The 71,081-nt window shown below is 51.7% G+C and overlaps 1 protein-coding gene across 1 annotated transcript; it reads left to right on the plus strand.

Annotated features, from left to right (window-relative positions):
* The first annotated feature begins 13,295 nt into the window (after nt 1-13,295).
* RND2 (Rho family GTPase 2) lies at nt 13,296-40,343 on the plus strand. Its single transcript, XM_038385157.2, is given in 6 exon segments — nt 13,296-13,341; nt 13,344-13,489; nt 14,079-14,166; nt 32,395-32,504; nt 36,627-36,761; nt 39,839-40,343. Coding segments are annotated over 6 exon segments (759 nt in total). The 5' UTR covers nt 13,296-13,310; the 3' UTR covers nt 40,088-40,343.
* Nucleotides 40,344-71,081: the final 30,738 nt, after the last annotated feature.

Genomic DNA, 71,081 nt, shown 5'->3' on the forward strand with positions numbered 1-71,081 from the left:
GTGCAGAATGAAAACAGGCAGAACACATTAAAGGGGATTTGGTTGGGATGGTCTCTCTCTCTGAATTTCCCTAATTGCTGTTGATTTGTATCTTTTGCTGTGTGTTCAAACTCCACCTCCTAATCTTCCAGGTGAATCCATCAAATAGCACACTACTCAGGGCTGAATGATTTAACTGCTGAAAGTGCATTTTCTGCTAGAGCCCATCAAGACTCTGCATGTTTGCCTTGCATGTTTCTATCTCTCTGGCACAATATTTAATCAGACACCAAGGAGATATTTAAAAATAGATCCATCAGGAAATAAAAATGTGTGTCTCTCCCTATTTCTGTCTTCCTGGTGGAGAAATGTATTGGGGAGATTCCAAAGTGATCTGGGATGTAATACCAAGGCTGTGGAGCTACAGATGGAGGGGTTATATGGTGCAGGAAAAGCTCTGTACCAAGTAATGCAAGACACAGAAATACAGAAAGGAGTGAACAATACCCAATCCTGCACAGCATGCAAGCACATGCCTAACCTGAAGCATGCAAGTAGTGCCATTAGTGTCACAGGACAGGTCATGTGCTTCAAGTGACATGCATGCTTAAGTGTTCTGCTGGATCAGGGCCTTACTGCACAGAACAACATGGGGGATTCCTTTGGCTTCCCTCTGCAAAGACATTAAAAATTCAGCCCCTAAGGATTCAGAAGACTCTGTGCATGTTGGTGGTCTGTTCCTGTGCCCCTCCCCGCTCCCTCCTCTTGTCCGTTATATTTCACTTTTTGCATTTTGTCTTAAATTAGGCCCAGATCCTGCAACTTGTTCTATGTGGGCAGGTCCTCGCTAACGTCGCTGGAGCACTCCGTGGGCCAGAGGCAAGACATTGCAGGACTGAGCTTTTAGAGAGTGAGCTCTTTGGGGCAGGGTGTCAGGATCCTGACAAGGGGATCATAGAAGCATAGAATATCAGGGTTGGAAGGGACCTCAGGAGGTCATCTAGTCCAACCCCCTGCTCAAAGCAGGACCAATCACCAACTAAATCATCCCACCCAGGGCTTTGTCAAGCCTGATCTAAAAATCTCAAAGGAAGGAGATTCCACCACCTCCCTAGGTAACGCATACCAGCGCTTCACCACCCTCCTAGTGAAAACATTTTTCCTAATATCCAACCTAAACCTCCCCCACTGCAACTTGAGACCATTACTCCTTGTTCTGTCATCGGCTACCACTGAGAACAGTCTAGATCCATCCTCTTTGGAACCCCCCTTTCAGGTAGTTGAAAGCAGCTATCGAATCCCCCCTCATTCTTCTCTTCTGCAGACTAAACAATCCCAGTTCCGTCAGCCTCTCCTCATAAGTCATGTGTTCCAGTCCCCTAATCATTTTTGTTGCCCTCCGCTGGATGTTTTCCAATTTTTCCACATCCTTCTTGTAGTGTGGGGCCCAAAACTGGACACAGTACTCCAGATGAGGCCTCACCAATGTCGAATAGAGGGGAACGATCACATCCCTCGATCTGCAGGCAATGCTCCTACTTATTCAGCCCAAAATGCCCTTAGCCTTCTTGGCAACAAGGGGGAGTTGGGACCAAGAGTCAGAGCAGGGTCAAACCTGGGGCTGAGAGCAGCCAGGGGCATGCGCAGGAATTAAAATTTGACCCCTCTTTTGGGGCGGCACAGAAGCTCACTGCCCCCACTCCCCACCCCCAGCAGGAGCTTGCTGCCATCCCTAGGAGAGCTCAATCTTCCCTCCCTCCAGAGAAGTTCTGGAGAAGTTCTGTGCCCCTGATGATTATGGGGGGGGGTGGACTGTTCCTGCTTGCCCATGCCCTGAGAGCCACAGAGGTGTTCATAGCCAAGTTCCAGGCCAGGGTCAATACCAAGGATCAGAGTCAGGTTTCAGGGTCCAGGTCAGGTGTCAAGTCCAAAATCAAGCCAAGGTCAAAGCCAGGATCTCGGGAGCAGGAATGTTTGTGGCAGCTACAGGAGACACCCCCACCTTGAGGTGGGACATTCCATGGTCTGTGTCCACACTGGGTCCTGGGCAGTGGAGCAGAAGCTTCTTACAGCTCCCACTGGGTGGCAGCATGGAGGTGGCTGCTCCCCAGTCGCTCTGCAGGCCTGCATTTGAGCCCTGCCCAGCTTCGCGTTGGGATGGCTTCCTGCAATGTGTTTGTTCCGTGCTCTGCACAATGGGGCCCGATCCTGAATGGGAGCTTTGGGGGCTACCATAAATAAAATAGTAATAGTAGCATGAAGTTGTGTGAGTTATAATAATAATTCAACAGCTCCCTGGAGAAAGGGAATATCCAACCACTGGAGAAACCAGGGTCAGCAGTGTGTGTGGAAACCATCTGTCACTCACAGCAAGTGGTCCGAAACAGGGTGGGATTTCATTGGGTAGCTCTCTGCACCCTGCGCTGAACATTTACACTGCAAGTGTGGGTTGCCTAATAGACATTATGCAAGTGTTGCCTTGCCAAATGGTAAATTGCACCAAATGGGACACATTCTGCAGCTGTGACCCTCCTGTCTTTGCAGAAGACTAGCTGCTGAATTCCCTACTTGGCTCTGGAAAAGATGCGGAGGAGGGGATTGGGAAATCAAGCAGTTTCTCAGGTAGGTGCTTTTGAGTCAGCAGTGGCTGAGGGTGCTGCAAAGGCCCCAGCGACTGAGCATCGGGAAAACTCATCTACTCCCTCTGGAGCAAAGGACTAACATGATCCAATGGCTGGGAGTTGAAGCTAGATAAATTCAGGATAGAAACAAGGCCCAAAAATTTACAGTGAGGGTAATTAGCCACTGGGGCAATTCACCAAGGGCTGGGCTGGATTCTCCATCACTGGCTCTTTTCCAGTCAAGGTTGGATGGCTTTCTAACTAGCACTGCTCTGGCTCCAGCAGGGATTCATTCATGGCAGTCCTGTGTCCAGTGTCTGGGGGAGCTCACAAGGATGCTTCTGGCCTTACAGTCTGTGAGCAGCTGTGTCACAGGACTGCACGGAGAGCCCCACCCTGCTCTCTTTGGCTTGCCTAGAGTGCACGGGGGGCTGAATGAGGTGTGTGGGCATGCGGCAGCACCCCTGTCTTAAAGGAATAATGGCACCAACTGCCTGGCTTCCAGCTTATACAGGACTGGCAATGTTGTTCTATGACTTCCCACGCCCCTGCCAGCATGTGAAGGTGTTGGGGTGGGGGGGACCCAGGCTTTAACACATGTCAAAGGAGCACAGCCTTGTCTAGATTGGACTTTTATAGTGCACTAGTTAACATGTGCTAATGTCACCCCTTAAATCCTAATCTAGATAAGGCCTTTGCCTTAGGGGCAGGCTGCCATGACAGAGCCTGGGGTGACATGAATCCTGTGCAGTTGAGCTGTAGCCCGCTCTGCAAGGTGCAAGCCAGTCTGAGGAAACGTGTCCCAGTCAGTGCTCAGGCGGACAGACTCGTTAGCTGATGGCAGAGCAATTCAGAGCTTTGGGCACTGATAGCCCCACTGACTCTCTCAGAGAAGGGCAGTGGGCGCCTTTCCTGGCATTGTCTCCATCCTTTGCCTCCCACTCCCTGTCCCATTCACAACATTTATTCATGAAAAACGAACATGCTTTGAGCAATAACAAATGAGCCCCATCAGCTCATTAATAACCGCCCCCCCCGCCATCGCTGCCAAAACATTTCTATTTCCACTTCTTCAGAGTCGCTGTGTCTTCGTTATCTCTATTTTTACAGCATTTTGTGACAGCCTGTCGCTGACAAATTAAAGTTTGCCATTAGGGTAAATCTTTCTGCAACTCAGCCAGTGAGATATTAGCACAGAAGGAGCCCTTCCTCTTTTAATATCTCTGCTAATTAAAATCGGTGCACGTAATGTATAGACACACGGTCCATACATAGTGAGAAATGCCCCTCCCTGCAGAGCTAAAATTACCAAACTCTTTGCAGAGGGCTGTGGAAGCTCAGACCAGGCCTGTGAATCTGCCTGGAGGCAGAGCAGCATGTATAAGTGGCAAGCAGACCAGCTTTCTGTCTTTGCAGATATTACTTGATGCTCTTCATTAAATAATGCAGAGGTTTTAGACTCTTGTGTATAACTAGTCAAATTTTTCATTCACAATTTTTTTTTCAGTGACGACATGGCATTTTTGTCACAGTGGGAAATATCTGCTTTCGACAAAAGTTTGGAAGTGAACAATGAACTGACAAAATTTTTTGGCAACTGAAACAAAAACAAAAAGTCTAAAAACTGGGGGGGGGAGTGTTAAAGAAAATGTTTAATGAAAATGAAGTTTTAAATTTTTGCTGAAAATGTTCATGGGAACAAAACATCCCCCACCACCTCTGCTCCTGACTAAGGGCTAACACATGCTGGGGTGACACAGCAGGAGCAGCGCTAGGAGAGGGTGAACAGCCTTGACCTCTGGGATGCTTTCCAGGTCCTTTGGTGCCTTTCGTTAGTGTTGTTATTATTTGCATTATGGTAGTGCCCCAGGCCCCACCATGCTGCACGAACATAACCCAAAAGACAGAGCCTGGTCCGAAGAGCTGACAATCACAGTTCTCACCCTACGTGATCTACAAAAAGAAACCCTCCATTGTAACACACAAAGGTACTTTCAATTAAAGTCAGGTCAGCACTGCACAGCGGGTGAAATTCACCCTAGTGCACATGGCCTAGGCACCATGTGACTCCTCTCACTTGGCTTACTGGTGGCCCTCCCCCAACACAACCAAGCCCTGCTTTGCAAATATCTGTGAAAACTACTGTTTTTCACAAGTACTCACAAATGTTATTGAAAGTGCAATGTCACCAGGCCCCCTGTTGAACCCAGACAACAGGCTGGCAAAAAGGTGCAAATACCCTTGACCCATGCAGGCTCAGGTCGGGCTTTCTGATTTTTGCTCTGGTGATACCTGTGTATTCGTTCATGCTTTCCTTATGGTGAGCACCCTGATATGAATTTTTTTTCTTAGCTTTAGACATAGGCAAGAGAGGTGCTCTGGGATGTGCCAGAGGCTTCCCCAGAACTAGTTACAACCATCTGGCTAGCTCAGAGCCAGAAAAGGACCTGGCAGCTCAGCCAGCATATCTTGCTATTTAACGAGCTCCTAGAAGTTTAGTTGCAGGAGGATGCTGGCGGATCATTATTACTAGGTTAGCTTACCACCAGCTCTGGGCCAGTGCACAGATATCAGTATCCACAGCCTGGGAGAAACAACACCTTCACTGACTGATGAGATACATTATTTGCACCAGGGAAAAGCCATTATTATTATTTGTAAAGCACTTAAGTCACCCAAAGTGTGCTATCAATAACAGTTAATGATGAACTGTGTGCTTCTCTAATCCACCCATTACAGAATAATAGCAAGAGATGCATTGGGGGCTCGTAGGCCATGATCCTGTGTGAGCAGCAGAGCCCCTTTTATGTGAGTGGGGCCAAGTGTGGGCCTAGGGTTTGTCTGCAGTTCTTCTGGCAGGATCAGGACCTTGCTCATGTCAGCAGTGTCTCTGCTAAAGCTTGCCAGAGCAAGGCCTGCTGAATTCTAATCACGTCTATTCAGGCCCCAATCCTGCAAAGACCGAGGACACACTTAACTTTACACATTGCAGTAGCCCTACTAGCTGCGTGCCAGTAAGCATAGGCACAAATCTTGGCAGGTCAGCAGCTTAGGCTGCCTGTCTGTACAGAGCCTGCCTTGACTGGGTGCCACACCTGGCTGGGGCCTCTGCCTGGGGCTATTGTAATAGATCCCATTCCAATCAAACCTGCCTTATTGACGAGAAATTAAAAAATACCCCCAAAAACAAATGGGGGGGAGGAATTAACTGCAGGCCCCCCAGAAAGCAGAGTTGGGTGTTCCCCCTGGTAGCTGTAGGGCAGCACAGCAGAGCCCAGCTCTGGGATGGTGTAACCCTACAAACATTCAGTGCATTAAGCGAGCAGCTGAGATGTCTCCTGCGCCCGCAGATAAAGTTCAATTCAGCCCAGGGGTGCTGGAACCCGGCTTGAAGTCGTTTCCATCACATGCAGGGTTTACAGTTTGGTTCAAGGGCTCTTAGCCCCCCCACTATACAAATTGTTCCTGTGCCCCCCTTAGTTCTTACTCAGCCTGTCTCCTGCGCTGCTGGCGACCCCAACTCCGCAGCACGGGGCCAGCGAGCCGAGCACAAAGGGGAACCAAGAGGCAACGAGTTACTGGCTGAAACACAGCCCCTGCAGAACCCGGCACCTCCGGGCCCGGCCCTCGGGGCTGGACCAGTGACTGTGTGGAAGGGGGCTGAACTGGGGGGTCAGGGAAGGGATGGGTTGGGATGAGTTGGGGGGTTGGGGAGAGACATGAGTTGAGGCGGGGGGGGCGGGATGAGTTGGGGAGCCAGCGGGAGAGCTGAGCTGGGGGGGTTGGGGGGAGGGATGAGTTGGAGGCTGGGGGGTAGAGATGAATTGGGGGCTGAAGGGGGAGGGCTGATTTGGGGGGGCTGGGGAGAGAGATGAATTGGGGGCTTGGGGGGAAGGGATGAATTGGGGGCTGGGGGGGCTGAGCTGGGAGGCGGGGGAAAGATGAATTGGGGGCTGGGGGAAGGGATCAATTGGGGGCTCGGGGGCTTGGGCTGAGCTGGGGGGGATGGGGGGCAGAGATGAATTGGGGGCTGGGGGAAGGGATGTATTGGGGGTTTGGGCTGAGCTGGGGGCTGTGGAGAAAGATGAATTGGGGGCTGGGTGGAGGGATGAATCGGGGGCTCGGGCTGAGCTGGGGGGCTGGGGAGAGAGATGAATTGGAGGCTAGGGGGAGGGATGAATCGGGGGCTCGGGCTGAGCTGGGGGGCTGGGGAGAGAGATGAATTGGAGGCTAGGGGGAGGGATGAATCGGGGGCTCGGGCTGAGCTGGGGGGCTGTGGAGAGAGATGAATTGGGGGCTAGAGGGAGGGATGAATCGGGGGCTCGGGCTGAGCTGGAGGGCTGGGGAGAGAGATGAATTGGGGGCTGGGGGGAGGGATGAATCGGGGGCTCGGGCTGAGCTGGGGGGCTGTGGAGAGAGATGAATTGGGGGCTAGAGGGAGGGATGAATCGGGGGCTCGGGCTGAGCTGGGGGGCTGTGGAGAGAGATGAATTGGGGGCTAGAGGGAGGGATGAATCGGGGTCTCGGGCTGAGCTGGAGGGCTGGGGAGAGAGATGAATTGGGGGCTAGAGGGAGGGATGAATCGGGGGCTCGGGCTGAGCTGGGGGGCTGGGGAGAGAGATGAATTGGGGGCTGGGGGGAGGGATGAATCGGGGGCTCGGGCTGAGCTGGGGGGCTGGGGAGAGAGATGAATTGGGGATGGGGGGGAAAGATGAATCAGGGGCTCTGGCTGGGTTGTGGGGCTGGGCTGAGCTGGGGGGCTGGGGAGAGAGATGAATTGGGGATGGGGGAAAGATGAATCGGGGGCTCTGGCTGGGTTGGGGGGCTGGGCTGAGCTGGGGCCTGGGGAGAGAGATGAATTGGGGATGGGGGGAAAGATGAATCGGGGGCTCTGGCTGGGTTGTGGGGCTGGGCTGAGCTGGGGGCTGGGGGAGAGAGATGAATTGGGATGGGGGAAAGATGAATCGGGGGCTCTGGCTGGGTTGTGGGGCTGGGCTGAGCTGGGGGGCTGGGGAGAGAGATGAATTGGGGATGGGGGGAAAGATGAATCGGGAGCTCTGGCTGGGTTGTGGGGCTGGGCTGAGCTGGGGGGCTGGGGAGAGAGATGAATTGGGGGCTAGAGGGAGGGATGAATCGGGGGCTCGGGCTGAGCTGGGGGGCTGGGGAGAGAGATGAATTGGGGGCTGGGGAGGGATGAATCGGGGGCTCGGGCTGAGCTGGGGGGCTGGGGAGAGAGATGAATTGGGGATGGGGGAAAGATGAATCGGGGGCTCTGGCTTGGTTGTGGGGCTGGGCTGAGCTGGGGGGCTGGGGAGAGAGATGAATTGGGGATGGGGGAAAGATGAATCGGGGGCTCGGGCTGGGTTGTGGGGCTGGGCTGAGCTGGGGGGCTGGGGAGAGAGATGAATTGGGGATGGGGGAAAGATGAATCGGGGGCTCTGGCTGGGTTGTGGGGCTGGGCTGAGCTGAGCTGGGGGGCTGGGGAGAGAGATGAATTGGGGATGGGGGAAAGATGAATCGGGGGCTCGGGCTGGGTTGTGGGGCTGGGCTGAGCTGGGGGGCTGGGGAGAGAGATGAATTGGGGATGGGGGAAAGATGAATCGGGGGCTCTGGCTGGGTGTGGGGCTGGGCTGAGCTGAGCTGGGGGGCTGGGGAGAGAGATGAATTGGGGATGGGGAAAGATGAATCGGGGGCTCTGGCTGGGTTGTGGGGCTGGGCTGAGCTGGGGGGGCTGGGGAGAGAGATGAATTGGGGATGGGGGGAAAGATGAATCGGGGGCTCGGGCTGGGTTGTGGGGCTGGGCTGAGCTGGGGGGCTGGGGAGAGAGATGAATTGGGGATGGGGGAAAGATGAATCGGGGGCTCTGGCTGGGTGTGGGGCTGGGCTGAGCTGGGGGGCTGGGGAGAGAGATGAATTGGGGATGGGGGGAAAGATGAATCGGGGGCTCGGGCTGGGTTGTGGGGCTGGGCTGAGCTGGGGGGGCTGGGGAGAGAGATGAATTGGGGATGGGGGAAAGATGAATCGGGGGCTCTGGCTGGGTTGTGGGGCTGGGCTGAGCTGAGCTGGGGGGGCTGGGGAGGAGATGAATTGGGGATGGGGGAAAGATGAATCGGGGGCTCTGGCTGGGTTGTGGGGCTGGGCTGAGCTGAGCTGGGGGGCTGGGGAGAGAAATGAATTGGGGATGGGGGAAAGATGAATCGGGGGCTCTGGCTGGGTTGGGGGGCTGGGCTGAGCTGGGGGGCTGGGGAGAGAGATGAATTGGGGATGGGGGAAAGATGAATCGGGGGCTCGGGCTGGGTTGGGGGGCTGGGCTGAGCTGGGGGGCGGGGGAGAGAGATGAATTGGGGATGGGGGAAAGATGAATCGGGGGCTCTGGCTGGGTTGGGGGGCTGGGCTGAGCTGGGGGGCTGGGGAGAGAGATGAATTGGGGATGGGGGAAAGATGAATCGGGGGCTCGGGCTGGGTTGTGGGGCTGGGCTGAGCTGGGGGGCTGGGGAGAGAGATGAATTGGGGATGGGGGGGAAAGATGAATCGGGGGCTCGGGTGGGTTGTGGGGCTGGGCTGAGCTGGGGGGCTGGGGAGGAGAGATGAATTGGGGATGGGGGAAAGATGAATCGGGGGCTCTGGCTGGGTTGTGGGGCTGGGCTGAGCTGGGGGGCTGGGGAGAGAGATGAATTGGGGATGGGGGGAAAGATGAATCGGGGCTCGGCTGGGTTGTGGGCTGGGCTGAGCTGGGGGGCTGGGGAGAGAGATGAATTGGGGATGGGGGGAAAGATGAATCGGGGGCTCGGGCTGGGTTGTGGGGCTGGGCTGAGCTGGGGGGGCTGGGGAGAGAGATGAATTGGGGATGGGGGGAATGATGAATCGGGGGCTCGGGCTGGGTTGGGGGGCTGGGCTGAGCTGGGGGGCTGGGGAGAGAGATGAATTGGGGATGGGGGAAAGATGAATCGGGGGCTCTGGCTGGGTTGGGGGGCTGGGCTGAGCTGGGGGGCTGGGGAGAGAGATGAATTGGGGATGGGGGAAAGATGAATCGGGGGGCTCGGGCTGGGTTGTGGGGCTGGGCTGAGCTGGGGGGCTGGGGAGAGAGATGAATTGGGGATGGGGGGAAAGATGAATCGGGGGCTCGGGCTGGGTTGTGGGGCTGGGCTGAGCTGGGGGGCTGGGGAGAGAGATGAAGTGGGGATGGGGAAAGATGAATCGGGGGCTCTGGCTGGGTTGGGGGGCTGGGCTGAGCTGGGGGGCTGGGGAGAGAGATGAATTGGGGATGGGGGGAAAGATGAATCGGGGGCTCGGGCTGGGTTGTGGGGCTGGCTGAGCTGGGGGGCTGGGGAGAGAGATGAATGGGGATTGGGGGAAAGATGAATCGGGGGCTCTGGCTGGGTTGTGGGGCTGGGCTGAGCTGGGGGCTGGGGAGAGAGATGAATTGGGGATGGGGGAAAGATTGAATCGGGGGCTCTGGCTGGGTTGGGGGCTGGGCTGAGCTGAGCTGGGGGGCTGGGGGAGAGAGATGAATTGGGGATGGGGGAACGATGAATCGGGGCTCTGGCTGGGTGTGGGGCTGGGCTGAGCTGGTGGGGGGCTGGGGGCTGGAGAGATGAATGGGATGGGGAAAGATGAATCGGGGCTCGGGCTGGGTTGGGGGGATGGGCTGAGCTGGGGGGCTGGGGAGAGAGATGAATTGGGGATGGGGGAAAGATGAATCGGGGGCTCGGGCTGGGGTGTGGGGCTGGGCTGAGCGGGGGGGCTGGGGAGAGAGATGAATTGGGGAGGGGGGGAAAGATGAATCGGGGGCTCTGGCTGGGTTGTGGGGCTGGGCGAGCTGGGGGGCTGGGGAGAGAGATGAATTGGGTGATGGGGGGAAAGATGAATCGGGGGCTCGGGCGGGTTTGGGGGGCTGGCTGAGCTGGGGGCTGGGAGAGAGGAGAGATGAATTGGGGATGGGGGAAAGATGAATCGGGGGCTCTGGCTGGGTTGTGGGGCTGGGCTGAGCTGAGCTGGGGGGCTGGGGGAGAGAGATGATTGGGATGGGGGAAAGATGAATCGGGGCTCTGGCTGGGTTGTGGGGCTGGCTGAGCTGAGCTGGGGGGCTGGGGAGAGAGATGAATTGGGGATGGGGGAAAGATGATCGGGGGCTCTGGCTGGGTTGGGGGGCTGGGCTGAGCTGGGGGGGCTGGGGAGAGAGATGAATTGGGATGGGGAAAGATGAATCGGGGGCTCTGGCTGGGTTGGGGGGCTGGGCTGAGCTGGGGGGCTGGGGAGAGAGATGAATGGGGATGGGGGGAAAGATGAATCGGGGGCTAGGGCTGGGTTGTGGGGCTGGGTGAGCTCGGGGGCTGGGGAGAGAGATGAATTGGGGATGGGGGGGAAAGATGAATCGGGGGCTCGGGCTGGGTTGTGGGGCTGGGCTGAGCTGGGGGGCTGGGGAGAGAGATGAATTGGGGATGGGGAAAGATGAATCGGGGGCTCTGGCTGGGTTGTGGGGCTGGGCTGAGCTGGGGGGCTGGGGAGAGAGATGAATTGGGGATGGGGGGGGGAAAGATGACTCGGGGGCTCGGGCTGGGTTGTGGGCTGGGCTGAGCTGGGGGGCTGGGAGAGAGATGAATTGGGGATGGGGGAAAGATGAATCGGGGGCTCTGGCTGGGTTGTGGGGCTGGGCTGAGCTGGGGGGCTGGGGAGAGAGATGATTGGGGATGGGGGAAAGATGAATCGGGGCTCTGGCTGGGTTGGGGGGCTGGGCTGAGCTGGGGGGCTGGGGAGAGAGATGAATTGGGGATGGGGGAAATGAATCGGGGGCTCGGGCTGGGTTGTGGGGCTGGGCTGAGCTGGGGGGCTGGGAGAGAGATGAATTGGGGATGGGGGAAAGATGAATCGGGGCTCTGGCTGGGTTGTGGGGCTGGGCTGAGCTGGGGGGCTGGGGAGAGAGATGAATTGGGGATGGGGGGAAAGATGAAACGGGGCTCGGGCTGGGTTGTGGGGCTGGCTGAGCTGGGGGGCTGGGGAGAGAGATGAATTGGGATGGGGGGAAAGATGAATCGGGGGCTCGGGCTGGGTTGGGGCTGGGCTGAGCTGGGGGCTGGGGAGAGAGATGAATTGGGGATGGGGGAAAGATGAATCGGGGGCTCGGGCTGGGTTGTGGGGCTGGGCTGAGCTGGGGGGCTGGGGAGAGAGATGAATTGGGGATGGGGGAAAGATGAATCGGGGGCTCTGGCTGGGTTGTGGGGCTGGGCTGAGCTGGGGGGCTGGGGAGAGAGATGAATTGGGGATGGGGGAAAGATGAATCGGGGGCTCTGGCTGGGTTGGGGGCTGGGCTGAGCTGGGGGGGCTGGGGAGAGAGATGAATTGGGGAGGGGGGAAAGATGAATCGGGGGCTCGGGCTGGGTTGTGGGCTGGGGCTGAGCTGGGGGGCTGGGGGAGAGAGATGAATTGGGGATGGGGGGAAAGATGAATCGGGGGCTCGGCTGGGTTGTGGGGCTGGGCTGAGCTGGGGGGGCTGGGGAGAGAGATGAATTGGGGATGGGGGAAAGATGAATCGGGGGCTCTGGCTGGGTTGTGGGGCTGGGCTGAGCTGGGGGGCTGGGGAGAGAGATGAATTGGGGATGGGGGGAAAGATGAATCGGGGGCTCGGGCTGGGTTGTGGGGCTGGGCTGAGCTGGGGGGCTGGGGAGAGAGATGAATTGGGGATGGGGGAAAGATGAATCGGGGGCTCTGGCTGGGTTGTGGGGCTGGGCTGAGCTGAGCTGGTGGGCTGGGGAGAGAGATGAATTGGGATGGGGAAAGATGAATCGGGGGCTCTGGCTGGTTGTGGGGCTGGGCTGAGCTGAGCTGGGGGCTGGGGAGAGAGATGAATTGGGGATGGGGGAAAGATGAATCGGGGGCTCTGGCTGGGTGGGGGGGCTGGGCTGAGCTGGGGGGCTGGGGAAGAGATGAATTGGGGATGGGGAAAGATGAATCGGGGGCTCGGGCTGGGTTGTGGGGCTGGGCTGAGCTGGGGGCTGGGGAGAGAGATGAATTGGGGATGGGGGGAAAGATGAATCGGGGCTCGGGCTGGGTTGGGGGCTGGGCTGAGCTGGGGGGCTGGGAGAGAGATGAATTGGGGATGGGGGAAAGATGAATCGGGGGCTCTGGCTGGGTTGTGGGGCTGGGCTGAGCTGGGGGGCTGGGGAGAGAGATGAATTGGGGATGGGGGGAAAGATGAATCGGGGCTCGGGCTGGGTTGTGGGGCTGGGCTGAGCTGAGCTGGGGGGCTGGGGAGAGAGATGAATTGGGGATGGGGGAAAGATGAATCGGGGCTCGGGCTGGGTTGGGGGCTGGGCTGAGCTGGGGGCTGGGGAGAGAGATGAATTGGGGATGGGGGAAAGATGAATCGGGGCTCGGCTGGGTTGGGGGCAGAGGTGAATTGGGGGCTTGGGAAGGATAGCTGGGCTCGGGCTGGGTCTCAGAGCGGGGAGTAGCGACGCCCCCCACCCTGTAACCGAGCCCCTCTGGGCGCTGCCCCCGAGCTCCGGCTCCGGCTCCGGCTCGCAGCCCCCGAGAGAGGCGGTCGCAGGCGGGGTCGGGGCGGGGCGGCCGCGGCGGCTCCGCGCCTGGTTGGTGCCGGGGGGAGCCGGGGGCGCGGCCGCGCGAGGGCTGCTCCCGGTAAAGCGGCCCGGGCGCCGGGCGCCGGGTCCGGAGCGGAGCCGGGCGCTGCGATGCGGGGCGCGTAGCGGCACCATGGAGAGCGGGGCCCGCTGCAAGATCGTGGTGGTGGGGACACCCAGTGCGGCAAGACGGCGCTGCTGCATGTCTTCGCCAAGGACAGCTACCCGAGGTGCGGCGGGGGATTTGCGGGGGAAGCTGCGGGGCCGGGTGGGGAGCTGGGCGTGCGGCCAGGGGATTTAGGGCGGCTGGGGGTCTGGTGGGGACTTGGGGGTGCGGCTGGGGATGGCCTGTGATGTGCTGGGGGTTGATACGAGCTGGGGTGTGGTGGGAGTTGAAGGGGACGGGTGCCCCTAGGAGCTGAAGGGGTTGGGAGTGCAGCTGGGAGAGACGGGAGTCTGGTTTGGGGGTGTGGAGAGTGATGAAGGGGGGACTGGGGCTCTGGGCGGAGGGAGCTGGGGTGTGGCTGGGGGAGCTGGGAGGATGGGCTGGGGGTGTGATTGGGTGCTGATGGGGGTGGGGCTGAAGGGCAGTGGAGTTCTGGCTGGGAGAGCTGGGGTCTGGTGGGGAATTGGGGTGCAGCTGGGGGGGCTGGGCTGGGGGTGTGGCAGGAGCTGGGGGTGTGATGGGGGATGAATGGAGTTGGGGACTGGGTGGAGATTTGAGGTGTGACTGGGGAGCTGGTGTCGGGGCTGAGGGTGCTGCGGACATGGCAGGGGTCTGTCAGGGACGGTTACAATGATGATCGGCTCCCGGTGCTGACGCCAGGGCAGGATCCACTCGCTCCCTGGGGCTGCCGGCGCGGGCACTGCTGACCTGGGCTTGTCCCGTCTCCTCCCCCAGAACTATGTCCCCACCGTGTTCGAGAACTACACAGCGAGCTTTGAGATCGACAAGCAGCGCATCGAGCTCAACATGTGGGACACCTCAGGTGAGGGGGCAGATAGGCCGGATGGGGGTGCTGGGGATTTCGGGAGCGGAGATTTTGTGGCTTGGCTGGTAAATGTTCAGGAGAATGTTGGATCCTGGATTCAGTAGTCAGGACTCTCTCCCAGGCTGGGATCCCCATTTTCCCCTCCTGCCTGCTGGAATCCCCTTTCCCTCACCCCACTCCTCTTGGTGGGTCCCCCAACTCTCTCCATTTCCTCTCCTGCTCTGTCCCATCCCCTCATTGCTCCCCACCCAGGTTTGCAGAGCCCCCTTCTCCCAGCAGCCCCTCCAGACCCTGTACTGTTCTCTAACCAGGGCACGACAGCTGTCCCCAGGAGGAGGCAGCCTGCCAGCTTTGATGTGCTGGCATGGGGTGATGATAGCGGCCTGCCTGCTGATCTTCCCCGTGTGGGGCACAAACCAGACCCAGCTGCAGATCTGTCCTTCTCCCACGTAGGGAATCGTGGCACTGCCTGTTGTCCAGATAGGTGAGGTGTTTTAAAGTAATACAGCAGAATTAGTAATACCCTTCTTCCCTCAGGCTGTAGGAGGGGACAGAGTGATGGGTTATTGGGGGAGGCCAGGGTGGGTATTTTCATAGTTTCCTACAATTTGCCTTGCTGGGACTCTTCTAAGACCTATGAAAGTTGGACCTTTGAACAGACAACAGCTTTGTTCACACAGAAACTAGAGATGGGGAGGTCTCTTGGATCCTTTCTCCTCTCCTTGCCCCCCAGGACCAATGCAGGGTCATGCCCTACACTGTATTACAAGGGGCTAGTCCCTGAGGGTTAGAGACTCTATTTTCATCCCACTTCACCAAACCCAAACCCACCGAGCTGAAACAACGGGGTGCAGCTGCCTCCAGGGGTGGGATTTTTTCTGCAAACTCGTGCTGTTTTTATGCAATCCAGTTGTAAATATCTCCAGAGCCTGGGCTTGTACCATTTCCCTTGGGAGACTATTCCGTAGGCAGCAAGAGCACCTCCTCTAGGAGCCATTCCTGACAGCTAACCTAGATTTCCTTGTTTATTTGAAATGTGTGACTCCTGGTTATTATAACCCCTCGAACCAGGCCAAACAAATCTCCCTCAGTGGTGTGGGCACCCTTTACATAAGTCTATATCGTTAACCCCTGTGTGGGCTGTAGACCCACTCTGCAAGCTGTTTGCCCTCATGACAACTGGCTTTTCCACTAATGCCTACTTGTTCCTTGGAACTTTAGAAATGTCACTGGCTGCATTCTGATACTGGGGTCGTTTCAGTGTCTTCTCTGCACAGCATTGTGCTTCGTTGCACCCTCACACAAGCCCAGTTGTTCCCCACTTCTGGCCCAACACTAATACACAGTAACCCCTTCGTATATCTTATCTTTATATTAAAACATAGATGGATTTTAGCTTGCCACTGATACAGTCTCCTAGGAGTGCTGCTCTACACTACGTTCAGTTGCTGTTCTGTGCTCAGTGTCTTTCCTGTTTTGATTGTATCATGGATACAACTGCGTGATAATAAAACCAGTTCTTAGGTGCAAGGTGAGGCTAGCAAGGAAAGGGGGGAAAAGCTCTCAAGACTGGAGACCTCACCTTGGTGAGGAATGTGCTGCAGGAAGGTTCCTTTCTCTCATTACTCTCTTCCCTTTGACAAATGGTTTTGGGTTTTTGTTTGTTTGTTTTTGTCTGTGTCCGGCTGAGATCATGCAGGAAGCCATAAATGCAGCCCACCTAAATCAGTGAGAGCCTTATGACACTAAACGAGCATCGACACAAGTGGTTTTTTGTAGCAGTGCTGATAAAATGTTGGCATTAGCACAAAAATGTGGGTGCACCTTTAAATTTACTTTTGAAAACCTTTTTGGACTCCCAGGGCAACACTGATGCAGCCGAGAGCCAGGACGTGGCTGGGTGCTTGTGCTAGAAATCTTCTGGGAAGGTTAATTAAGGCTCTTATTTTTTTTTCCTATTGATGACTCTTGGGATTCAGACTGAGAAGTGAGGTTACATTCCATATGAAACCCTAAATTGGAATTCCCTTGCTCTTGCATGTTAGCTTAATTTATAGCTGTGGGGTTAGCAGTTTACCACGGGAGCTGGTCTCTGCTGTGCAAGATGCAGCTGTGAAGTTCGCACTGGGGGCTTCCTGTCCTGGGAGAAGTGTGTGCTGCCGAAAGGTCCCTCTGTCTTGAGAGAGAAAGAGGGTCTTTCCCTTTGCAGGAGCAGCAGCGGCAGTGAACTGGTTGGCAGGGCAGCTGTTGGAGGGGCAGAGCAAGGGATGAAACAATGGAAAGGCTTCAGCTACCAGTGTTTACCTAGAGGCAGAAACTGTGGAGACTGAATACACAAAGTGGTGCAGAGTTGGGGAATTATTGAACTGATGTGTCTGCATAAAGTCCTTCTGAACACCCAGTAACAAAAGTTCAGCTAAAGCTTAGGGCCTATTAACGGCGGGGTACTACCTGGGCTACACCAGCGTAGTGCAGCGGTGAATCAGACACTTGGCTTGCTAGGGAATGAAGTGAGAGCAGAAAATCCTGTCATTCTCATGGCTTTTTGTGTGTGGGCATTGAGTTTTGTTATCCAGAATAATTGCCTCGGATTTGCTTGGGGGAGTTTCTGAACTTTAAAACCTTGAGGCCTGTCCCCAGTTGTGAAAGTGTGCGATTGTTAGAGGCCAATGGCTCCGCGGTGAGCGTCTGCATCTCAGAATTAAAAACATCAGCTTTCGAGTGCACGGTAGCATGTTTGACGCACTAGGTGTTTTTTAGGAATTTTCCAGAACATTTGCTTTGATGTTACCAATGTTAAAAGAAAATGATGTGATGAAATGGTTTTAGAGGTATACATGTATTGTACGCCTGCATCACGCTCTGTGACGCACTCAGTTCTACCCTTTTTTCCTTTTAAACAAAAGAAGTGAGTTTTATCCAACATTTATCTCCCTTTTCTTTGCTGTGAACAGATTTTGATTTGTTCTCACTCCTTCTCCTTCGGAAACATGTAAACCCTTTTTAAATGGGTTATTGTGGAGAGAGGTCACTAGATAGCTTCCCAGATAAATTCCCTTCCTTTGCGGCTTGAATTTGAAATATACAAGAGCTAGTTCTTCAATAAATGGTCCTGCAAAACAGCACACACCAATTTTCCCCATAATCAAACTGATATTTTTAGCTGTAGACTGTGAACTGCTGTCGAATTTCCACTTTCCTTTGGAGACACTTGTCAACAGAAGCTTTTGGTAAAATAAGTTTCACACAATAGCAAATGGAAGCAGCTGAGCTGATGGGATTTGGAGCAGCTAATTGCCCCGCTGGTGCAGAGTGACTGTCCGCAGGATGCTCTTTCTCTAGACTGGGGGCTACCCGCTGCCACTTTTAACCGGCTTACAAGCAGGGAGTATTGTTTCCTGCCTAAATTCCATCCTCCGCAGGAGGGAAGGGTGCTGCTGGGTATCCCCTCCTTTTGAGACGATGGTTTATAGTTTTCTCGCTCGCCAACTCCTGGTGACTGAAGCTGACACCTTGGGCTTCCACCCTCCTGGGATTTGTAGAGACCCGAGCTGGGGAGCTGCCTGTCAATTTTTTTTCCTTTGCAATTAGGTAGTTGTGAAAGTGTGTAGAGCCGCCTGGGGTGGTCCTGTGTCCCGTAACAGGCCCTACTGCAAGAGCACTCTTGTTAGAAAACTCCCTCTATTGGAGCTAAATGCAGCCACAGCTTATCTAACTGTCCAAGATGCTGTTGATAATTGTGTTCTAAACTACGATATTGTGTGCAGCTCCTGGGAGCAGCTTGCCTGAGGCTAACAGACCAGGTGACTTGTGGAGGAGGCTGGCTAATGTAGGCCTCTCAGGCTGAATTTTGCCCCTCTTGCTAAGTGGCAAATCCGGCTCTGACATTAGCAGCTGGCAAGGGAACAGGTAAATCTAGTAGGGAACGTTATTGGAGGGTGAATGGCAGCAATGAGGAACCCAAATTAATCCCCAAATCATACTGCGGACTTGGATTTTCTCTTGAAAAATCTTTTAACCCTTAACTCTCCATTCAGTTTTTCATAGTTGCAAGGTGACCCTGGCCTAGAATAGAATTCTTGGCCCTGAAAAGCCTCCAGCGAGGGTAAAGCCTCCTTGTGTAGATGAGGCCAGTGCACCCCGTCTGCAGGGAATTTCACCACAGGTCCTGAGATCTCAGACATGCATTCAGCAATGAAGAGAACAAGAGATTGGCTCAGGACCCCTCCCTGCAGACGTCAGTCATGTTCAGTGTTTGTTTCTTTGTACGTCTGTCCTACACCCGGACATGGCATGAGGGTGAAATAGTGTCAGGTGTCATTTTACAGCACAGCAGGGGTGGCCATTCCTCCCCCCACCTCTTTTATGTGTATTTTTGAAACCATTAAGAAGTAGTTTGATGCCTCCAAATGACAGGAGACGGGGAAAGCCCACCTGTCAGTCTGGAGAAGAGGAGCATTTTGCTGGAGGGAGGGGGACCTGTGGCGTTGGAACAGCTTTGCTGGACCCAGGACTCCAGCGGGGAGCTGCAGTGCTCTTCTTGCAGAGGAGAGATTGCTTTGCCACCCTTCAGCCTCACGGCGCCTGCATTCTGATCTCTCTGCTCGCTGAGGTGCATGTACGGCTGGCACAGGCTGGCTCTGCACAGTCGGAAGTACCGGTTGCGCTGGGAAACTCTTATATTTGTCTTGTGACCCCTGGTGGCTTGGCAAATAATCTTCCCCCATCAAGTCTTGCTTCCTCTGCGAATCTCAGGAGTGGTCCCTGAAATCTGATGTGGGAAAGGGTTTTTCCCCTCCCCTGCCAAGTGTAGCAAGAGAACCTGCAGCCAGCTGTTAAAAGGGCTGGGTAAGTTAGTGACCCCTCAGGACACTTTTGCTGAGGTGAGGCTGTGACATTTCCAGGCCTCTTAGCAGGTCTCCACTAAGTGGATTGATGGCTGGCCAGGTGACAGGGCGAGGCAGGCTGGTTGTTTTTTTTTTGGTGATGGGGTAGGGAGGAGGGGGATTGCTTTCTGTGAAGCTCCAGGTATTGGTCACTGGACTTGCTGGACCAATGGTCTGATTGGCTATGGAAAATCTTGCTCTCTATGGGAATGGCTGGTGGGTTCAGCAAGTCCCTCTCTCTCTCATCTCCCCCCCCCCCCCGCAGTGCAGTGGCTAAAAGCTTTGCTTGCCCTCTTCCCAGTGACCTAGCTCTCCAGCTGAATCCTGAAAGGGGGCGACTCAGAGTTGCAACTGAACGCTCCTTCTGCCCACTCCTTGCCAACAGTCACTGCTGCCCCCCGCGTATCTCCGGTGTGTTTACTGCAGCCAGCTCGCACCAGAGTGACTTTCTTCCATCATCTCCCTTGCTCCTCCATGGCTCTGGTGGTAGTGTTCCTTCCCCAGCTCTCCCTCCTTTGCCCTGGTTACTGGATTTGGAGAAACGGCCTCAGATGACACATGGGTAGGGAACCCCTCTCTGAGGCCGTGGGAGAAGCAGCAAGTCAGTGGGGTTTGGTCGGTCTGGGATTTAATCCGTGTTCTCTCCTCTAAGGGCAGGAAGTGAGCCAAGTAATCCAAGGCCTCCTTTGTGCTGTGGCGTTCAGACCCTGCAGCCAAGCCTCTGTTGGTGCAATGGCCAGCACCCTTGATAGCGGTAGAGATGGCATTTGTGCCCTAAGGTGCCCCCTCGGGTAGACCAGCAAAGCTGCGGTTTGCATTGAGGCAGTTTATCCTTGCTTGGAAACCCAGGTACTCCTTGCTGATGCACATTGCGTGCTGCCTGTTGATGCTAGGGGTAGCTATGCCAACGCAGTAATTGGTGTGGATCCTGGCCTGACTCTGTGCTTTGCATTGGCTCCGATTCAGCCCCCTAAAGGCAGTTAGGCAGCACCGGTCTATGTGAAAATAATGGGCCCCAGAATTCACCCCCCATAGGAGGGACAGTGGGAGTTGTAGTGTAGCTAGGACTCCGTCACTTGCAGCAGTGGGGCCTGCTTCGGCGCAGGATTGCGGGTCGTGTTTTTGCCTCAGAGGTTGTGCTTTCAGGACAAGAATAATACAGTGAATCTGGAATTCTCCCCCCCCCCTTCCCTTCTGGCATTCAGCAAGCAGGCTGCCTTGCTGTGGTCTGGAGTGTGGGAACCCACAGCTTCTGATAATAAATACCTCTTCAGTGGGAGCTCTTGAGGAATGTTGATGAGATTAAGAAGCTGAATAGGGTTGGGGTTTAAGGGTGACCTTGCCATGGATTCTTGGAGCTTTCTCATTCCCAAAGTCCCAGTGCAAGTGCTCGCAGGATCACCACTGCGGGTCCTTTTAGTGCAAGGGAAAGGACAAGAGTTCAGTGCCACTCACTCTCTGAGGCAGAGGAGAAATGCGGAGCTGCTCTTTCATCCCAGAATAACTCCTCAAATGCCCCGTCAACATACTTGTGTCCTGCCTCCGAACAAATAAGTAGTTAAGCCTAAAAATATGTGCAGCTGGCTCACAATCTCATGCAGGTCAATAACCAATCGGACAGCAGTTTAAGAAGTCACAGGGCTAGCACAGAAATGCTGATGCTTGAAATAGATTTCCTGTGTGTCTGGGAAGATGCTAGCAGAGGCTGATTTCCCTGCGCAGGGATGGCTCGGGGGCCATTTAGCAGGACAGGGGGTAAATGGGATTGGAGCAGCTCCGTGCAGCAGCGAAGTGGGGGGGTGCTGCATGGCACAACAGTGAAGGTTTCTGCCTAGCAGTGCGGTTAGGCCCCCACATGGCAGGGCAGGGCATGGCTCTCTGCAGTGACAGGCCTTTCTCCATCTCACAGGCGGGCTGGCAGACTAACCTTCCTACAGGCTTATAAAGCACATGGAAACTGGCTGGTGGACGGGGCTGGAGAGCCGGTAGTGATGGGAGTGTGACCTGGTTTAGGAGTGAGAGGCGGGTGTTAAGGGGCTGTGCTGCCACTTAAGAGCGATAGGTTCATTCCCTGCTCTGACTCCTGCCCCCGAGGGACCTTGGCCCAAGTCACCTTGCCTCTCTCCAGACCACGCTTCCCCCTTCTGTACAATGGGGAGAATAATGCTCCCCTTCCCCAGCTCTGTCCCTCTTCTAGTTGGACTGTAAGTGCTTTGGGGCAGGGACTGTCTCTTCTTCAGCACATCTGCAGCACCCGGCTGAATGGGCCTGATTGGGGTTGCTAGCGCAATACACAGCAATACAATAACTGTAAGGGTGGGGGTGGGGGTTTCCTATCATGTCAGGTGACATAAACAGAACTGCAGAAAGCCCCCTGGAGCAGCAAGTCCCCTAGGACTCTGGGCCCTGCGGTAGCTTATCTTTATAATAGCAAAGGGCAGAGGCAGCCAGACTGGTAACGAGAATCCCACGTCTTTTCCCTTCAGAAATGCAAATAAATTTTAGTCTCGCTCTCATGGGGGCAGAAGCTGCGGGGGAATACCAGAGTCCTTGATTTAAGGGTAGTCGGGGTGGCAGATCGCACAAGCTAAAACTCACTGTGAATGAGCCGGAAAGACATGGCATCCCGGACTCTGCTCCATTTGGGAATGATGAGGATGCAACATTCCTCCAATGCCAGGCTCTCCAGAGAAATAAGTGCACAAGTTTATGAGCTCCAGCCCTTAGTGCGGCAGAAGCCCCCGTGCTCTTACCCCAGGCTGCGAGCCATTTGCCATTTACACATGTGGAACTTGAAGCGTGGAGCATCTCAGCTCCTTGGGAGATAACTGCATGAGCTTGGTTGGCCCCAGAGACATTTCCCTATGAAGCACAGTGGCATGGTGCCTGCACCAAACTATGCTGAGGGAACCTGTGGGTTTGCCGCTTCCATTCCTTGCTGTAATCCACGGACTGGATTAGGAGGCATCAGGGACAATCTGGAATGTGCTTGGGGTGCCTAAAGCCCCTGGCTTCGGGATGTGTCACGATCACGTCCAGAGACTTTTCTCATTCTCATTCGTCTACTTAATCAGCTGCCACCAGTGTGATTCTAGCATCTGGCTGAAGAAACTGGGTGAGCTGCATGTGCTGGAGCCAGTGCCAGTCACTCTGAGAACTGGCTGCCAGAGAGTCGCCAGCCAGGCAACCAGAGACCACCAAGCCCTACATGTTCACGTATCCATTCTCACTGGCCTGGGGAGCCAATCTCCATTCCTTTCCCAAGCCAGGCCATCTGCACAACACAACATGCTCTGAGGACTTTAAAACTGCTCCTTGGACAGCTTGCCATCTGGGGTAGAGACCTGCCTGCTCTACTGAAACCCTGGCAGAGCAAACTGCACAGGCTGCAGAGGGGTCTTCCCAGGGCTTTCATTGATGGCTCTGGTCCTGGCTCCCTAAACGAAGTGTGCAAAAGCGGAGTGTGCTGAACGTCTGGAAACGCCCTCTGCCCAGCCCCTCCCAGTTCCAGTGCTCCCAGGAGAAGGGAAGGGGTGGTCTTTTTGTGGTGTGCAGCAAAGCTCGCCTGATGGACCTCCGGAGCCGCTCCTTCCTGGCATGCTTGGATTTCAGCCCCAGCAAGTGTGGGGGTGTGAACCGTGCAGTTCTCTCCCTCCGTGAGCTGCACATCCACGGTGGGAATTTGGCCCAGCTCACTGACCCTTGCCTCGACTGGGGGATTCCTCTGCCAAGAACTATGCAAGCTGGACTGCCTGTGAGTGATAACTGTTCAGTAATGAGGCCTGGCGAGAGGCCCAGAAACAGCCCCCCAAAGTAGTTAAATCTCACACCCCCTTCATCCTGGTCACCTCCATTGGAAAACCCACCAGCTGGGCCAGTTTGTAATTTACTGGTGGCTTTTTCTATGTGCAGCACAAGAATTAGGAGCAGAGGTTAATTGTCTGAGTTGATTAGCTGTTGTCTTAGTCATGCGCTTTCCAGATGATCGCTTATTCTGCCCGGTGTTCACAGACTCCCGGGTTACAGCAACATTGCAGGAGCAGCAGCAGTGTCCAGCCAGGCACAAATCTCAGCTCAGACTCTTGTGGTATTAGGCTGTTGAATCGCCTCCCCTAGGTCCCTACCGAGGACTGGCCTAAAGGTGCTGAATTGATTCTCGTTAAGCTGTAATTTCTGCAGAGCAATTCAGGGCATCCTTGGCCAAAGCTCCTTCTGAAGTCCCTGGGCGTCTTGTCTCCCTATGGTAAATGCCGTTCATGGGGGGGCGGAGTCGAGTAATGCCTTCAGCAGGTGCATGTTGGGAAAGTCCTGCTTGTTTGGTTGTGTTGGGGATGGCATTTTGATGAGGGGGTTGGCTGCAGCTGGGTTTCTTTATATTGCCACTGGTGGTTTTTTATAAACGTCAGGGTGCCCAGAGCAGCAGATAAGAGTCTTCCTGCTGTTTTAAGTGGCAAGAAATAAACAGATGGGGATAAGACTTTGTGAAGGGCTTGAGATCTCTGGGTGAAAGTGCTAGAGAAGGGCCAGGTACAAGCATTGAATTTCACCTGCAGACATTGGAACCGCCTACAGCTGCAGCTGGGGAGCAGGGTGAAGTTGGAGTGTTCCTGCTTCTCTTCTTCCCTTGTGTCCACTAGATCCATTTCACTTTTGATGCCATTGACCTTTATCTTTGATAATAGTGCTACTTGTTGCTGCATTGTGCCACTTGTGCTGCTAACATCCCTGCTCTGGAATCTGGTGCATGCTTTTGGGCTTCCTGGCTGCTCAGCTGTCATGCCATCCCAATTAGCAGGGCCCTGGTTGCTGGCTTGCCTGGGTTTGTCACCAGAATTCTTTGCTTCCTGCCTCTGCCACTTGTCACAATTCCTGGCTTGAACTGGGGTGTACACCATGCCACTGCTTGAAATATGCTTCTTGTATCAGCAGGGACTGCATTATCAACCCACTGCACACCATGAGCAGCGAGGCTGGGGTCATGGATCCTTGACCTCTGTTTGTGTCCAACTGAGTTGGGGTCAGGAGGACACTCAGCAATCTGCTCTGGAATATCACTGCTGCCTGCGAATCACTTGACAAGAAATTCCTCTGACTTTTATTCAGGGGGAACGGGGCTTGTTTCAGATTAGGAGAGCGAAGCTGATCTCTGAGCCAATGAAGGAAAGCTCAGATTATCGTCCTGATTTGATAGGTTCTGCTCTATAAAAAGCTGCAGTAGCTAATTTCTTGGCCTCCTGCTTACGTTGCCCATCAGTTCTAGCTGTAAAGAGGTGGGACATTTAAATATTCTGCTCTGTCGTATTCCAGAGACATCCAGCCAGTTCTTTAAATGCTACCTTTTCTCTGTAGTTTAAGGATTGTAATGTCATCAGGGCAGGGACCCTGCCTTCCCGCACATCTGCAAAAAGTCTGTCAGATTGCTGGGGCTATATAAATAACAACCGTTCTCTTGTGAAGCTTTTATTAAATGGCATCTACAATGCCCCTGTTAAAAGTGGGCCGGCGGTGTCTTGGTTCTAAGGGCACAAAGTGCCCTTCATCCAGCCAGATCCATAGGGCTTTTCCTCTGGATGCACAGCTTGGAAGCAGGTGTATTCCTGAGAGTTTCTGCAAGACAGGAAGATGCATCAGAAGGAATTCCAGAGAGTGGGACAGAAAAAGCTCCCAGTCCAGATGGTTGGCATCGCCAGCAGCTGAGTGCTTTGTTTTCAGGCCAGCCCCCGAGTAAAGGATCTGGGGGGATGTGTCTGCAGTCGGTGCACATGGATTCCTTTAGCTGTTGGCGGGCACTGCACACACACATCACAATGAAGGGACCTCTGCAGGGCCGGGCCCATCCCGAGCTGGCAAGGCGAGTGGCTGGATTCCCATGATATGCTCACTTCCTGTAAATGCCAGCTGGCTTTTACAGTCAAATAGTAAAGAGCATGCAAACCCTCAAACCTCCCCACACTTGGGACTAGGCGTGTCCTCGCAAGGCTGTTTAACCAGCTCTTGAAGGCTGGGCTGCTTTTTCCTGCACTCTCGTGGTGTTCAGCTGGCCCTCGGTAGCTGCCAGGAGACGTGGAAGGGCGTCCCCTCTCAGTGCATCTGCAGAGAAAATGGCACCAAACATTTCTTAGAAAATCAGCTGGCCGGTTCCCAGCTCCCCATGGGGACTGGCCTGGCTGTTATTTACCAAAGACTTCTGGGAAGGCTGCCACTTCTGTCCCTTTCATTCACTGTCAGGTTTTCAGTCCAGGGCCTTTTACACTTCTTTACTTCCCCTTGGACAGGTCCTGGGAGGGGGACAATAGCGGGGCTGTTATACGAGCTGTGCCTTTCTCATGCAAATGAGCTGCCTGCTGCAGGAGGCTCCATTCAAGGACACCTCAAAGCACAAAGGTAGATGCGGGAGAGAAAAACCCAACTGCATTTATTGCTCAGAAGGGCTTTGCTCAGGCCTGTGAATTGCAGGATTTTGCAGAGGGCAGAAAGGGAGCAAGGAAGGGCCAGACAGGCAGTGGCATCTGCAGCAAAGAGGGAATGTCTCCTTCGGGGAATGGAGCTGTGCAGAGCTGTGGCAGTGCGGCTTTTTGTGGCCTGCCAAAAGTCTGTAACTTGCTTTGATCCTGCCCCCCCGCCCGCCCTCCGCCCCGCTAACTGTTTACACTGGGTTCAGGCATGTCTCTGATTTCTCCTTCTAGACAAAGCTGAGGAATGCTAGCAGAGTGAGGAGGGCCAGCAGTCCACAAAAAATAGTTTGTATGCATGAAGCCACTTCCCTCAGGCTTGTGCAGCTCTGTACCTGGCAGAGGTGTTCCCAGGCTGCTGCCATGGCAGGAAGCTGGATGCCACCTGACTGGCGTCTGTAGATTCACTCCAAGCCACCATCTGTGCTGCCTCTGCCCTGGCAGGCAAAGGCTGTGAGCCCAGTGCTCATCCACCCATTTGCTCTTCCTACGTCACTGCCTCGGTGCAGCCCTTCACCTTGGGCTAGACCCTTGTCAGAGCTCATGAGCTAAGCAGGGCTATGCGCCGAGCACAGGTGGTTGGGAGACCTCCGGGGGAAACTTGGGTGCTGCAGGAAGTGGTCTTTTCCCCAGGAGGGGGCACACTTCCCTCTGACTAGGTGTGGACGACTGCCCTCCGGTGATGCTAGGGGGGCATTGTGCTGGTGAGCTGCGACCCACATGTGGATGTCACAGATCCCACGGCGGGGCTCTGCTTTCCTGGTCGGTCAGGCTGGGGTAATTGCAGTCGGCCATCCTCCATCTCCGAGGCGCTTAGCTGGCCCCTGTTGCTGTAGCATCTGACCTCTCGCAATCTTTCATACATCTCTCCTCACTCACTCTTTGGGAAAGCAGGGCTATTCTCCCAGTGGCGAGGCAGAGAGACTCGGTGACTGGCTTGAGGTCACAGGGAGTCTGGTGGAGGAGAGAACTGAACCCATGTCTCCTAAGCCCCAGACTGGTGCTCTGATCATCCTTCCTCAGTGTTGTCTTTATTCCCCATCCCAAATGACTGTAGAATTGCTGTCCGCTGTCATATCGCTGTTGTCTTCCAGTCTGAGAGAGGCTGGGTGAAGTATTCCTTTATCCCGTGCATTTGTAAAGCATGTTGGGATTTTCACAGGATGAATAAAATCTCGTATTTATTTATTTATTTATTAAAACCCTCCATCCTCGCTGGACCTGCTGGGGCAGTGACTAATTGGAAAAGCAGTTGTGTTTAGCTGGCACTTCATGTAATATTAACTCAGGGATTGTAGCACTCAAATTGTAAATCGGCTGGATTGGCGAGGCTGCGTGTGATCGAATGCTGTGCTTGTTCCAAAGCTGAGCTTTGTTCTCACGCTAGTCCCCATCCATCCCCCAACCGCCCAGGGTTTCCCAGCCAGCCTGGGGGGCTGTTTGCTGGGAAGGGTATGTATCAGAGTCACTCCTGTGTATTCACAGCCTTTGTGGCTAGAAAATGAATCCTCTGTCCAAGTGGTATCTCCCATCCACTTCATATAGCCAAGAAGAGCGAGAATGCTGACCTAAGGCCAGAGGGGTGGGGGCTGCAGGAGTCGCTATGTCCCCCTGTTTGTGTCTGTCAAGTTACATGTTCCTGATGTGCTGGAGATCCTGCAGTGCAAGGTGCTGGGAAGATGTGTGTTATTTACAGCTGTGGCCGCATGGCCTCCCGTGTGTGTGATCTGAGCTGGGAGTGGGCCTTGGAGTGGAAATGGAATGTTAAATGTCCTGGCATGGCAGCAGGCTTGGCAGAAATGGTGTGAACCCTCTGCACAGAGCTGGGGCCTTCTGTGAGCACCCTCCCTGCACAAAGCAGAGGCTGAGGGTGCTCAGCTAGTGGGCTTGTTTGCCATATGCCTGGGAGCTGGGATTCTTCTGGCGCAGGGGGAGCATTCTCCACAGGCTCTGCAATCTGTGGGCTGGCTTTCCGCCTTGTGCTTGGCATGCAGCACTTCAGCGAGCTGGCTGGAGCTGCTGTCTTGCTCTGTAAAGGACGTTCTTGGCAGGACTCCAGGATACACTGCAGCATCTGTGGATTCTGGAGGAAGAGTTTTTACAGCAAATCCTCTGGGTAGAGTGAGGCTCAAAGATTCAGGCCCCTCTGCAGCTTTCTGTGCTGCATAAGCTGGGGCTGGTGGGGGCCTCCTGCCCAGCCTGCTGGGACTCTGGATCCATATTCGCTGTCCCAGCTTGGAACATGCTAGTGTTGGCTGGAGGGGCCCCATTTTCTGAGTCTCATCATCACTCAGAACAGCTGAGAAGCAGCAAACTGAGATTAGCACTGCTTTGGTGTAAAGGCAACAGCACATTGCAGTCCCTTGCCCAACAACAGGAGACTCCCTGGCTGAGTCACAACCCCCGGCATGGTGCTGCTAAGGGAGAGGAGCTAGTCACCTCTGAATTTCAGACGCTTTATTTTATTTTATTGATCCGATGCAGTGAGTTGTAGCTCACGAAAGCTTATGTTCAAATAAATTTGTTAGTCTCTAAGGTGCCACAAGTCCTCCTTTTCTTTGTTTCGTTTTTGACAGTGACTTTGGTGACTGTCTAGCTTTCTCTCTTTAATCATTGACAGATGTCCGTCGCTCTTATTTCCTGCAGACCTGGATCCGAAAGGGAGCATGTCCTAGGCAGTCCTGGCAGGTTAGCTCCACGGACCCATGAGCCTGTGCACACCTTGGAAAGCGCTAAACTGTAGATCTCCAGGGTGTCTCGCTGGAATCCTTGAAAGGCGTAGAGTGGTCAGCGAGCCAGAGTCGATGCTGAGGGGGGACCACGACCTTTGATTGTCAAAGTGTTGGCTGCAGAAATTCTAAAATGGCCCCTCAGGCGAATTTGAGAGTCGTTTCCCTGAAAGACCATTGTAAAGTCTGGGTCTTAGGGAGATGTGAAACCAAGCCCTCCTCCACCTCAGAACACCTCTGGCTTTGAGGCTCCTAGAGCAGGCAGAGACTGCTCCAGCCTTTGCTGTTCATGGCTGGAACAGACTCTGGAAAGCGGGCGGGTTTCTGGACCAGCCACTATTGACATGGGTGTGACTTCAAACTCTGCTTCTGTGCCTCTCCCAAGCTCTTGAGTTGAGAGCAGCCTGTCAGGGGGTGCAAAGGCCATTCTGGCCTGGAGCCTCCTCGCCATCAGCAGGAGGCCCTCGCAGCCCCTGAACAGCAAGCGCATACTCACACGGTGGGAGAAGCTGCTGGAGTGTGTGTGTGTGTGTGTGTGTGTGTGTGTGTGTGTGTGTGTGTGTGCGAGAGAGACTCAGGAGGGTAGTGACACTGCTGGTGGTGCACAAACTAAATCAAGGGCCGTGCTCCATTAGTCAGCAGCCCCACAGGATATGCTGCAGGAAATGGCATGTTGCTATGATACAGTTGGCTGTAGCAATGACTGTGCTCAGAGGAGCCGAAATCTCCTGCACAAAAGGGAAAGTTGCCCAGACTGGAAGAGAGGAGGAGGCATCCAGAGACCTTTCTTTAAAACTTGAACTCTAACAAGAGGCTGTGTGGGGCAGGGTGTCAGGAGGGCAAGGGTGGGGGCCCTCCTGCCTGCGGGGGGGGGGCAAGGGTGCAGTCCTGCCCACACAGGGGGATAAAGGCTCTGTACAGACTCTGTCCAAGTTCCTTTCTGAGCACGCAGAGATCTGTGCTGGGTCCCATGTCCGTTTAGCTGGATCCCAGTGCAGCCGGGAGGGCCCCATGACCGGTTCTGACTGCAGAGCCCGTGTCTATCATTGCCCAGACTGTAACAGAGCTCGAGCTGCCGAACTGGCTTTGGAAGAGGGGCCTGGAAACTGGCTGCCTAGCGGAGCTCAGTCCTGCCACCTTAACCAGCAGCCTCCGATTCCGTGGGAGTGGGGTTCGCTCTGTGCTCCGGGGACAGCTGGGAAGGGGAGGGATTGCTGGTGCCAGACCTGCCAGCCACAGACAAGGTGATTTGGGCCTAAGACTGGGCCAGGACTCTCCAGATGGATCCGCAGGGTGCAGCGTTCTAAGTGCTCTTTCAGCTGCTCTCTCAGCCTGCTGGCTGCCGCCTCCACAGACAAGAGCAGAGTGCTCCCACTGGGAACCCCAGGGGCAGGCCAGGCTGTCGGGCAGTTATGGCAGGTGGGAGCACAGGCAGCTAGCTTGCCCTGCAACTGGGGTGCTAGCTGGGCATCCTCTAGCTTCTAGTGCGATGTGAAGAGGGCTCTCTCATGCAGGCTGGTGGTGACTCTCCCTCTTGGGCCTGGAGCCTTAACTGGCCCAGACTGGAGCAGCTGAGTATGATCACTCAAAAGCGGGTGCCTTGTGCTGGAGCTGTCATAGGCTGGGGCCACCCTACGCTGAATTTTGCAGTGAGTCTGAACTTCTCCAGTCCCCAGGAGTTCTGCGTGCTCAGCACTTCTGGAAAATCAGGCTCAAGGCATTTTGGGCTTCCAGAATGGGAGACCCCTCCCCAGATGGGGATCACTCTGGGAGAGATGTGACCCTAATGAACAGTAGACATCTGAGATTAACAAAAAGAAAAGGAGTACTTGTGGCACCTTAGAGACTAACAAATTTATTAGAGCATAAACTTTCAGGAGTTACAGCTCACTTCATTGGATGCATCCGATTAAGTGAGCTGTAACTCACGAAAGCTTATGCTCTAATAAATTTTAGTCTCTAAGGTGCCACAAGTACTCCTTTTCTTTTTGCGAATACAGACTAACACGGCTGCTACTTTGAAACCTGAGATTAACAGACGCACTGTGGAGCTGTCAGGAGCTGCTCCCTCTGTACAGTCCCATCCCCATGTCCTATCCCTGCGGTTTTGGCTCTGGGTAAGACATGCCTGGTAAAGTGTCCATTAATTCGTACAATTTGCAGTGTTCCTGTGGCTGTGTTGGTCCCAGGCATGAGAGAGACAACGTGGGTGAGGAAAGCACGTCCCTTTAAGTAGCGGAAGGTGGTCCGACAAAACTTGTTACCTTACCTGCCTCATCTCTACAGTGATTCTTGTCTGGCTCCCCATCCCCAGCCCTCTACGTTTCCTGAACGCTCACTGGGCTGTTGGCTTGTGGAACCGCACTATCAGACCCGTGATCTGTTGACCTCCTCTCCATGGTTTGGGGGATTCTAACATGCAGCCCATGACTCCGCTGTGTTTCAGTACCAGGCTTCCGCATTCAGCACTCCACCAGCAAGCAGATGGCAGCCATGCACAGCACCTGTGGGGCTGGTCTTAGGGTTCTGACATGGCCCTTGGCTGGGCAGAGTTGATGTGTCCTTCTCTGTGATAATGAGAGGGCTCTGTGAGGTTAGCACATGTGTTCTGTTAGGATTCCCCTAAAGCCCGTTGAGCCCCGATGGTGCCAGGGAGCTGCCAGCTCTGCCATGGAATGGGGAGATCAGACTGTTCTTCCTCTCTGGGGCTGAACTGGGAATCAATAGGGCTCTGTGCTCAGCTTGTCCGTGCAGATGAGGAAACCCTGCTCCAAGTGGTTTATTTCCCCCTCCCACCATGGAGGAGAAGGATATTTCAATGGGAGACAGTTTGGGTCAGGGCCTTGTCCTCTTATCTGCCAAGCTCCCAGTTGGCACTATGCATCCCGGCTCATGTGGCAGAGCCTTCTCAGCCAGCGATGGGGGAGGAGAGCTAGATTCTCATGACTAGAAACTCCAGCAGAGAATTAGCCTATTCTCCTCTCGCCCTTCCGGAAATGTGAACTGTCATCATCCATAATTCATCAGACGCTGTGCTCCATCAAGGGACCATTTGACACCCGGCCTGGGTGCTTGGACTCCCTCCCTTGCAGTGGGAAAGTGCCGGCCAAGAGTATTCCCAAGGGGCTGCCGACAGGAAGCGTGTCCTGTTTCCGCACCCGGGGGATGGGGGATTCTTTTGGCAAAAGAGGGAAAAAGAATAGTGAATTCAACAAGGACTCGGGTGTCTCTGCTTCCCTGTTTCATAAATGAACAGCTGCTGCTCATCCCTCCCGGAAGCTTAAGCCATTGTAAAGCCAAATATAAAACTGTAACAGTGGTTTTAAGTAGCAGTGAGCTGATTGCTCCATTACTGTTTACTGAGGCATTTACAATCGCACACAGAATGCACTTCAAATAAAAACATGATGGGATGCTGACTTTAATGGCTGACATTTGCATTTGAGGGCTGGCTGGGTGGGGAGCAGTGCAGGCACCTTGCCAGCTCCCTCAGAAACCCTGCAGAATCCAGAGTCGGAGTTTCTCTATTTATGGCCCAATCTCCAAACATGGCGCGTTTTTATGTACCAAAAAAGGGAATTGGGCTGCCTGACGATTTTATGTTTTCCTCCAGGTCATTGATAAAAATGTTAAATAGGGCAAAGTCAAGAACAGATCCCTGCAGGATCCCACTAGAAATACACCTGCTCAGTGTTGATTCCCTGTTTATAGTTACATTTTCAGATCTATCCATTAGCTGGCTTTTAATCCATTTAATGGGCCATGTTAATTTTATATCCTTCTAGTTTTTAATCGGAATGTCGTGTGGTACCAAGTCAAACACCTTACAGGAGTTGTAGTATATTATATCAACACGATCACCTTTATCAACCAAACTTGTAATCTCATACAAAAAATATCAGATTAGTTTGACAGGTTCTATTGTCCATAAACCCAGACAGAGTGGCATTAATTACATTACCTGGGCAGTTCTGTAGCAACATCACCACCAGCTGTGCCTGGAATTAACAATATGGCACCTGGGAGAGCGAATCGGTCTACCTGCCTGGCTTGCCCTTGCCAGGCTCCAGGAATAACTGACAGCCTCGCTCCTGTCTAGCACAATCCAGGGGTGTGGAGCATGTCTCCACTAACTGCTCGCCTCCCTCTCTGTTTCAGGCTCAGCGTATTATGACAACGTCCGCCCCTTGGCCTACCCTGATTCGGACGCTGTGCTCATCTGCTTTGACATCAGCCGCCCAGAGACGCTGGACAGTGTACTCAAGAAGGTCAGTGTCTGGTGCTCTGTCATAGCCGCTGTCCTGTGAAGCAGGCTGTGTCACTACAGCCCAGGGTGCCACTCTGGGAATTTGTAGCCCAAGGCCTGTGGAAATGGGGTCAGGGCATTGCCATGGGCCAGGTGAATGCCCCGTTGACCCTCTAGGTCCGGCTATGTGTCCTGGCCATTGTCTAACACCCGGCTCAGAATGGTGTCAGGCTCTCCGCTCACAGGGATGGGGCCCTGAGTGGTGGGGCAAGATGGCCTGTGCACACTTGCTCACCTCGTGCACTTTCCCCCTCCCCCAGGGTGCTCACACTGCCTGGGAAAGGACCAGCTCTTTCCTGGTGTAAGGTTCTTGATACCTGAGCCCTTCTGGAGGGGCCAGTCCCCTGCCATGAGCCAGGTCAGAGGCCACTTTTCTCATCCCTACCCTTAACAGCGGCTGCTGTCTTCCCCCCCACCTGGGCTGCAGCAGAAAGTGACACATTTCAAACTGAAAGGCGCCCATATGAACAGTGCAGCTCCTGGAGGGCTGGAGAAGGGAGTTGTGCATAGGAGAGGGGTGGCTTGGTGAGTGTTCTGTTTTTAATGAAGACCTGGGAAAGTGCGGTGCATCTCAAAGGCCTGGTTAGCACCCCCAGCAGCCAGCGTGCTAGGAATTAGCTCACAAGAGTTGAGAAGTGGGCCCGGTGCCCATTTTCTTGTGACTGGAGAGTTCATTAGCTGGCTCAGTCCCTCTCAGGTCAGCGTATGCACCGTGGAGAGGGCGGCGGTCAACTCCCCACAGATTGACAACAAAAATAACCAGCTGTGCTACTGAATCTCAGACCTGTCTGAGAATAAGATGAATTGGCACAAGGGTGTTGGCCAGGCTGGGAGGCAGAGGGCCACTGTTAGTCCATGGGCACTTGGATGCTGCCTGCTACAGGCCACTGGCAGCATAAATCTGAGCTGACCGGTCAAGCTTCTCCACTAGCAGCTAGAGGTTTGTCTAGTGGTTTGTCTAGTGACAGTTTAGCATCTTCCAGCAAAGCCATCCTGTGTGGCTGGTAATAGTATGTCAGATCTTGAGAACTACCCAGGGATAACAGATTTTAGGTAGAACTTCAGCAGACCTGCATGTGCTATGCAGTACAGAGATGGGAGGCTACCAGGGACAACCTGCAGCACTGCAAGGAACGGTGCTGGGGAAGCACTTCCCTCTGAGTTAGCGCTGAGTGACCCAATGTCCCAGAATTTTGCTTATGGGTATCGTGCTGTTGGAGCAGCCTCCTTTCTGGTGAGCTGCAAAACCCACATCTGTGACTCGATAGCACTTTCTGTTACCCCAGCATCCTGGCCAAACTCGGATGGGCCGTTACATTCCGTTGAGTGAGATTCCTCCTGCAGTTTCCTGTAGTTCTCACTGCAGTGCACCATTGCTGTGCTCTGTGAAATAGCTGGTCTATCCCTCTCCAGAGGGGCGCCATGGCTGATATCTACTTTGAAAAGCACTTTGGAGTCCCGTGGAGTGAAAGGCCCTGCAGAAATCTAAGAGATCACTATTGTTGCTCCCGCTAACAAGCCCCAAGTTACTGGACTGGCCCAGACACTAGCTTCTGAATAAATCACATTGTGGTGTCTGGCCTGGTGACCCCCTCAAAGTTTTGCCAACTGCTGAGCTGAAGCAAATGCCTCTTGTTCAGCTGTTCCTGCTGATAGGGAGCACTGGGAGGTGGGGCTGGGACTGCGAGATCCTGGCGAAGGGGACAAAGACCCTTTAACAACTCGCTCAGTGTTTGAATCCAAAGCAGCTCCCTAGATCTGGCTCTCGCTGTTTAGAGGGCGGCAGGCTGCATGTGGATGGTAAGGAGACTCATTGCCCAGTTTAAGGATCTGCAGAATAATAGCAACAGCAAATCACTTCTACCTTAATGAGCAAGAAACCCACTAATTGTCCTGAGCAGGCATTTATTTATGGCTCTATTTGCAGACACTCCTGTGCTGTTAAATGCAAGATCTCCCTGCACAGCCTTCCCAGATGCCTCAAATGCTATTAGGCAATGTCTTTTTTGATATGGCAACTTAAAATAAACCCTAAAACACCAGGGATTTCTTAAGTACCTCTGAATAGATGCCTTGTTTCCTTTGGCGCAGGTTTTGCAGGCTTCAGAGGTGAGGAGAATGCCTAAGACACCATGAAGTGGAAATAGGGTTTAGCTTTTGATATCAAATTAGTGAGGATAATAAAGCTGCCTATTCCAGCCCTGGGCCAAGATGCTCAATTCAGCAGAGGAATCCTTTTATTATTACAGCCCGTCTGATGCCTAGGATACAAAACCTGAACGAGCATTTGATTCGTGGAGCCTTCGTTTATATAAACAGCACGTCACACTGAGGGGGAAGGAGCCACCTGAGAGAATCCAAACAGCTTGCTAGTATATACAGCCTGGGCTTTTGTGGTGCACTGCCTTAATCCTGACAGGTCTTGGTAGTGCAGCCCTGTGTCTGGGACCCACGGCAAACTCCAGTCCCAGTGTGCCCCTCTCCAGCATCTGTCTCATGCAGATTAATTTCTGCCTGGTTATAGACCAGAATCAGGTCCCTCTCTCTCCAGTGCAGGGGACTGTCATTTCAGGGCTGCAGTAGTTTGGAGCCTAGTTCTGGTGACCCTGCTGCTCCACCTTCTCCAGGATCGGGATCTCTATCCCCTGGATGAATGCTGATGTTTGCGTTCAAACTACAAAGGAATTTTAGGCACCTGCCATCTGAAGCCTCTGAGTCATTGCAACTGGCAGTGATGTCCGAGACCGTGGAATCTCCCGTGAGCTGTGCAATCAGCTGCTGGTGCAGTGGAATTGCTGAGCACCACAGAGGCTGCCTGTGTTTCTGGCCACAGGTCTGGACAGTCTGTGGGGAAGCAAACACTTAGGCCCACCCTCCTGGTGGAATAGATGGTTTTTCTCTCTCTCTCTACGTCCAGCTGTGGCTGCTCTACCCTGATGTTTGCAGAATGAAACCTATTTCATTCAGAAAGCTATTCTGAGCTATGTATTTTTCCATCAGACCGTGGGCACCAGGTCGTTTTTTAATTGCCTGGAATATTTTCCCATCAGCTCCTCTAGTAGGATATTGTTAGTTCTGAGTGAATGCTGGATGAGTTGAGATGCTGGGAGTTTCTGCTCACTGTCTGGCTGCACTTCCCAGCACTGAGCACTGTAGCCAGGTAGCTGACTCCAGATAACAGCAAGGCGACCTAGACAAATCTTCTTTGGGGAGGGGTGGAGGGCAGAGAGGTCATGGGGGACGGTTTTATTTTCTGCCGCAGCCACTGAGCTGCATGCTGGAGCTTCAGAAGCTGCCAGTTAGAGCAGAGGAAATGGCCGTTTGATGCCCTAGCCTGTTCCTTCCAGGGCTCCCAGTCCTAAGGCCACTGGCCATGGCTGTGTTTCTGAAGTCTTGACAGGCAAACCAATTCCGTGTTTGCTGTGCAAATTAGCTCCCTGATGACTGGGGTGTCTTGGAAACAGTTGTGCAGAGGGCTCAGCTGGGGCACCCTTTGAAGTGCCAGATCTGTGCACCAGACTGTGTGGTCATTACTTTCCTTAGTTAAGCCCAGAAGTGGCTTCCTGGGGGGCACAGTGGGGGGATGGAGCTTAGGCTTAGCAGGTCTGCAAGGCACATCTGGAACAAGTGAGCGAGAAGCCCCCTATTCAAGAGACACTCTGCTAATTCCTTGCCTGTGACCATCAATAACGTGCCCTGGTGAGCTAATCGCCCTTCAAACAGCTGTGCCCCCAGCTTGGAAAGGGCATCTGCACTGGAGGGCTTTGCAGTTTGTCCCAGCCTCATCCCATTAAAGCCTCATGTTAGATTCAAAAGGTCAAAAGGCGACTGTCTCTGTTTTCCCATTCTGACCTCCAGGTACCCAGCCACTCCCAGATGTGCGCTGGCTGAGTGTTTGTAATGGATACGGCAAAGTCTGTGCCCAAGGGCTAGAGTCTGCCTAATGCCCCTTGCTGGCTCCTGCTGTGCCCTGGGTGGCTGTCTTGCTCCCAGGATGAAGGTGGAATGGGGGAGAGCCCTAGCCCCTCTCGGTGAGCCCTGCGAGCTGCCATTTAACCCCGCCCCGTGTTGCTCTCTCCCGCAGTGGCAAGGGGAGACCCAGGAGTTCTGCCCCAACGCGAAGATCGTGCTGGTTGGCTGCAAGCTGGACATGCGGACGGATCTGAACACCCTCCGGGAGCTCTCCAAGCAGCGCCTCATCCCCGTCACACACGAGCAGGTGAGCTTCTCCAGGGAGTGGAGTATGCCCCAAGTCCTGCTAGCTACAGGAAACCCTGCTGATGGACGGGAGCTGGGCTGCATGCCCTCCATTGTGCTGGGACCAGCGGCCAGGCCTCTCTCTGCCTGCTCCAGTGCTGGTCTGGGCCAGGCTTGATGGAGCAGGCAGCTCTGGCTCGCAGACGCTCTTCTCTCCGTCCTCAGTGCGAGCTGCGTGTATTCTTAGCACTCTTGCTGAATATTCAGGTTGTGGGCGCCTCCCAGGAGCCGTTCCTCTGCACACAGGTGTTCGTTTCTGGTTGGCACCTAGCAGCTAAAATTACTTTACTAGAAGGGATGAAGATACTTGATCCTGCTATAGAGTGGGTGGTAACGGCAGCGGGGGTGGGGCTGCTCGAAGGTGGGAGGGCTCCCTGGGCTCCAGCAGGAAGCTTTCTCCACACTGGGAAATGAGGCTGCAGTTCTCTGTTGCTGCTTGGTGGCAAGGGTGATGTACTGGGCTGGCTGCTGCAGACTAGGTGGAGGGAAAGCCCCAGGCCGGCCTTCAGTGACTGCAGTTGGGGGCAGAGCCTAGGGCTGAATGTCGCTTATCCGAGCAGATCATGACCCATTGGAGGCTGTTGTGCAAATGGGCAATGCCCTCTATGCTTCTGATCACGAGAGACCTCATCTTGGAGCAAGCTGTGAGTAGGAGAGAGGATGCTGCTGTCCGTGGGTTCATCTGGCACCAGGGTTGGGCTTCATTCCATCCTGCTGCATTAGACCACCCCTCCAAGGAAGCCACTGCTCAATTGCCCCGAGACTGGCCCTTAGGTTGGGTGCCCCAGTGCAAGCCACATGATGATCCATTCGCTGTCAGATGGGTGAACACATCCCTGAGCGTGGCACCTTGCCCCAGAGCATGCAGAAGTTGCGATCACAGACGGATTCAGTCCTGCCTTCTGCTGCTTGGCACATGCTGCCTGGTACCCAATAACCTTTCCAGGGCACTGCTGCCAATTCTGTGAGATGCATGGGAATTGCTGCACAGTCTTTGATGGGGGGGGGGAAGTTTTACCTGCCAGATTTCAAGGGAGTGAACTGAGGTGAAAGCCCCAAAGGAGAAATTCACCCTGTGAAGGGGGCCAGTGCAAGGCCCACTCAAGCTGAAGCCCTTTCCAATCTGTTTAATCAAATTGATGCAAACTTGCACATGGCGTGGATGCATGTTTTGGTGCAAGAGCAGGTTTATTTCAGTTTGTCTTAAACCAGTTCTTAACTGATGTAAACTAATCTGAAGTTAATGCGATTTAAACTGAAATCGGCACATCCACACAGCGGTTTGCACCGTTTAACATCCTGCTTTTGGTTTAAATGGCACAACTGTGTGCAGCCAAGGCCTGAGACAGCAACACTTTGCCCCTGAGCTGAGTGCTCAGTCTCGTCTCTTTGGCATTGCTGAGGGGTAAGGGGGGAGAGATGTTGCACTAGCTGCATCCATCACCCAGCTACAGCCTCCTGGCATCCCCTTTAGAACTGTAGGGCTGTCCTTGCTTCCTGTGGGCTGAAACCTGTTCTCTGTTTATGGCGCCACGGCGTCAGCTTGCAGGGGAGGGATAAATGATGCTCTGGTTTTGCTTGTTCAAGGTTGCTCACTGGGACAAGGGGATGATTTCCCCTCCGGGTTCACCACTGGGGTGTCGGTGCAGGTCGGGCAGCTCAGATGGTGTCACAAACATGCGTTGGAGACACAGAGCTCACAAGTCCTCCCATTGCCTCTTCTAGGTGCCAGGGCTAAAGTCATTTAAGGAGCAGGTGTCTGGCTGAGTGATGAGCAAATTCCCACTTTTAGGCAGCGTGGGTTCAGGGTCCACTATCCAGAAGTGGAGGGGAGGGATTCTGTCTGCCATGGGACCTGTGTGGGGTTAAGGCACTAGCCTGGGAAGCTCTTGGTTCAACATGTGACCTTGGAAAAGTCTCTACGTCTCTCTGGGCCTCAGTTCCTTGCTTGTAAAATGGGGACAATAATCCAGCCTTTGTCTATTTGACAGGCCAGGGATGGTTCAGTGTATACACAGCACCCAGCACAATGGGACCCCATCTCCAATAATTCATGGTGGTAATGTGCCAATCACAAGAGAAGGGTCTAATAGATGGGAAGCTGCCTGAGCAGCCAGTGCCAGGTAATTCTGGGGCCCTTGCACCAGGACAAGCTGGGAGCAAAGGATAGGAGAAAAGAAAGAAGCTGTTCTGTGGGGTAAAAGTTCTTGTAGTTAGAAGCAGGTGACAAGACCCAAACCCCGTTCTCTCACTGCCCATTGGGAGTTGGTGCCATTTATCTCGATTATCTAACCGCGGTGAGCACGGCAGTTACTGTCCCTCGTCTCCCCACAATGGCTGAGCGGCTCTAACTTCCGCCAGGAGCACAAAAGGCCCTGCCTCTCTCCCTTGCTGGTGTCTCTGTGGGTAATGTGGTCCCAGCCCTACTGCTTGTTCAGGCTGGGCCTATGGAAATGGTACAGCCCTGCCCGAGCTCCTGGAGCCCTGCCGGAGCACGAGCATCCAGCATGGCAGAGCTCCGGCATGTGGAGCTGTCAGAGGCAGGGGTGGTTGAGTCAAGCCATTACGTGTTCTTAATCCCAGGCCACGCTGCCTGCCCAGGGGCTGGGAATGTGAAGAACCTGTAATCAAATGCCTAGTGCGGGGGAGGATATGCACCCCAGCCCTCTCGCACCTCGGACGCCAAGTGAGAGTCGGGAGGAAAGGCTGCCTTGCCCTCCTGCCATCTGAGAACGGGCCCTCCTGCCTGTCACTGGCTGATTCTGCCCACAGCTGGGATATTAGTGAACCGGCATCTGACACTAGTGTTCCTGGCACTGCCATCCCATTGGCACCTGCAGTGCCGGCTGCTCAGGAGGCTTGTCTGCACCCAGCGCTCTCACTGTTTGGATAGGGGATGAATTAACGTTGTGTGAGAGCAGCTTCCCACCGAGCCATACTTACTGCCTGCAGCTGCCAGCACACACAGGCTGATGCCGTGTGAACGGATGCTGCCAGCGGCTGCCATGCAAACACTTCTCTCCCTTCCCCAACTCCTAGGGCAGCACGCTGGCACGGCAGATGGGGGCAGTGGCCTACGTGGAATGCTCCTCCAAGGTCTCTGAGAACAGCGTGCGGGATGTCTTCCACGTAACCACGCTGGCCTCCGTGAACAAGATGCACAAGAATCTCAAGCGCAGCAACTCAAAGCGGGGACTGAAGCGGGCGTCTCAGATGCCCAGCAGGACGGACTTGTTGAATGACACAGAGATCAGGAAAGACCGAGCCAAGAGCTGCTCCATCATGTGACAAATGGGTTGTAAATAGTGTGTGTGTGTGTTTGTTTTGTACAGAAACGGGCCTAGGCAAAGGTGCCAGCCTGCCTTCCCAAGGCTTTTCTTTTAGTCTCTCTAGGTCTGAGAGATGCTAGCTGCAAATCAGGGTGCATGTGTCACCCCCCACCATGGAGACTTCTGGATTGGCTGTTGCTGTGCTGACTGCTTGGGGTAAAGGAACCACACAGCGGAGGAATATTCAGGTGCTGGAAAGTCTGTGATGAAGTGAAGAAGGAAAAAAAAAGTGTGTGTGTGTGTGTGTGTGTGTGTGTGTGTGAGAGAATCTCCTGTACACAGTCTCCCTGTGTATGTGCAGCTGATCCTACACACACACACACACACACACACACACACACACACACACACACACAGAGCGCGCACGGGGACAGGTGGTGGGGTCTGGAACGGAGGCCAGGGAAGTGGGGGGAACTGTCAGTGACAGTGTGTTCCTGGGCCGAAGAAATAATATCCCAATAACCTTTTAGGACTAAAAGCAGCAGGTGAGTCAGTGGTGCCCAGCTGGTGACTCACCCCTGAAAGGGACTGGCTCCGGCTGTAAGGCAGGGTCACCGTAGGAAGTAGGAGGTCTGGGTCAGTGAGCTGGGAGGGGAAGGCTCCCTGGGGTGGACTATAACCCAGTGGGGTTTTTAGTCAGCCCCTAGTGGAGGACAGATAATTTGCCCCTTCTGAGACATTTTAATTACATCCAACTCTGTTTAAATGGTTGTGATATACCAGTAGGGAGACCTGGCCCCAGAGGAAAGGTCAGTCCCAGCCCATGCACCCTGTGAACTGTGGTTCCCTTTAGCAAGCAGGTGCTATTTGGGCTAACGTGTAGAGCAGCTGATAGCCGGGTGAGTAACTGTATTGCTCCCTGCCATGGGCAGCTGCACCCTGAAGCATGCAGCATCCGACAAAGCAATCCACAATAACTATCCAAATCCTGTTCTCCAGCCTTTCCCAGCTGCAGATCATGTTGCATGGTGCCCGTGTTTATTTGGTTTGAATCCTCGCCCCCCCTGCCCCCCATCTCCACTATACCAATGGGAGGGATGGAACATCCTACTTTGCTACCCCCCTGTAATCGGCCTGCTACTGCCACCTCTCATTGCTTCTAATGCCTTTGACTACAAGCTTAACTTTGACTTGATGTCACACAGACACTTTAAGGGAAAACACCAACCTCATTGCCTGGGCCCATCTGTGTTGATGGGCTGCAGGAATCTAATAAACAATGTCATTGAAAACAGAAGGTGCTCGGCTGTGTTTATTTTTAACGAATGCAGCAGAACTGAGCCCCCACCCCTCAAAACGGGTTCATCATCTCGTTCCTGGTGGCATCTCTGCGGGACGGACGGACACACACACACACACACACAGAGAGAGAGGCCTGGCACAGGTGAGAGAAGCAGCATGTTAGGCTGCATGTAGTCACTCTGGCAGCTCAATACTTGTCTAAGTTGACATTAGTCCTTTGTACCACAGCATCACACTGGGAGCTTGTGCTGAATCACTTGTCCACCTTGACCCCAAATCATTTTCAGCATCACTGCTTTTCAGGCTATAGCTTTGCACTTGGCTGGAGTAACATGCAGTCTGAACAGGCCCAAGTTACTAAGCTTTGGGTCACCCACCAATTTTATCAGCAGTGATTTTTTTATAATTACTTCCAGCTCATTGCTGAAAACGTTGAACAGCATCAAATCTAGCACTGATCCCTGCACTGCCCTGATAGAAACTCGCCCATTTGACACCAATTCTCCACTGCTGGCTACTTTTTGAGGTCTGTTAGCCAGCAATTAATCGATTTCACACATGCTTTCCTGGTAGCGTATAGTGCTAATTTTTTAATCAGAATGTCATGGTACTAAATCAAACACCTTATAAAAGTCTGAGTGTATTACATATATGCAGTTCGCTTTGTGCTGGATTCTCCATCATTGGAAATTTTAAAGTCAAGATTAGAGGATTTTCTAAAATATATTCTCTAGTTCAAGCACAACTATTGGACTTGAAGCAGGAATTAATACAGGGAAGTCTCATGGCCTATGTTATGCAAGAGGTCAAATGAGAATAGATGAGCACATTGGTCCCTTCTGACCTTAGAGTCTATGAACCTTATCAGCTAAACTTGCTATCTCATCAAAGAATGACCAATTTCCATTAAATCATGTTGACTGGCATTAATTATATTCCTGTCCTTTAACTCTATAGTAATTGAATTCCTTATTAGCTTTTCCATTATTTTGCCTAGGATTGATGTCATGTTAACCTGCCTACAGTTATCTGAGTTATCCTGCTTGCCCTTTTTTAAATACTGTTGCAATATTAGCACCCTTCCAGTCTTCTGGCATTTCTCTAGTGTTACACAATTTATTAAAAATTAACATTAGCAGGCTAGAGCGCCCCTCAGCCAGCTCTTTTAGGACTCTTGGGTACGTCATCTGGGCCTGATGATTTAAAAATATTTATCCATAGCAGATGTTGTCTAACATCCTCCTTAGTTACTAATGTACTGCTATCCTCATGTGATGTGAGTACATCATCCTGCTTCTTTCAAAATACAGACAAGATATTTATTGAACATTTCTGCCTTTTCTTCAGCATTATTAATAATTTTGCCATCTTCATCTAGTAATGGGCCTATACCATTGCTAAGATTTCTTTTGTTCCTAATATACTTTAAAAACTCTTTCTTACTGTCCTTAGCCCTGTCAGCCATGGATTTCTTTTTCTTGATGTCTATAAATTGCCTATGTAACTTCTAATTTGTATTGCTTACAATCCACTGCCCCTTTTCCATGGTGTTATATGTTGCTTTTCAATTTCTAATTGCTGCCTTCATGTCACCATTGAACCAGGATGGGCTTTCAGCCAAAGTTGCTCTCTTTTTCGATTGTGGAATTGTGGCTTTTTGGCCATCTCATAAATATATTTTTTTTAAGAACTCCCAACTTTCTTTCATGTTTTTTGTCATAATTTTCTTGGCTTTGGGAATTTAGCTCTTCTGAAGTACCAAATGTCTATATTATTGGTTGGGACTCTTTTTTGTCCATATTGAATGCACTCAGGTCACATTTCCCGGTCCCTAGACAACTTCCAGTCAAGTGAGTGATTCATAAAGCCACTAGCTGTTGTTATCTAACACACTTATGAACACAACCTGGAAATAAATCTCTGTTCGTGGGCATTGTATGAACACAAGTTGTACTAAGTATCTTGTATAACAAAGGATTTAAAAGCCATGATAATCCTCAATGGCATGTTCTCACCTAGGAAGGGCTGGTCACACCCATCTCAGGTAAACATAGATGGGCAACAAAAACCGTTAGGCAACTTCTGCATGAGGAGGGAGAGAAAAGCCTGGTTTACAGAGTGGGGACCATGCCCAGGGCATATAAGATAGTGAATGGGCTGTAGGACACAGAGCAGGCTCTCCTAGCCATCCTCTCTCAGTACAGAGGAGCCAGGGGATAGTCAGTGAAATTAAAAGGCAACTAATTAAAAGTGACCAGAGATTGCACAATGAGTGGGTGACAATGTCAGAAGCAGAACTCCCAGTGCCGAGGTCTAGCTGTTGCCCCCTGAGCCTCAGGCAGACTCAGCACTTTTTGCTTTCCCTTCAGTTAATGAGAAAATGCAGAATCTGGATTGTGCTGTGGCTGGCACAGAGCCATTAATCTATCAGAAAGAGGCATGAGCACTATCGGGTAGGTCCCCAAGTGACTGGTGATCCTTTCCCATTGTCTCAGGGCACTGGTGCAGAAAGACAACTTGGCCCTTAGCAGTGCTGGCACTTAGTGTAGCTGTGACCTTCGTTTCCTGCTGGTGTGTGTTTTATAAAAAAAGTAACTTTCCAGGCTCTTGCTGCTTAACTGGCCCTCGGGGAAGGAGCATGACTGACGGAGAGACATTCATCCCAGAAGCTTTGGGTGGGAGTGTGCAAGAAAATACCAGTATTAAGAGCCAGTGAGGCAGTCTCCAAGACCATTTATCAGCAAGCAGCTGAGCTGGCTCCCCAGAAGGGGAAGCAAAGAGATGTTAAAGCCCTCCAAGGAGAGGCCTCTGGTATCCTCGCTAATTCTCAGCAGCAGGCGCCAGGCTCCCTACCTGTGGGAATGACTCTTCTTCTGCAGGTGATCAGCTGCATGAGGACAGTGGGATTCAGCACGGCTAGCACTGGCAGCTAAGGAAGCAATTTCCAGGATGATGGAGCTGGGGTGTGCATGGATCATCAGCCTGGGTCACGTGTCTGCTGCTGGGGTGTGCCACCTGTGGTACTCCTGCATTTGGGGGGCTCCCATGGCACCTGCATGTGTGGGGTGCCCATGACACCTGCATACCTGCATGATGAGGGAGGGAATGAGCTGCATGCATGCTTGGAGACTTGGACGTGTTTGTGGGGAAGAGAGGCCTGTGACCTGTCTGCACAGGGCAGGGCTCCCCAGCATGTGGCCACTGAACTGCTGCTTAGCCAAGGAGGGTGGGATTTACTTTGTCTCCATGCAGGAGCCTCCCTGTTTCTCACACCCCTTTAATTTGCAGTCAGGTGTTGGGCTGAACATGAACAATGAAACCCAGCCCCCTGGGGCAAGGGGTGCAGCGGCACCAGCCCCTCTTACCTACAGCACCTGCCTGCTCCCAGACAAATGCCATGGCCCCATGTCACGCTGGCAGACATCCAGTGCCACCCCCCAGCTGCACAATCCTGCCAGGTGCTGTGCCCTCCTCCAAGGTGCTATCCATGCGCAGCCCACGCTGCTGCCCAGCTGTGCACCTACTGCATCATCTGTGAGCTTAAGGGGGGACAAGGTGGCTCTGCTCCCAGCAGGACTGTGTGCTCAGGTTTTGCCAGGTGATTGAATGCGCTGTTGCTCTATTGCTGGGTTATGCTGCAGTCAGCTCCATTGGGCCTCACCTCTCCTGGTGCAGCAGGATGTTTACTGGTGGCATTTGCTTTTGGCAACAGCAGGAACTAAAGGTCTTATTCTTTCCAGCAGCCACCTACTGATTCCCCACCCCCCTGCAGCCTGTGTCCAGTGCGAGCATCAGGTGACTCATTCTCAGCTGGAGTTTCTCCCTTGTTGGCCCCTGACATGGTCTGGCAGCTAAACCTAGGAGTTTGCCACTAATGATTTAATTAATTTGATCTTTAATACTTCATAAAATGTTGTGTCTTTATTAATATTCAAGAGTTTATGACAAATTAAAATTTAGGGCCCAGCCCCGGGTGCATTGGCTGCATTTCCCCCACACAAAAGCTCAACTACAAGTTCTGTTCTGTGTACAGCGCCTAGCACAACGGGGCCCTGGTCCATGACTGGGGCTCCTGGCTGCTACAGCTGAGAAGGCATGTTCCCTGCTAAGAAGTCAGGCCGCTGGGAAAAAGCTCTGACTAGGACAGGTGAAGCAGATGGATACTGTAGCTGAACGGGGGCTGGGAGGGGGTGTTTCTTCTCGAGACCTGGTTCAGCACACAGAGCCATCTGGGTGAATCTAATCCGAACTGGCAGTTCCAACTGACCTCTGAGCTGGGGTGAGATTCCCAGAAGGTCACAAAGACTTTTCCCTGAACTTGTTTTCTTAATGGTTTTTCTCAGTGAGGCAGTAACCGTCTTCCCAGCCCAAACCCACTCCCCTCCCAGGCCTGCCCCACCGTGAGAGACAGCAGCAAACATGCTGGATAGCGCAGAGGCAATTTGTGTGGGCGAGGAACAACCGGGCTGTCTGGTTTGACGGCCAGACCTCTGCAATTCTGCAGCACTGGGGGTCAGAGGGCAGGGGCCGCAGCCACAGAACTAGAGTCAAAGTGACATTCATTAAGGGCTCCCCCCGGATGGATTGAAAGCGCAGAGAGGTGGGCTGGGTCACATCTGACAAACAGAGCTTTGGAGATCAGAAGAAGGCAGGGGAAGGTCTGATCTCTGTGAGTCAGCAGTGGGGCTGGGCGGACAGCTGGGAGCAGGGGCAGGGAGGGCCATGGCAATAGTCAGGCCCTTTGAGCAGCTGTTTCTTTTTAGCATCACTGGGGCTGGAAGGGCAGAGGGGCGTGCTGACAGCCTGGCAGGCAGCTGGCCCTCCACCGCCACCCTCCTTCACAGAGTGCATCGTGCTCAGAAGGGGGTGAGTTTAGCTGCACCACAAGGGCTTGACTGGCAAGAGGGAATTTGTCTTGGAGCCTGGGTCATCAGTTAATTCCTTCAGTGCCAGTGACGACTGCACAGCAGCCAGGACACCGTCTCCAAACCCAACAGGCCAAGGTGAAGCAAGTACCTGACATACCAGGTACATTAGGCAGGGCTGAAGGGGTTAAAAACGCAGCCACTTCAGGGTGAAACTCTATGTGCCAGGTCAGCCATTGCACAAGGATCCTCCGTACTACTGCTGGGAGAGCAGACCACTCTAACCCTAACCCTAAGCTCTAAGGGGGTGCAGGCTCAGTGACGCCCGCTCTGCCTGTGGTGAGGGGAGCAGATGCAGGTGGACTGGCCACACCGGCAGTGGAGTTTTTCTGGCACTATTGGCCACATTGCCTGGGAGGGAAGAACTGGCCTGTGACTGGTGGGACGAGCTTTGTGGGAGCCCTTCTGCTGTAGGTCCAAGTGGCCATGCAGTGCTGCCAAGGCCAGAGAGACTGGCAGCGGTTGGCTGAGCGAGCCCTGTGGGTAAGGAGCAAGGGAATGAAATTGCTTTATGGCAGCTGGAACCCACACCTTCTCCCCTGCAAGGTCACAAAAAAAGCATAAACCAAGGAATGGTGAAACCCCCAAACTACCTCCTCTCCCACCCCTCCATGGAGGCTCAGCTGAGTCACACGGCCCACAAGCAACCTGCAGACAGCAAGGCAAAACCAGCACAGCTGTCTGTTGTGCAAATCCCCAAACAAGCTGGCTTTAGTTGCAACTAAAAACCAGGTGTGCACAGCTTGGGAACTCAGAGAGACACCTCTAAACTACTAATCAAATCAAATGACAATGTACCTCCACCCACTCCAATCTCCAAAATCAGCACTACCCTGCTCTGCCATCTCCCCTCACCAGGAAATTAGTCTGGACACCACAGAGAAGCTGTATTTATAGGGCTTAGCTCCATCTCCTCGAAAGCAAACTCAGTGTGACGTGTACTAGGCATGCTCAGTAGTGTCCACAGGTCCTTAAACAGCAGAAAGCAGGGAAGTTGCTGGCCTGGTTTCATTAAACTTCCGGGACCTTTCATTGGATAGTTTTGCAAAACTTTTTGGAGTTTTCTGAAACTATTTTTCCCATTGCTGAAAAGGGAGGGAACTGTAATTTCTATGCCTGTCTCCCTTTGCAATAAGAAAAGGAGTACTTGTGGCACTTTAGAGTCTAACAAATTTATTTGAGCATAATAATAATAATAATAAAAAATAACATTTGCAATGTTGTTCTAACTAACTGGAAGCCTGTAGTATGAAAACAACAACCAGCCTGCATTGAAAGTGATTTGTGACCAGTTGCTTCTAGGACAGCTGGAAAAAGATTAAAGTGAAAAGCATGCAACAGCTAGAAAACATGCCTCCCATCTGAGCCCAATGGGACCCAAATCTCAGCTGCTGGGAGTCCTGTTTGAAATCCACAACCTGTGACGTCTGCGTGGGTTCTAAACCTGCTAAAATGATCAACCGTTTGTTCCACATAATAAATAGGGCCTGTATGGGGAGCTTGCTTCAGTCCTCTCATTCCAGCATGCAGCTTAATATTCTGGCACTTACTTCTCCACCAGCCTGCTTGACTATAAGAAGTCTCAGGACTTGCACAGTGGTTCATTTAGCCAGGCTTTTCAAAGGAACCTCCTCTCTCTCTAAACAGGAATAAACAAAGGAGATAAAACAGGAAGCAAAATTAAGAGAAGCAGAGAAAGGAAAAAAAGCAAACCAAACCTCAAACATCTGATGGAGGGAAGGAGAGAGACAGACACTATAGACCATAAGAAACGCGGTCTTACTCCTCCAAACAATGCCAGCTGCCTGCCTAAAAAGATGTAGGATGTTTTACATAAGAAACAGTGTCAGGGAAAAACAGAAGAGGAGAGTGCTTTTTTCACAGTGGAGCAGCTCCAAGGCATCCCTTGGCATTAATGCCAGGTAAATTTAGAACAAATAAAAGACAACAATACGTCCATGCACAACAGGTAACAGGCAGCCTGTGGCGTCCCCAGCCCCGGGTCAAGAAGTCAAGCTGTCTGGCTGCATTTTAACAAGCACCAGATGATTTTATGATCAGTGATGACATAATACAATACTAACAAGTGGGGCTTAGATGCCTCGTTGATGGGTGCATGGGATGGACAGACAGATGCAGACCTGCAGACGCGCTCATGTTCTAGATCAGTGTTTCCCAAACTTGGGACACTGATTGTTCAGGGCAAGCCCCTGGCGGGCTGTGCCGGTTTGTTTACCTGCCGCATCTGCAGGTTCGGCCGATCGCGGCTCCCACTGGTCGCGGTTCGCTGCTGCAGGCCAATGGGGGCTGTGGGAAGCGGCGTGGGCCAAGGGACGTACTGGCTGCTGCTTCCTGCAGCCCCCATTGGCCTGGAGCGGCGAACTGCAGTCAGTGGGAGCCGTGGTCGGCCGAACCTGCAGACATGGCAGGTAAACAAACCGTCCCGGCCCACCAGGGGCTTTCCCTGAACAAGCAGTGTCCCAAATTTGGGAAACACTGTTCTAGATTATAGGCTGCATCTCTGCAAGCACCAACTGGGATTTTTTTCCCTCTTTGCAAATTTGGCTAGGTGCAGGATGCTGCATAACCCAAAATCTGATGGATCCTACATCCATTCTACCCTGGTCCACCCAGCACAGAACCTCATTCCCTGGGCTTGTGACCAGGCACTCTAGCCAGTGGCTGCCATACACTGTGCAGTTACTTAGGGACTTGCCTGAGGTCACACAGCAGGGCAGTGGCAGAGGTGGGAATTGGACCTGGGTCTCCTGACTCCCAGTCTAATGTTCTATCCACTGGGCCAGGCTGCCTGCCAGAGTAAAGCATCCACACAAAAGTTACAGCCCTGAGAAACAATGCACTAAAAAGCAAGGAAACACTCCCAGGAAGGAAAAAGGCGCAATCTCCTCTGCAGCCTGCCCCAGGAGAGGGGTCACCAGAGGCTCCCCAGAAATATCCCAAAAATCTGCCTGGTGCTCTCAGCAAATGAGTCAGCTAAGGAAAACAAAACCAAGCAGATGGGATCAATGGAACCAACACTTGAAAGAGGCTGCAGCTGAGGAAGACACAAAGCTGCTAATTAGTGCTTGCGGAAAAATTAATGAGCAAAACAGCAAGTGCAGGTGTCCCTCCTCAGAAGCATTTCAGCAAGATGAGATATGGTGAGCAGCAACCCAGCCGACTGGGACAAACAGCCCCTGCAATAGGGGGCTGGAGAAACCATTTGCTCGACTCTTGAGCTGCAACTTAAGGAGAAATGTAAAATCTCTCCCCTCTCTGGCATTCTAGACTAGCATAGCTACAGTGGCCCCTCCGGGGCTGCCCCAGAAGCCAAGCACTAACCCTGTGCCAGCCCTAGACGTCCATACACCAAGCAGGGAACATTCCTGTGAGCTCAGGGAAATAGCCCAGGGGAATGAATAATGCACAGAGCCATGGGTCAGTAATCAGAACTGGCAGGAACATGACTCAATGCCACTGCAGTGAAGTGTAGGTGCAGACTCCTGGCAGAGCGCCCCCAAGGGGACGCAGTGCACATTGTAAGGGGAAGCTGTGGGAAGGAGTGCAGGTTGTGTGCAAAAGCAAGAGTGAATCCTGCACTACAGCAGTGCACAGGGAAACGGGAGAAACTGGTTCCTTAGCAGAGCTCAGCGCAACTGACAACAACATGCTGCTTTGTCCAGCACTGTTCCCAGTTCCTGTGGATTCAGGCAGGCCTGGCACGGACTTGGGCTCTTGTGGGACCATCACACCCATTGCACCCCCTTGAGCACCCCTTCCTTTGGGGGTCCTTGGGTCCACAGGGTCTGTAGGTATCTAGGCCCAGCGCAGGGAATGAGAGACTGGAAACCAGGTTCTGAGCTGCATCCCTGTTGTAACTGGCCCTTAGCTAAAAGGACAGTGGGAGCAACATGGGAGGTTTGGATTTTTTCTTCCTAATTCCCTCCTTCTATTTGTATGGCTGTGTCAGGGGATTCGGAGCCCTTCTCCCGTCCTCCGAAGGCCTGTCACAGAGTCACTAGCAGCGGCCCTGCCTCTGCAACGCTGGGTTCCCGCTGCATTCAGCATGCCTGCAGCACTGTAAATCTGTGCACAGATGCACATACAGAGGTGAATGACAGGTGCTGCTTACAGGGAATAAAGAACACGCACAGACTGCAAGCCAGGTTAATGGAAATAATGAGGGAAGGAGACAGTGTTAATCTGCTGTGTGACCCATTGCAACCATGGGCTGTGCCATGCCTTCCAGCATCACAGGAGACCCTGTGCCCCCATCTCACCCATTTCCATGTGCCCCTCATCCAAGGCTCAAAGTTCCTCACCCAAGGCTCAAAGGGAACACAGAATGGGCAGCATTGCCAACTGCAAGTGGTCAAAAATCATGAGTCAGGCTCACCAACAATCATGAGATTGGCTTCAAAATCCCGAGATTCTGTAACAACAATAGAGGTGAGCTCTGTTTATTTTGCCTTCTGCTTTTTGAGCCTTTACAGGGCACTGGGGTCACATTTGGAAGCTTTCTCCATAGCCATGAGGGCGAGAAACTTACTTTTTCTTTAAGCTTTAAGCTAAAATCCTCCCAGACCCACCTGACTCCAGGAGCTGGGGCTTTAAGGAAAACAATCATTACCATGCGACTCATGAGAGTTGGCAACACTGGTGGGGGTGGAGGTGGGGGCAGGGTTTGGAGCATGTGCCAGGTCAGCATAGTACAAGGAAATGCAGCTGCTGCTGTTCTCTTCTCTGCCTCCAGCTCCTTGGGGCCTTTCCCGCCATCCTTCCCTCTAGGGCAGTGACCTCAGGGGTGCAGGAGGATCAGCATTGCCCGGAAAAGCCCCAGGCGTGTGAATTCACTGTGTCACTCTAGCACCATATGGTCACTCCCACAGTGTTTTATTCTGCACAGAGCCGCAGGAGACACAGTGAAGAGCCATTTGCGGCTTGCAAGCCTCAGTCCGAGTATCACTGCTCTGGCGGCTCCATCTCCCGTGAAGCTGCTTTGGAACCCCAGACTGAGGGGGAGGGTTCAGCGGCTCTTCCATTCTCGGCCCATTTAATCCTCCCTCTCTGGCCTAGCATCGGGCTGCTCTGTGTCTCTTCTCACTGCTCTCGCTGCATCCGATTCAGGGGGTCTCTGCAGAACTACATGAGGCCCAGGATTGCAACAAGGTGCCTCCGCAGTGCTCCCACCTCCGGCCAGAGTGCTGAGCTCTGCTCCCCAGCGCTCTAGCTGTTCGAACAGCTGGCCAGACTTCAAGACCCTAACGCTGCTGAATCCGGGTAGCTTGGTGACTCCAGAGCTCCGGGGTGCAAATCCCTCATTGATCACACCCTGTGCATCATCTCTTTCGCTTCCACCCACATTGTGTCAATTATAAGGCCCCTGTTAGTTCTCTGTGACCCAGGCTGGTTCCTTAGCTCCCTGGGAGGTCATACAGACCTGCCTCATGACAATCAAGGTCTCCAGCTGGTAGTAAATCAGCCGCCTGACAAAATATTTTTATAGCCCGTGGCTGTGGTGTGTGAAAGGGGCCCGGCTGCAAGGAGTCCTGGTGAACGATGCCATCTTTGAGCGGGTTCCGAGAGCCCCATCAATCCCTCTGGAAAGGAGTGCACAGGTCAGGTCCTCGGGGCGTTACACAGGGCAGCAAACAGCTCAGCCGGGTGTGCGGCTCGTGCTGGGCTGGCAGGAGTTGAGCTGAGGCTGTCAGAGGGAGACACCCCACGGTTCCTTTTCTCCAAGGCAAAGATGTGTGAACCAGAATTTTCTGAGCGCCAGGTTTGTTCCATGGATCCCCTCAGACAGTCCCCAGCCAGGACCACAGTCAAGTGACAAGGCCAGCGAGTGGATGAGTTATTACCCACTTTAATTCCAAGCACAAGTCATTAGACTCATAAGGGCAAAGATCCTACAAACCCAGAAGAGCAGTTTGTATTTCTTCCTTTATTCACATCTCCGACAGGGGCTGGCCAGACAGCAGGACTGGAAGTTAAACTACTATTTCAGGAGAGGAGTTTCCTTGCAAAAGGACAAAGTTAATTCTGTTTGCAGGAGCTCACTGTTCGGAGAGTAACTTAGCACCACCTTTCCACAGACTGGTGTGTGCTGAGGAATTGCTCATCGGCCACAGGAGCTGTTTAGCAAGCACTTCACAGGAGGGGAGCCCCCAAGACTGGACGGCTGCACTGTGCAGTGTCTAGGATGGGTGACTTGTTCTCTGAACAGTGCTTGGGGAGAACAGGTGCTGCTGGAGTTCCCCCTTCCTTCCTTGTCCTGCTGAACGAGCAGAAAGTGCATCAGCCTTGGTACTCGCAATGCTACTTAGCACAGGAAAAGCAGTGGAATGATGGGGGCCTAAAGCCCAGCTCAGAAGCAGGGCACCTGGGAAAGAAGCAGGAAGACAGAAATAATCCCTGGGATATTTCACACCATAGAAGTTCAGCAGACACTACGAAGATCTGAGGATACGAACCAGCCCAACAGAACTTTCCAGCACTGGTTGCAGCAAAGGTGCTTGGTGCGGTGCCTTGTATGAGGTAAAGGTGGCGGACCCAGCCCCTATCTGCCATGGTGCTGGCATCTGTGTTAGACGGTTGGGTGCACAGAATCATAGAATATCAGGGTTGGAAGGGACCTCAGGAGGTCACCTAGTCCAACCCCCTGCTCAAAGCAGGACCAACCCCAACTAAATCATCCCAGACAGGGCTTTGTCAAGCCTGACCGTAAAAACCTCTAAGGAAGGAGATTCCATCACCTCCCTAGATTAGATGAGGTAGGATCCAGATATCAAACTTACCCGCCTTGGTTCTGGATCATCCAAACCAAGGGGCCATAAAGACTGCGTGCCTAGCAGAGGTCAGTGAACAGTGTCCTGGAAACTCTGAAGTGGTTTAAGGGCTGCCTTTTGGAAGTGGTGTCCTTCATGCAGAGAGCAGGTCACCCTGTGTTTATCATTTTACTGCTTTTTCATTTCATGTGTTTTTATATATTTCCTCTGACACTTTTGCAACTTAACAAAGATGCTTTGTGTCAGCAAGGGCCCAGCCACCTGGCCAGTGATAGCAGAAGGATATTTTATGAGTTTGATGAGGCAAATCCAGGCTGACTCCCTGGCTAGCAGGACTGACTTAGTGAGGAGGAGAAGCTGGACTGGGATAATGAGAAGGAACCAAAACCAGCTCTCAGGAGGTGAGATTCGCTCTGTGCCGACAGTTGCCCCTTAAATGGTGCCTAGGTTTTGTACAGGCTACTCTCCCTACGGCTGAAGTTCACCCAGTTACACTGAGGTCAATGTGGCTGCCCTGCTGATGCAGAACAGAATGTGGCCCGGGGTCTTTACTCAACACATTTCTAAACTAATAGTTACTGAGGGAAAATGCACAAATACTTCCCAGTAAATTGCTTTTTTTATCAAATGTTCCCTTTTCAACTTGCCTATGAGCTTCAGACCATGTGACCAAGGCAAGCTGAGGATGTTTCTCTGCTGGTAGCTGCTCCAGCTTGGAAACTTGCAGCCTCAGAATTCTTGCTGGGCAAGTTCCCATTTTCCTTTTGGCAAAACATTTTGGAGCAGGTACAACCAAACCTAAACCAAGCCCACCAAGGGCCATATTCTGCTCTTGGTCACTTTGGGTTTGCCTTGGTCTGTTCCGACAGGATTCCGTCCGTGGCATGGCTCTGGATTTAAACCAATGTAAATGAAATCAGGATCTAGCCTGGAGTCTTATATTGCAAAATGTCCAGCCCTAGTTCTAGCAGTGTAGAAATCCTGCAGGCTCCATCTCCCCACTGTCTCCTCTCCAGGCACCCACACTTATGGGGACACATTCCTGGATGTTTCTAGATAACATTCTCCAGCAAGTACACTCAGATAGTGGGACGGGGAGTCCAAAGAGGCACACCACTGCATTATGTCCTTATTGATTCTGCTGCATCATTAGCTAGGAAGTGGCTGCAGTTGGGCACTGTTGGGTGATGCAACCCTTTAATCTCCCAGTGTCGGTGTTGTAATGAGCTGCAGCCCAGATCTCATCTCTGGGAGCACTTTGAAAACAGTTGTGATTTAGGGTGAGAAATCCAGGCTCTTGCTTCCATTACTTCAGCATTGCCCATGCATCATCTTCATTGCTGGATGGGTCTAGTCCATTAACCATGTGTGATTGATGCTTCTCTCTGCACTGTCTGTCAATTCTGGACTATGGTGTCTGCCGAGGAGACACGTCAACCTCTCTCGAGTCTCATCTGTTGGCAAACTGGGAAATTTGCCACGTTGCACTTGGACTCACTCCAGATTGATTGTTTCAAGCACCCAGGCCGCTGTGATGCAGCCTAAGAGCTTGGGAGCCACTTCAGCCTGGGAGAGATCATGAAAATCACCCCAGTGCAGTGGGCCAGCACCGTGGGGGCTGACATGGAGCATAAGCGTTGCCTAGACCTTGTGCTGGCCCCCTCACAAGGCTGAATTCACCCACAGCAAGTATCTTTCTGTCGTATCGGTCAGGCTGGAGGCTGGGGTCAACCTTTCCCAGAGACCGTGATTTGGCAGTGCCCCGAACACAGAGACCCTCCCGGGCTGGAGCAGAGGCCTGGGTGCTGGAGATCGGAAGAACAGACCAGGGTCAGACCTCACCAATTCACACTGCACTCCTGCATCTCAGCCACCTTGGACGGGGCAGAGGAGTTGGGAATTGTTCCCAGCAGTGCCCAAGACATTTCACAATGGGGGGGACGGGCAAGGTGTGGGGTTTCCATCCCCAAGGGTGAAATCCATCCCAGTGCAGGGGCCTGTGTGCCACTTACACTCCACACATGCCTCATGTTGAGGGGCCTAGGCCTAGGGCAGGATTTTACCCTAACCACCTAATTATTCATGATTACAGTGTACAAAAAGTCTCTCCCCATTCCCATCCCCTCCCCAACTCCTCCCCATTTCTAACACAAGCCTTGCTTCAGCATGTCTATACCTCTGTTCCTGGCTTCAGGGTCCTTCCTGCAGGAAAGGGGTATGTCATCTCAGTTGGGGAATTAGGGCCAATTAGTGTGAGCAGAGGAAAGGGCAAGATGCTGGCTATAGGAGAGAGGTGAAGGGTGAAATCTTTACAAATTAGTATCTCATAACTATTAGTATCCAGACAGCAATTAAGAAAACCTGAAAGGTAAATGGATTTCTCACTCCTCATTATGTTTCATTATCTTCTATTACTGAGCATCAGTATTGATCTTTGGGATTTGCAGAGCCTCAGGGCTGTGAATGAATTATTGGTGTGCATTGTGTGTATGGAAATAGGTCTTTCCCCGCAGCAGTGTGCTTCTCCTTGCCAGTCAGGAGCCGAGTTACAGCCACTTCCCATGAACCCGAGGCTATTGCCCCAGCACCAGGGCCTAGGTGAGGTGCTAGCTGCATCCTGCAGGTTCTAGTCTCTCCTGATGAGAACCTCCGGCTCTGAGAGGGTAGAGTGAGCACACCCTTCATGCTGGCAGAAAAATAGCACCAAACAGCACACACTGCCTTCTAGCACTGGAAGAAGAACAGAGGCGTGCTGAGCTTTGCTTGAATGGTTACACCATGCTACCTGCCTCACCAGATTTCCCAGCCTCCTGTGGTGCCCATCTCCAGTCCAGAGGCAGACACAGTAGAGGTCAGTAGATCATAGATTCATAGATACTAAGGTCAGAAGGGACCACTCTGATCATCTAGTCCGACCTCCTGCACAGCGCAGGCCACAGAATGTCACCCACCACTCCTATGAAAAACCTCACCCATGTCTGAGCTATTGAAGTCCTCAAATCATGGTTCAAAACTTCAAGGAGCAGAGAAGCCTCCCTCCAGTCAACCATGCCCCATGCTACAGAGGAAGGCACAAAAACCTCCAGGGCCTCTCCAATCTGCCCTGGAGGAAAACTCCCTCCCGACCCCAAACATGGCAATCAGCCAAACCCTGAGCACATGGGCAAGATTCACCAGCCAGATACCCAGGAAAGAGTTTTCTATAGTAAATCAGATCCCATCCATCTAATATCCCATCTCAGGGGATCAGTCAAGGCACTTGGAATACTATGGGCTGCATGGGGTCTTTTCCTCTGTGCCCATGGTTCAAGGCCCCTGACACCACTGCTGCCCTTCAATAGACATAAATATCCATGCTAGATGAGCCAACCTGAGAAGATCAGCCGGGCACTCAATCATTAATGTCTCCAAAGAGACATAACTGTCCTTGGCCAGGGGATCTAAGCTGTCCCCGATGCATGATCCTCTTCAGGTGTTTCTCCCACAGCCTCGGCAGCCACATGTCTGTGGTGTTACTGCACTCCTCCCTTGGCACAAGAGCCCATGGGCTGTAGTTCACCCGGGGTGCAGAGAGCTAGCACTAACCCTTTGAACACTTTAAGTTCCAGGCCTTGTCACTTGGCTGGATTTCACACACAGAGCATTGGGACAGAGGCAGACGAGAACGAGTTTCCCATCCTGCAGTTATAAGCAGTGTAAAAATGTTCAGTTCTGCAAAGGGCTGATGTGAGAAGCTGACAGCACAGGGCTGCCTTGGTTCCTGCTTCACACAAGATGTGCGCACTGCCCCATTCACACTGATAATACGGCTTCCCAGGCTGAGAAGGATATTGGGATGCTGATTAGCAAAGGCTGCTAAATTATCTTGCACGCTGAGAAAAGCGCATTTGTGCGTGTGTTGGATTTGTTCACAATGGCGCTATTGTCTGCAGCCAATAAGCCGAGGCTGCTGCAGCTAATCAGCATGCAGAAATCAGCATTCCTTCTTCACCCCTAGCGTCACCTGGGGAAGTGGGACAAGCTGCCAAATGGGCTTCCCAAACTACATGCCTGCCCACAGCAGGGTTTGGGGGACTTTGCCCCATGCACTCACACAAGGGTTTCTTGGACTTGCATTCCAGAGAGTGACTGCTAAGATAGCAAGCTGACCAGTGCCTTCAGAACAACAGAGGGAGGGTGATGTCTGTGCTATGACAGTTCCTTGGAAAGACAGCTCTCGCCTGCTTCTCTTTTATACCCATTGCAATCTGGTGCTTTGAGTCTCTGCGGGGGATGAACAAGGACCCAGAAGGTTAGGAAAGCACCAGTGTGGGTTTCCCATTTGACTGGGAAACTGGCAAGCTCATGAAAACAGCCCTTCCCTATGTCACTGTGGGATGTCAGCTTCCTGTTCCGGCTGGAACCCTCAAGTGCAGAGACACAGTAAAATTCAAAGAAATGGACCAAAGCTTCCAAACCTCCCGGAACCGCAAAGAAATGTATCACTGAGTTTGAGTGTTAGGTTAAGGTTCCGCAGGTTTATATTGCATCTACGTCAGTTTGCGCATCTCTGTTTATGGCAGATTTCCATGGCCCCTTACACTGAGCCACCTCTTCCCAAGGGAGCCTTGACAAGCCCTCGGTGCTTTTGACAAGGTTTCCAATGCGGCTCAGAGCAGGCGCCGTCCATCTAACTATCCCACTAAACTACGAGAAAATTTCATATGTGAAGCTAGGTGAAACTGGTTTTCTTAGAAACCCACAAGAGTAGGGTGACCAGACAGCAAGTGTGAAAAATCAGGACAGGGGGTGGGGGGCAATAGGAGCCTACATAAGAAAAAGACCCAAAAATCGGGACTTTCCCTATAAAATCGGGACATCTGGTCACCCTATACAAGAGTACTGCATTTGCTCCAACCCCTCAGACAGAGACAAACACCTACAAGATCTCTATCATGCATTCCTACAACTACAATACGCACCTGCTGAAGTGAAGAAACAGATTGACAGAGCCAGAAGAGCACCCAGAAGTCACCTACTACAGGACAGGCCCAACAAAGAAAATAACAGAACGCCACTAGCCATCACCTTCAGCCCCCAACTAAAACCTCTCCAACGCATCATCGAGGATCTACAACCTATCCTGAAGGACGACCCATCACTCTCACAGATCTTGGGAGACAGGCCAGTCCTTGCTTACAGACAGCCCCCCAATCTGAAGCAAATACTCACGAGCAACCACACACCACACAACAGAACCACCAACCCAGGAACCTATCCTGGGAACAAAGCCCATTGCCAACTCTGTCCACATATCTATTCAGGGGACACCATCATAGGGCCTAATCACATCAGCCACACTATCAGAGGCTCGTTCACCTGCGCATCTACCAATGTGATATATGCCATCATGTGCCAGCAATGCCCCTCTGCCATGTACATTGGTCAAACTGGACAGTCTCTACGTAAAAGAATGAATGGACACAAATCAGACGTCAAGAATTATAACATTCCAAAACCAGTTGGAGAACACTTCAGTCTCTCTGGTCACTCGATTACAGACCTACGAGTGGCTATCCTTCAACAAAAAAGCTTCAAAAACAGACTCCAACGAGAGACTGCTGAATTGGAATTAATTTGCAAACTGGATACAATTAACTTAGGCTTGAATAGAGACTGGAAATGGATGAGTCATTACACAAAGTAAAACTATTTCCCCGTGTTATTTCTCCCCCCCACTCCACCCCCCACTGTTCCTCAGATATTCTTGTTAACTGCTGGAAATAGCCTACCTTGCTTTTCACCATGAAAGATTTTCCTCCTCCCCCCCTCCCCGCTGGTGATGGCTTATCTTAAGTGATCACTCTCCTTACAGTGTGTATGATAAAACCCATGGTTTCATGTTCTCTTTGTGTGTATATCAATCTCCTCTCTGTATTTTCCACCAAATGCATCCGATGAAGTGAGCTGTAGCTCACGAAAGCTTATGCTCTAATAAATTGGTTACTCTCTAAGGTGCCACAAGTACTCCTTTTCTTTTTGCGAATACAGACTAACACGTCTGCTACTCTGAAACCTACACAAGAGTGAGTTTCATGGGGACTTGCAAACCTTTCAGTGCATCAGGGCTGAGTGTCAAACGAGGCTGGGCTAGTCTGGAGTTTGTATCCAAAGCAGAGAGCTGCTGGGGGAGATTTTCCAAAGCAGCCACACTATCAGAGGCTCGTTCACCTGCGCATCTACCAATGTGATATATGCCATCATGTGCCAGCAATGCCCCCCTGCCATGTACATTGGTCAAACTGGACAGTCTCTACGTAAAAGAATAAATGGACACAAATCAGACGTCAAGAATTATAACATTCAAAAACCAGTCGGAGAACACTTCAATCTCTCTGGTCACTCGATTACAGACCTAAGAGTGGCTATCCTTCAACAAAAAAGCTTCAAAAACAGACTCCAACGAGAGACTGCTGAATTGGAATTAATTTGCAAACTGGATACAATTAACTTAGGCTTGAATAGAGACTGGGAGTGGATGGGTCATTACACAAAGTAAAACTATTTCCCCATGTTATTTCCGCCCCTCCCCCCCGCACCTCCCACTGTTCCTCAGATGTTCTTGTCAACTGCTGGAAATGGCCCACCTTGATTATCACTACAAAAGGTTTTCTTCCTCCTCCCCCCATCCCCCCGCTGGTAATAGCTCATCTTAAGTGAGCATTTGTGCCTTTGACCACCAGTTTCAGCATTAGCTAGATGCATCCGATCCAATTATACATACGTAAACAGAAGGCTTTTTCCAGCTGCACCTTCTCTGCTTTTCACAAATATTTAAGCCCCAGGCTCTCAAAATCTCTCTCTTTCATTAGAAGCTGGCTCCTGAGGGGTTGCAAGTGTAGCTCGGAATGCAGCAAAATTATCCTGTATGTTGCAGAAAACCTACGTATGAAAGATGTGATGCTGTGACCCATTAAGAAAGAGATTTTTAAATCCATTGGGACTGAGCTGGTAAATAAAAGGTCGTAAAAGCAATTATAAGGGATCCCCCAGGACAAGAAAGAGGCTTGTCTGAGACACGCTGTCTGATAAGGACTATAACAGGGTTTAAAAGAGAACTGGATAAATTCACGGAGGTTAAGTCCATTAATGACTATTAGCCAGGATGGATAAGGAATGGTGTCCCTAGCCTCTGTTTGTCAGAGGATGGAGATGGATGGCAGAAGAGAGATCACTAGATCATTACCTGTTAGGTTCACTCCCTCTGGGGCACCTGGCATTGGCCACGGTCGGTAGATGGGATGCTGGGCTGGATGGACCTTTGGTCTGACCCAGTATGGCCGTTCTTATGTTCTTATGTTCTTAAGGAGAAAGAAGTCATCCAGAATTACAGCTATCACCCTACTGTTTATCAGGAAAGCCTTGAGTCAGAAATTATGGGTATCCTTGTATTAAAGTCCCATTATGAACAATGCACAACTAAATCTGCTTTTGAGTAATAAGCAAGGCAGAGAAGCCACAGAGAAAGAGTTAAATTGCTAGATTAAACATTGGAGATATAATTAAGTTGGATGTAATGTGGAAATTGAAACAATTATTGGATTATGAAAACACAATGCATGAGTCACCAGGAGAGATACTCCAGGAAAATTGTAATAAATGGCAGGGGCTCCATCGCTTTGGTGAATTACTGGAATCTTCTGGAGGACACTGCGATATCAAATGTTCTGCCCTTGAACTTCATGAAGGGGCTCTCTCTACTAATCACTCCTTTTTGTTCCCATTTTCTAATACTATATTTTAATTATAGTTTAAACTAAAATACACAAGGAAGCACTTCCTGGCAGTGGCTGCCGGTGCTGGGCTGGTTATGGAAACCAAGAAAACTGCCAGTGCCAGGCAGCCACAGATCTGCTGATCGAGTCCTGATGGTGAAGTGAGGCCGTGTCCCTGGTGCACGGACACTGGCCTGAGTGTCACCACGTGAGGTAGGCAGGTTTTCTTTAGAGTCAAACTGGGTAAACTGGAGGTGGTTGTTAATTTCTGCAGTTGCCTTCAGGTCACTCCGGTAATGAGGCTGCTATTGAAGTGTAATAATACTTCTGAAATTGTTACGCGCCTGCTTGGCTTATATGCTCCCTAGGCAATAAAAATGCCTGCACCCTCACAGCAAGATGTGTGAAATGTGTTTTGGTTTTGCAAAAAAAGACGTTCCAGCTTCCAACAACTGGCTCCTGGAGGGCCTTAAGACAGTGCACTTGCTGCATGGCCTAGCACATTGAAACGAGTCTTCAGCCAAAACCAGTGGGGCAAAAATTAAACATCTCACAGCCTCCCCTGTCCTGGCCAGGTCTGGGGAGGAGACTACACGACCTCTATATTCCGGATGCCCCATACTGATGATTCTGGGGTTTTCCACTCACGGGTTGAGTGTCTCTTTATTCCTTCCACACTGCAGCCTGGTTTGGGTCATGATACACTTCCCTGCACCCTCTCTTCCCAGCCCCCCACTCCTGATGCTTCTCAGGCACAAAATGGCCAACGGGTGGTGGGAGCAGTGAATAGCCTCCTCTCTGAGCCAGTGCGACAGCAAGGGTAGTGGGCATTTTCCTGACTTTGTCACAGCATAGCTCCACTTCCTCTCCCCCCTCCTGGCTGGTGTAAAACAGTGAAAAGGAACTCCACATGGTAGATCAGCTGCTGACAAAATGGAACCCCACAGCCAACATGGCCTGGGATTTCTGAGGAGGATCATAGTTAAGGAAGAATAATTCCGCTTTAATATAATCTGATCTCATCAGGGGTCTTCTAAAGGAATCAGCATGAGGACAACCGAAGAGTAAGAGCCTTCAAACAAGGCTCGGTCCATCAGAGAGTGACAGTATGTTACATAACTTATCTCTGATGTAGAAAACATCACACTGCTTCTTGGTGTAATTCAGATCCCTTCCACGCAACATTTGGTGATACTCAGGCCAGCATGGGACATTCACACTCAGGAATCAATCTCTGCAGAGACTTTAGCATTAAAAATAAAAGGGGGAGGAGTGACTGTTCCCCCACATTCATTTGAATAATCCTGCCATTAATTCAGCTCCAGGGCCATCTCACTGTCTCTTCTTTAGAAAAGAATTTACAATATTGGCAAAATAAAAATGTACATTATTGAACCCAAACCGTCCCAGTGGCAGTGAGTGAGCACATTGTGTCTGAGGACCGAGCCCCTGTGCACAGCTATCAGCACCAGACCCCAGGCTCGGGATGAGCACAGGCATGTTCGCCCATATTTGCAAGCCAGACCATCTTGTGCTGTGGTTTCATCCAATCTCACAAGCAATACAGGATGTGGATGGGCCAGTGCAAGGGTAGGAGGCCTCCGTGGAACACATATGGCAAGAGGTACAGGAGGTGGGGTTGTTGGTTCTGTAGGGGTCACTTTTCTCTTTGAAGGAGGCTTGAACTGATGCCTCAACATGATGTTGGGGCTCCTGTGTCGCCGGAGGTGCTAACTGTCAGGCAATGCATAAACCTGGGGTCCTGATCAATTGCGCTCATTAAGGGTCCCTTGGCATTTCTGTAAATTCAGGGTCATTAGCTTCAATGTCCTGGTTGAATCCTGTCTTAGGTGATTATAGTCTTCTGCCCAAGATCCCACCCACAGTTTCCTCCTTCATTTCTGCTCTAACCAGTGGTGCAGTCCTGCTGGGCACAGTCAATGAGCAGATACGTTGCACCCCAGAGGTGGCTGCATTTCACTGAAGGGAGAGGTGAAGTGATCCCTATGTATCAACTTGTTAAGTGTGTGACGCCATCAGGGACCCTTTGAAACAAAAGGCACATGTCAATGTAAGACTGTTATTCATTAATAAACAATCATTATTTGTCAGAGGCAGTTGCCAGCTGATTGCCACTTTGCTATCTCTGATTCCGGAGAATCTGGAGAGTGGGTTGAGGGCTTGATTTTCAGAGGCAAGTGCTGAGCACCCCCATCTCCCATTGACACTGAATGGAGCCATAGGTGCGACCCGACTCCACCCGCTGTGGTTTCCCTTGAAAGCTACAATTTTGGAATCCCCCCAAAAAGCTGGTTATAAGGCTGGGTGGCTCACTTCCCTCACTCCTGGGTCTCTGGTTCAGAAGCAGTGCCAGCCAGGGATCAACTGCTAATCCACACACCACTGGCTGCAGGTATCTTGAGTCTTTCAGAGATAAGGCATCCCCACGCCAAGAACTGCCAGAGGAGCAGTTATCAGCTTCTTTGCTGGCAGTCTGTGCAGAGCCAGAGGTGTCGGGAGCCAGAGACTGAATTCCATTTCACCCCTAAAGATTCCACTAAATCATCAGGGTCAGATGGCAGGGGCAGTGTGCATGCATGTGCATCCATGCATGTATATAGAAAGCTTGACCTGCCCAATCCCAGGTTGTTCCTGCCACGTGGATTAAACCAGGATTTTGGTTCCTGGGCTGCTAATCTGGCACCTTTTACCTGCAAGACGTTCACTTAAAAATTAGACGTGAACATGCTTTGGCCACTTTGCTCCGATTTCTACAAGAAAAGCAAAAAATCCCCTTTAAGCACAGCCTGATCATTTACACTCCCTTTTCATTACAGTATTTTAATATTGCCTTGGGCGAGTGATATTATAACCATGAATTCTGTGGAAAGCCAGTGAAGCACTATTCATGGTAAAGGTGAATTATGTGTCATATGTCCGTGGTCTATTGGGCTGATTTGTCTGGGTTACAAATGTTATTATCTGATTTGCTTGCACATAAATTTCCTCATAAGACTCGCTGATGAGATTCTGCAGTTTCTTAGTTTTATTTGCTGTAAGAGCTGAGGTGCTCACATTGGACTATCAGCATGGCTGGTCTATGCAGGAAAGGTGCTGGTGACTGAGTGGAGAGACATCTGTGTGTATAACCAATGTCTGCATCCTATACTGCATGAGCTATGCTAGCACTCACGTTAGCCCCCCAAACTGAACTCAGTGGGAATTCTGCAAATGGGATTAAAGTCACTCCTGTGCAGAGAGCTTACCTCTTAAATCACTTGAACAATTCTCCCCCTCTGCAGAAGGGGCAGCAAAATTGCCAGCCCCCAACGGTTCAGGCCTAAAAAAGTTGTGAGTGTTTTTAAAATCATGAGATTAAATCAAATAAATCCTTAAATGTTGGGTTCTTTTCCTTTGCATCCTGGTTTCTGAGCCTTTACACTGCACTTGGGTTATATTTTCAAACTTTTCTCCACAACCATGAGGGCCGGAAACATATTTTAAAAATAAATCAGTAAAGCAGGGATTGTCACATCATCACATGCCTTTTCATATCAAGAGACTTGCTATAAAACTGTGGGAATTGGCAACACTGAACACAAGGGCTAATTTTTCAAAAGTGCCCTCTAATTTTGGGTGCCTCAAATTTAAAATGTCAAACTTGAGCCATCTTCAGCTTGATTTCCAAAGGTGCTTAGGATACAACGGCTCTCACTGACTTCCCCTCACATTGTAGGTATGTAGCACTTTTGAACAGCTGGCCCCAGGTATCTCAAGTTGAACATCCAAACTTAGAGACCACTTCTAAAAATGTTGCTCTTAACCACTGTCTCAACTCCCCATTTGCCAAAGAGGAATAGTTATGCTTAACTGCCTCACTTGAGTGCTGGGAGAACTAATGGTTAATGTTTGGATAGTGCTCTGAACATGTAAGTGCTAAGCATTATGATTAAGGGGGTAATTTTTCCTTCTTCCTTGAGAGACTGTCTGTGATTTGGCCAAACATTGCCTGAATTAGGAGAATGGAAATAGTACATTGTAAATCTCAACGGAAAATAATGGCTGATTTAGCTGGCACATTCCTGCTGTCACTGAATCACAATGCAGATGTCAGCCCTGCATGTGCTGCTTCCTCCTCTCTCCCTACAGAATCAGAACCTTCTTGTGTGTCTATGGGTGAAATCTTGACCCTGCTGAGGTCAGTGGGAGTTTTGCCATTGGCTTCAATGGGGCCAGCCTTTCACCCTATGCATCCAAGATGTGGCTTCTTCAATCCCAGATCCCAGTCAATGCTGCACTCTGAGAATGGCACAGACTGAGCCCCTCACTGCTCCTCCAAGTCTCACATGAATGAAACCCTAATTTTTCCAAGAAGGGTATCATTACATTAACATCTGCCCCTGTCTGAGGACAGCATTTAAAACACAGCTTTAAAAATTTCTCAGGATCCTATCACACTGGAAATATTGTCTCAGATTAGTTTTTACCGTCCCTGTAGCCTTTGGAAAGGAGATGTCATAAAGACACTGATTCAACAATGTAGACTGATTAAAGGAAGTTTTTTTCCCCCTCTTGCAGCCACGTTACCTATTTTTAACACTGCTGGAAGCTTGTTGAAAGAAATAATAAATATAATGAGTTCTTTGACGTCAGAGTGAGGTGCAGTTAATGAATAAGCACATTCCACAGTAGTTATGTGTTGTATTTGAAGGGCCCCAAATGCTTGATAATTTCTTGTATGGCAACATTTTTTGGCTTATGTCTAAATATGAATACAAAGCTCCAGAGTGGCTTAGAGCTGCCACATATCTATACCTAAATACGGCCACAAAAGCTTTGCATTTTCAATATGCTTACTGAATTATCCAATATGAACGCTGGAGATGAGAACACATTCCTAATGAGTGCCCTGGTTAAATGCTTATATGATGTTAAGGCTCTTTAAAAATGTTGACAGGACAGATCCAACATGTTCAGTTCAGCTAAGAACCCAAAGAAATTGATACATTTCCCAGGTTCTTCAGTCTGGAAACCTCCATGACATCTATTCTAGTTCTTAGACTATGCCCATCACCTTAGAGACCCAAATCAGGATCTGTTGTGAGATTTCCACCAGTCCCAGGTTTCATAAAGGTTGGAAAATAATCTCTTTCATGATATCCCAGGATTTCTGCTTATGGCTGAAGCTAGAAAATGCAGGGGTGTTAGGACAGCCAGCACGGGGGAAAGGTTCTTGGATTCTTCCAAACCTCATGTCATGCAGGTTCTGGTTCTGGTTCTGGTTCTGTTTGATCTTGGAACAGAAGTCTCACCCAGGCCTGACTTTTTCCAGATCTTGCAGCCCAACCTGGCGAGAGCAAGCCCTGACACTAAAACAAGCACAGGCTCTCTGCGTGTATAGTGTATGCACAGCAGTGCTGGCGGATATGTATCACCCAAGATGCTGTCCGGGGACTGGGGAGTGTCTCAGTGTGGGGATGGAGAGGTGCCCTTTACACCCAGGGCTGGGGAGGCACTCCCTTTTGCTCTCTGAGTCATTGCCACATTGTTTATATGTTAATATCCCTTGGGGAAAAGGGCAGGAATAGAGACCCTGTGACATTTTGCTCCAGGGCTAGGAGAGAAATGCATATACTATTAAAAGACACAAAAGCTCTAGCTGGGACTGCCTGGGATCATGCTTCGTGTGCCATTTCAACACCTTGCCAGCGCCCCTCCCCCACTCATTCACTGGAAATGTCACTTCTTGGGGTGGGGGCAGGGAAATCAAAATGTTCATTGTTTATGCCTTTGTGGTTTCCAGGCTCTCTCAGAGCACCCGGTTCCCTGCATTGTTGGAGGGATCGCAGAGAAGGCCAATGCATGGCACCCTGCAGCACTGGGATGACAGCTGTAGCTCACGAAAGCTTATGCTCTAATAAATTTGTTAGTCTCTAAGGTGCCACAAGTCCTCCTTTTCTTTTTGCGAATACAGACTAACACGGCTGCTACTCTGAAACCTGGGGTGACAGAGAGAGCAGAGGGGCAGAATGAGAATTTTGCCAACCTAACATAAGGGCCCTGGGTATCAAGGGAGTCATGAGGTACTGGGAAGCCCGTGAGTGTGTGTAGGATTTCCAGACAAACATCTGAGTCAGCGGATGTGCTGACACTAACCCTTTTCTGGCCTGGATTGAGTTTACAATCTGAAAATAAGGCCCCTTGGAGCCAGTACACAAGCAGAACCTGTCTCCTCGATGGGGAACTGACAGTGGTATGCTGGCCTGGGGGATGGCATCACAGGGGGTCGGCCTTCCTTTTGGCCTCTCCTCTGGCCCCGCTGAGGCCTGAAGATAAGGTGATGGGCTCAGACCCGAACTCAAAGCACGGGTAACAGTTGTTCGGATTAGAGCCCCAGGATGGGGTAGGAACAGCAACACTGGGCTTATAAATTTGTTAGTCTCTAAGGTGCCACAAGTACTCCTTTTCTTACTGGGCTCATAATATCACAGTTCTCACCATCTAGCCTGGTCACACTAGGGACAGCTGCACATGAGGCCAGGTGAACAGCACCTGCCATACCATTGGCAGCTGCGCCCTGGGAAACAGCCAGCGTCCCACCCTCTTTTATGAAACATTGGGGTAGCTTGAAAATGTGACCCCTCCCAAAGGCTCAGAAACCAGAAGGCCCCTAAGAAGAACCCAACATTTATTCTTTCTAGACATCTCAGGAGTTTCTGAGGCCTGGCTCATGATTCTGGAACACCTGAGGTCAGCAGTGCCTAATCGGCGAGTCCAAGCAGTACGAATGAACCCAAACGAGTTAGGGTTGTTAATAACGAGCAATATACTAGAGTATATACTCCTCCCCTTCCTTAATAAAGATCTCAATTCAGAATGCCCTGTCTGGCCTTGGCATCTCCTATCTGAGCTGATTAAATAGTTGTGCCGGGGTAGATGGGGCGGAATCTGGCTTTCCACACAGCTGCACCTAATCACCCTAAATTGCGTGACTGTCTTTCTGGTAACTTTGCTGATCAGAGGCAAATCATCGCTGTATGCAAGAATGGCAGGAACCTTAATAAAAGCTCCATTATGATTCCAAATTGTTTTTTAAATGTTAATTAATGGGCACCTTCCAAGACACGTTAGTGACAATTTCCTGTCAGCGCAATTCCATCATTATTAATTAATCTGGGATTTAGTGTAATAGCACTGACCATAATGAGCCTAAATTATTAATATGAACTATATGAAGCCTTTATTAATCATTAATAGCATCTTCTTGGTGTATTACTTTAATAAAGCTCCATAATCTGTAAAATTAACTAGCACGAAGGCCGAGGGGAAAGGGAATAGAACTGAGGCGCAAATATAAACAAGCCAAAGGAATTAGTAAATTATTTTCTTCTCTTTTAGTTTACTTTCAAGTGAGCAAAGTGCAGAAGGATCATTAGAGTCTTCCTGTACAGCTCGATTTCAGCATGGAGTCAGGGTCATGCTGCATAGACAGGCTGGGCTGCACAGAGACTGGTGATGCTCGGTGCGCATAACACCTACCTGAATATAAAACAGCCTTTCACTTCTTGATATTGAACTGGAACTTACATCAAAGGCCCCTCAAATGGACCATCTAAAGGGAGATTTGACCCTGGCTCACCACACTTACTGTGTGTTAAACTGATTTACAAAATGGCCTGGATAAGAGGAGGAATCTAGCCGGTCAGTGAGGGATTTCGAATGATAAGGAGACCCAGTGCACCTGCTCAGCTCCAGGCTTGTTAGCCAGGTTTCCTGGGGGAAACTTGCTGAATGTGCTGCCACTGTTTGAGAAGCAAGGGGACCGTGGGCATCTCTCTCCAGGCATTCACCCAGGAGCACAGCTATGCTGGAACAAGCTGCAGGCCTTCTGATGTCCTCTGGACCACACATCATAGTCCAGAAAGGTGGGACTGGATAGTCTAAGGTGCTCACTCTTGCGGAAATGTCTGAGATGCTCTGGGCAGGACACTCTGACATAGCTCTTATTGTTGCTTCAGCTGGCTCTGAATGTGCTAAGCGTCCGTCTAAGCCCTCTGATGGTGGCCACCCCGGCTGTTAGAACAACTCACTTGTGAATTACAGATTGCACGGTTACGCCTCTGTGAATGGTTTATTTCTCTTACACTAAGAACTCTGGGGGGACATCTTTCCTCACTGACCGCTGTTTCCATCTCCCAGCAATTCAAAGATTTGGTTCAACGGTGGACGTGCTCCTCAATGCCTTGCACAGGGGTTCTGCTGGGAGAGTCTGCAGTTAGCTCTGCCCTTTGCTAACTCACTGGATGATTTGATTTCCTCAGGGTGGGGGCATTATCTTGTCTTGTACAAATTGGCTACTTAGTGTAGCAGACATCCAGGCAGGGCTCCTGCAACGGGTAAGCAGACTGGAAATGTCGAATTCCCACAACATTTCAGAGAATCAGTACAGAGAGGCAGAAAAGCAAACTCATGCCATGTGAGGCAGTTGTCTATCGTGGAATTTGGACATGTCTCCTGCTCAGCTGCCCACCTCCTCAGGAGTGAGAAACGGATCATTACAGACATCCTTTGTCTCTAACAAAAATTTCTACAAATTACAAGAGAGAATCATCTCTGACCAGCCCTGCCCTGCTTATTCTGATGGCGTTTCACCTCTGAAATCAGTGACTCCTCTCTCACACGTTGCGTTCTGACACTGACACCTGCAAGCATCCAAAGTGCTAATGAGGAAACGGTAATTATGGAGAGGGAAAAAGTCAGTGATGGATGTAACTGGGACCCTGTCAGATCTTCAGCACAGGCAGCTTCTCCCACAGAGCAAGGACATCCCAGGAGTTAGTCAGACAGAGATTACTTCAGAGCCTTGCCCATCTCTGGTGGCTCCTTCCATCTCACGGAAACTCAAAATGCTTTACCAACATTATACAACAAACCCTTGCAGCCCATTCATGTGAGGCAGGTCATTTTCTTCACCCAGTCTGAACCCTTGCTGACCCTGCTTCTGGATTGCCACCCGCTGGCTACAGGCACTCAGCCCTCGGAGGTTTGTGCTTCTTTCTAGGATGGACAGTGGCAAGGGGTGACTGACCCTAGCCCAGGCTGTGGGTACCAGGGCGTGCAGGGACTTATTGGAATGGGTTCCTAACCCTGCACTGGCTATGGGTGCTGTCTCGTTCTAGGAAGCAGGCTAGCTGCCACAGGTAGAGCGTACTGTTTCCTGTATCCAGGCTGATGGCTCTTTAAGGAGAGTGCATTACATCTGTCGCATTTGTTGCCTGGGAAATTGGTGAGACAAACAACTTAATGAGAATGATTGAAGAGGAGATGGGATGTTGACATGACCAAGTGTCTTGCTGGCAGCTGCACAGGACTCAAAAGGTAGGTACGAAATGTAGCAGAGCTTCCAGCCCTCATCGTTCAATGTGTCAGGTGAGGTCAGGAGAGTTTTCCCTTTCCCTTCACTCAACTGCACTCTGTGCCTTTGTAAGAGGTTTGCTTTCCTTCAAAGCACTGGCTGCTGGTCATTGCTGGAGACAGGATATTACGCTACAGAGTCCAGTGGGGCTCTGGTTTGCAGCATAGTAAGAAATGGGATATCAGGACCACTGGCCTGCTCTGGTATGACAGGAAATAGGATATGCTACCACATTGCAAATAATTCCTAAATTCATAAATAGCAAATACCCTGGTTCCTCTTTCCCCCAATCTCTTTTGCAAATCTGTTTCCAGTAGGATGGATTTTCTCTGCCAACCTGTGGGGCTGCAGAGGCAGAACACATGACACATAAAGCCCATTATTTATTAATCTCATTACTATTCATAAAGTGCTTGTATTTAATAGCAATGGCCACCTGAATTATGTCTCCTGAAAACTTCAGATGAGGAAAAAGAAATCCTATCTACAAGGGAACATAAGGCTTGTGAAAAGGCTGCAAATATGATGCCCAACTTGTACCCAGGAGAAAGCTGGTTGCATGCCAAGATTTTTAGCTGGCACTAGCGAAGCAGTCCCCAGCTTGCAGTGTGGGGACTGACTGTGACTCTGTGATTAAATAGATTGTTTATGGACCTTTGCTTCCCTGGGGAAAGCCGCTGGTGATATGTGCGTGACCAGGGTGCCTAACTGGGATGATGTATTACACTAATTCATCAGTCTAACCATCAGTCACTCTTGGTGATGTAGTAGACTAGGGTGATGGAGCATTATCAGAGTATTTCTCCAATGACAGAGCCATGCAGGGACT

The sequence above is a fragment of the Dermochelys coriacea genome, chromosome 27 (assembly GCF_009764565.3).
Source record: "Dermochelys coriacea isolate rDerCor1 chromosome 27, rDerCor1.pri.v4, whole genome shotgun sequence".
NCBI classification, from domain to species: domain Eukaryota; kingdom Metazoa; phylum Chordata; order Testudines; family Dermochelyidae; genus Dermochelys; species Dermochelys coriacea.